This window comes from Phyllostomus hastatus, unplaced genomic scaffold (assembly GCF_019186645.2).
Source record: "Phyllostomus hastatus isolate PE091 unplaced genomic scaffold, TTU_PhHast_1.1 phas_contig_40, whole genome shotgun sequence".
Lineage (NCBI taxonomy): Eukaryota > Metazoa > Chordata > Mammalia > Chiroptera > Phyllostomidae > Phyllostomus > Phyllostomus hastatus.
The window spans coordinates 13,458,026-13,530,114 of record NW_025333872.1 but is presented as its reverse complement, the minus strand read 5'-3'; the positions used below and the strand labels follow the sequence as shown (position 1 = coordinate 13,530,114).

Genomic DNA, 72,089 nt, shown 5'->3' with positions numbered 1-72,089 from the left:
GGTTCATAAAGTCCAACTGGTCTACCCTGGCTCTCTTATTTCACAGATGAAGAAACTAAGCACCAAGGAGGTAAGGCGAGCTGTACAAGGTCACAAAGCCAGCACTGGTACCCTAGTATCCTGACCACTGATCTAGGGTTCTTGTCATACTGATAAAAATAATCTCTAACATGCTCTTTCACTATTTTCATAGCTTAGAAATGTAACACAGTGATTTGTTTTGTTTTTCTCAAGAGTTTAGTTATATACTTAGTCATCACATATCATTGCTCTTTCAGATATCTACTTAAATAAATGTAATGTCACTAAAATGTAAATGTTATGGTTCCATTTTCTCTTTTATCCTCAATGTGTTTATTACAATGGTCTCTCACACATCTTCATTCAGGGGACTGTTAGTGTTGTTACCTTCTGAAGAAGCATCCTCTGTAATCCTTGGTTTTCCTCTTGTAGGCTGAGAGAGGACAGTGGAGCAGCTAACATACAAATCTTCCCTTTGTGCATGGCTACAGGCATTGAGGATTTTATTGCATTTCACATCCATGAAGGAGGAATTGGGGCTTTGCATCAGGCATTTGTTGTATTTCCTTCTTTCTCCTGGAAAGGGATAAAAAAAGGTTTCATATGAGATGCATGTTCCTATGGAGAGGTTGTCAGGGGCCAGTAAGGTTCTGGTCCCATTTTCTTGTTAAGAAAATACTGATATCATAATCACAGGCTTAGTCTATCCTTTCTCCAACATTCTTATATTATAGAAGTAAAATTACATACTGGACCATAACAGTATCTAGTTTTCATTGTTTCTTATTGCTCTCTGATTATCTCATGGATGGAGCAGTTCTCTTTTGCCATGTTCTCCTTTTCATGTGTAAGCCTTGACCTGTAACAGGCATTCTTTTCTGGTACAATAAATTGAATTCCTATACAAGGTTTCTTTGGTGTGCAAAAATAAATAAATAAAGTCATACATTCAAGAACATTTGAACATCCCTTGAATGTTTGAACATCAGAAGAGACAGGAAGGAGCAAACACAGGGCCATGAAACTCTTTGGAGTAGCCGTGAGTTCAGCAGCTCCTACATCAAGCTGCAGAGGATCCCGGTTTGCAGAGCCCATTTCATATGCACCTGAAGCAAAGCCATAATGTACAACATATAGCTAAATGCAAGAAAAACTTTCTTTAGAAAAACAAGTTATACTATTTTGCACCACCATTAAAAGCCTTTGTAAAGAAAAGAGATGGCAGTCAAAGCAATGTAGGATGCACCCAAACTTAAGTCAAAACTAGTCTTTACCTGGATAGTCATAAAATGGTTCTCTATCTGCTGATTCCCAGAGCACCCTGAGTGGCCATGGCTCCCTCCCTCCAGAGTGCCTGTGACAAGAGGAGCAGTCAACAAACTGCAGTACTCACCTGACTCAGCTACTCTCAAAAATCACACTGGCTTTAAGTTATAGTATTCTTAGGACATCCAAACCTCATGTTGAGATGAAATAGGCCAATACCAGAGGGGTTCTTTCTGAGCCTCTTAAATGAACAGTTAAGAAGGGGCTGGTGAGAAACAATGTCCTAGATGTAAATTTGCCCAAACTCGAAGAAAACATCAAGTTGGTCTCCAGGTTTAAAAGTGAAGGGGGTTATCTCAGGAAATATCTGAGCTCAGCCTGCTATGACAAAAATATCCTGGATTATGTGACTTCTTAACAACAGAAATTTATTTCTCATAGTTCTGAAGGCTGGCTGAGTTCTGAAGAGGTTCTCTTCCAAGCTGGGTTCTCTTTGTACCCACTCACAGCCAAGAGCAGAGAAGAGAAGCAAGCTCTCTCATGATTCTTATAAAGGCATTAATCTTATTCATACGGGTTCCAACCACACAAACTCATCCAATCCTGATTACCTCCCAAAGAGCCCACCTCCTAATGTTATAAGAGGGTAAAGTTTCAAAATACAAATTTTCAGGGACACAAACATTCAGTCCATAAAAGGGAATGTTCACTCAATTGTGCCTATATAATATGAAGTTCAAAGTACTTCAAATGTACTTAACCTTATTAGTCACTTAAGTTCTTTGGGGAAAATGGGAAATCTCAGCAATTAAATTATTCTTTAGGAGGAGAATGTACTATTTAATCATTCTTTGGATTTCTTTAAGTTTTTGTTTTGTGCTCTGTACTTTAATCTTCCAATACTACAGACATTGCTCGTCATCTCCTCCATCTTTGAAAAGATCTTATTTGTACATGTCAGCATAGACAGAATACTTTATCAATAGTTTTGCTATTTTTAATGCATTTGTACCTTTAGGACATAAACTACAAAGTGATCTATGAATACCATAGAAAAATAATAAAATTAAAATATGATATAATTAATAGGATATTAACAAAATCTAGAGAAAGAAAATATGGTGTACAAATTCAATTATCATGACACATTTTTAGATTTTAAAAATTATATCTGTGAATTCTAATAGTTTCCAAATTACCCTTTGATGACAGACTTCAGAGAGTGAATCAATTGGATTTTAGTAGCAGTAGGCTCTGCGATGCTGTTTTAATAGAAACAGTAAAGTGGTCCCTTCTTTTAACAACATCCTCTTCTTTTAACTTCGTGCCAAATAAACACAACTCCTGGAATAAAGACTTAATAGGAAAAAAAGGGAAAACTTCCCAACAAATAATAGCAGCAGCATTTAAAGCACACAAAGAATTAAGATACATCTCTGCCAGCAGATTAGTAATGAATAAACAGGGGCCACTAATTTTTATTGTGCTTGCAGTAAAACAGACCACACAGGCCTTCTCTTCTGGAAGCTGTAAGTAGTGGTTAAAATCCTTACATGGCTTTAGCACCTGTAATGACTTAGGATGTTCAGGGATGTCCAGAGGAAAAGGTACTCAACATTTTCTTATACATGCAGTTAGAAATAATTCCTTGACTGGTAGCTACCGTGACCCAGAGAACAGCTTCAGGCCCAAACACCAGGGCTGTTGTTGTTTTTTTTCTCTACTCACCTATTATCTACATTAGCTTTTTTTTTAATGTGACTCATCAATTACCTCTATATAAATTCATCCTCCAGCATTAATGATTGATATAAATGCTCCCTATCCATGATAACATAATTTACAGTACTAACTTCCTTTCATCTACAATTCTGCATAGGTTTTTGACTTGTACTAAGATCCCATACCACTTCAATTTTTCATACTGAATTCATTTCAAGAACTGTACCCCAGGATCCTCTCATAAGAAATCTCATTTTCAGGACAATCTGTAAACACTATGGCAATCTGTAAGCCAACCTGATAGGAGGCTATGTTTATAGAGACCCCAAGGAACTGCTGCCACTGCCGCCAACGCTGCTGTTGCTGCTGTCACTGGTACTGCTGCTGCTGCTGCTGCTGCTGCTGCTGCTGAAGGAAGGATCTCTCTTACTGTGCTGCTGCCCCCATATTTGACAGTTCCTGCTAGCGGCTGTGTTCTGACTGATCTGGTACCAAGCTAACTCAGATAATGGCAGAAATCACTCTCTTGAGGTGGTTTGGAGAGTTGTACAACCTTTAGTTTTCTGGAAATGGAGCAGGATCAAGATGTTCATATACAGGCAGAAAACCCCCCATATTTCCCCTTCGCAACCCCCAAATCCCCACTGTCATTCTACTATCCAGCTGTGTCTATGTTATGGTAGAAATTTAACAGTAAGGTATATCAGAGGTGTCCTATGGATTCTGTGCATTTGCAACTTTCTTCCCTACAGTTCAATTCTAAACCTGTTGGTTTTAAAAAACAGGCACGCCTTTAAAAATTGTTGGATCTAGGACCTGTCATAGAAAAACCCATTGAAATAACTGGAAGGCATACATATGACATATTTAAGTGGTCATGAAATAGTTAAACAGCAAAAGCCTGTCAAGGCAGCCAGTGAACAGCTTTTCAGCAAGGGCTGCTGATGTCATGGGGGGTTGCTGATAGCAAAACACAGGAAATAACAATAAAGTAAATGACTTCTGAGTAGTGGGAGAGCCTTTTTTTAAGTAGTGCTCAGCCTGAACTTTGTTCCATTTCCCATCCCTAGAATCTAAGAGAATCTGCAACACTTTTCCACTGTTGCTGCAAAAGAGAGATATTTATTTCTGGGAGGCTGTAGAATAACAGAACAAGTACCAAATGGGAGGCTAGTCATATTTCCAGCACTAACATGAATCCATACAGTAAGAGGTAGAAAGCAAATAGCTACAGCCATGAAAACGAGTACATAGGAGTTCGTAATTCAAATGCTAAACTTGGTTGTGGCAGATAGAGTAAGAATTTTCCATAATTTGTCTATCAGCTCAGACATAAATAAGTGACCACGCCCATATGGGCCACTGTAAGATGAAATGCATCAGCATAGGACATGGATCAAAGGGACACCAGGTGATAACAGAAAAAATAAGTGGCCGAACCTGAACAAAGGCAGAGATGTTTTCCTAGCCATGTCTGCTGCTTCCCGTGGAAATGGTGAGAAGAAGCACTGAGAGAATACAGAACTGCAATAGCATTATTTCCAAATATTAGAGTTTGTTTTTTCTATAGCTGTGCATAATTTAATGATTTAGTAAACACAATTATTTCATCTTATTATAAACATTTAATTGTTTAACTTTTTATCTTTTGGAGACTCTTTATAATATTTTCAACAATGCCATGTGACCATTTTTAAAGAGAGAAACTAATGAAAAGTCCCAAATTAGGTTTTCAAACAAAATATTTATGTCCAGATAAGCATATTAAACAAAATGATGTCTGATCTAGGCCTAAGTCCTGTGTGATATTTCTCACATTATATTTTTATGCTAAGAACTAATATCTCATATTTACACATGTATGAGCTATGCTGCCTGACCAAACTGGACCATCAAAAATGACTAGCATTTTACGTTCTATGTACAGAAATAAGACATTATCTAAGCCTATTACTCTTATTCACCATTGAAAGCTGCTAAGTTATCAGTTATAGAAACACAGCCCAAATGCATAATTTAATTTTCTTTTCTTCAGCAGAAAGAAATCCTCCCTGAAAAGAAAATACTTCTCCACTTTTCAAAAACTTTTTATATAGAAATGTTATCAAACTTACACAATTATTGTGAGAAAAAAGAACTTTCATATTCATCAGATTCTCAATTTTATTACATTTGTTAACTTCCTCCCTTCCTTTCTACCTCTCTCCCTCCTAAACTACTTGAGAATAAGTTGCACGCACCATGCCCTTTATCACAGCAAATTATCAAATCACAAAGCTGAACACTGATGCAATGTTATCCTCTAACATTTTAATCATATTTCGATTTCTCCAATAAATCCTTTCAATAGCAAATTTTTCTTTGATCCAGGCTCTAATACAGGATTGTTAATTTCATTTGGTTGCATATCTCTTCAGTCTTCTTTAATCTGAAACATTTCCTTGGCCATTCTTTATATTTCATGACATTGATATTTTTGAAGCATACAGACAGACCACTTATTTTTTTATAATGTCCCTAAATTAGGGTTTATATGATGTTTCCACGTGATCAAATTTAGATTTAGATTATGCACCTTTTTTACAAGATGTCAAAGTGTATAATGACAATGCAGGTGACTTCTTAGATATCATGTGGAGGGCCACGGAACTCGCACAAATAATATTTTCTTATAACTAGTTCCCTATATCCAAACAGAAAATAAGCTGAAATCATCCTCTATACTTTGACTGAAAATAATTTATACTATTTACTGTTTTACCTGTACATCTGTGCTTAAAAATTTTTAATTTATAATAAAGAATTGGCAAATTCTGCCTGATATCAAGGAAATCACTTGATTTTTGGCATCAAAAATCAAGTAAAGGAGATAGATATCTAGAAGGAAGGAAGACAGTCTTTTTATGTTTCATGGTCTTATTTAAATGTCTGGCTGACTCTAATTTAAGCATAATATTTTAGCATCTTAAATATCAGGCTTTTAGTGAGAAACAACAGTGGTATTACTAGCCATTTCACTTGCTCATTCCTTAATCCATTCGTTCCTCTATTTCTTCTATCTCTCTATCATGCTTTCCTTTCTATCCTTATATATAATCTTTCACTGGACAATCATTTAACCTATTTTTTTGTATTCCTGTGCTTCAAAGTCCTAAAGGTTAGATGCCAGAAAACAATATTTCTCAAAAAACAGTACCCTTTCTTTCTCCTCTACCACTACCCTTGACCTGGACATAAAAGCCCTCATTAGGTACTAGATGATTGGAAACATACACACACACACACTTTAAAACCATCTAATTCATTCTTACATTATTCACCTAAATAGTTGCAAGTTGATAAGTGTGCATTTTCTATTATCATTTAGAGGACTCTGATGTGCCAGGATGTCCAGTGCCAATTAGAAGATTAGATGACTCTCTGAGAATTAGGTGAAAATCTCTTCATTGCTTGTCACTGGACAAGCTTATTAACTATTAACTTTCTCCAACCTCCCTTTGTTCAACCAACTCTATGTGATCCATAGTATTTCAGAGAACTTGTGGGGGCGGGGTGTTAAATGAAACAAAATATATAATGGCACACTATAAACTGTAAGAAGCTAAAGAAGTATAAACTTATTTTCACTACACTTTTCAACAAAAGATTTTCCTTTGAGTTTGTTTAAGGCCCAGACTCACATGAATGCTTATGCACTGGTTCTGAAGATACCAATTAAAAGGAAAAGGCATAGTGTCTCAACTGGAATGGTAAAATGTAAAGATAGTAAAAGTATGCTAGGTTTCTTTCTGTATATTCTAGGACCTCTACCTCTGAAAATGAAGATTTGCTTACCTCAGAGAAAAAGAAGAAAATGATGATCATTTAATATACCTATACTTATCTATCTTTATATATAGAATATATATATGTGTATATATATGTGTATTTATGGAGGGATAGGTGGTAGATGATGATAGATAGATAGATAGATAGATAGATAGATAGATATGAAGAGAGAGATAGTGATGGAGAGAGAGCTTTTCTTAGCTTCACTTATTAAATCTCCCTCAAAAAAGAAGGAGAAAAAGAGGGAAGAGGAGAAGAAAGAGAAGAAAGAAGAAGAAGAGCACTGTAAGAATATCCTGGGTCTGGCAGTTCTGACTAAACACACTCTGATAATTTCTTATATGATGAACTCAACTTTAATGCTGCTGCTACAGTGTACTTGATGACCCAGTGTCTTTTGAGGAATATTAAGTTGCACATGTTTTTCTTCCCTAGACAAAGAACTGAATGCCTTATCTATGATTTGCTTTCCTTAATGCCACTATTGTTCAGGGATTCGCTCAGCAAGCCAGGGGACTAGCATGAGGATATTGAATACAAAGAGGCAGCAGGTTCCAAATGCAGCCTTCAAAAGATGAGGCTGTCCCTGCACCCTGCATGGGATAGAATGAAACTGTTTTGTCCAAAATTAAAAAGCCTGACCTGAGGGTCCTTACAGGAGAAAAAGATTTCCTACAAGGTGACATCTGGATTCTTTCCTTGCTTCTGCTACTACTGCTGTTTTCACCATTTTCTATATTCCCATTTCTTTGCTGCAACTGTTGAAATTTAAGTTTGAAAATATTTTATCCAGCCATTTCGTACTAAACAGTTTGGGTAAAGGAAAAGCTTATGACTTCTCAAGTGAATATATTTTTAAACGGTTTAAAGACCTCATCATTTCTTCCAGAAATTTTAATAAGCATATAGAAATAGCCAGCTGGCTAATCCTGGGAATATCCCTCCTCCCTGTTCATTTTATAGAAAGATCCTGTGGTCAGGAAATATAAAGCTTTCAACACATTGACCACAGCTAGGATTATAGCCTCATATGGTAGACATTTTTCCCACTGCCTTTTTCTGGTTGTTGGCAATATCCAGCGGTCCTCTCATCAGTGTTGAAGTCACCTTCACCCTTCACTCACCGGGGAGAACTTCAAGATTGACTGCACTAATGAGGGAGTCTGGAATTGAGACATTACATGTAAATCCATCAGTGTGATTAAACTTAGCAAGCACACTGTGTGTGCTTGGTACTTTCAAAGACCTGGGCTATTAAATGGCTTCATATTTTTATACCTTTTGGCACCCTCATAAAAGGACTTAAGGAAACAGAATTTTTCCTCCACTGCTACAGATGGACTAGGGCAAATCTATGCTAAGAAGCTATAAAATAATTTGAAATATCTCAGGTTCATTGATCATCAAGTCAGTAACTCTGCAGAATATTTTTAAATGTATAAAAACATATAGTAAGAAGGTTATATATGTATGTAAAAGCACATATATGGTGCAAAAGCTATTAAGTTGCAAATAAAGTAAAACCTCATTAATTCAGACTCACTTAAATCTGAATTTCTGATCTAACAAAGGTCTAGCTAAGCAGAAGTTTGTTTTTACCATATCAATGGAGAATGGAAAGACTTACTGAACAAATTACTAGGGTAAATAAAGATTATAGGGAGAGTACATAAACTGTTTAAGAGAATACACTGTTTTTAGTATCCTCAAGCATTTAGGAGCACCCATTTACACACAAATAATTTAGAGTATAATTACAAAGCAACCTTAGTACTCTTTAGACTTCTAAAAGAATCTTTCATTACTGCAAATCCACTTCTATACACTTGAAGGAAGTAAAGTTGTATCCTTTTAACATATAATATAGTTCGAACTTCTCACAAATGTATGCACATCTTTGTCCAGTTGATATAAATCAATAAGTTGTTAAATATATACATCATGTTATTTGTACATTAATATGCTATTAGGTTGGCCAAAAACTTTGTATTTTTTTTTCCATTAAGATGGCTCTAGTAGCACATAGTTGTCTTTAACTTCATTCAAATTAATTTTTTTAGATTATACTGTAACAGCTCTTATATCAGCATGCATTTCAAAAACTTATTAAAATTGGTGAATATTTGTATAGCCATTTTAATAGTGAAGATGGAAGAAAATATAGAACATTGTTGACATATGCTTTATTATTTCAAGAAAGATAAAAACACACAAAAAATATTTGTGCAGTGCATGGAGAAGGTACTGTGACTGATCAAACATGTCAAAAGTGGTTTGTGAAATTCTGTGCTGGAGATTTCTTGCTGGATGATGCTCCATGGTCTGGTAGACCAGTTGAAGTTGACAGTGAATAAATCCAGACATTAACTGAGAACAATTAACATTATACCATGCATGAGATAGCACACATACTCAAAATATCCAAATCAATAAACTTATTGGTGAAAATGAAAAATGTGTCTTATTTTAACTGGCCCTGACCATGTGGTCCACCTCCTCACTCCAGGTTCTTACCAATCTGGTTGTTCTCCTTGACTTTTTCTTAAATTCCTTAGTTGTTGGAGTTCCATGAAGTTTGATTTTCTGGCACTTCTGGTTGTTTATTGATTTTAGATTAGTTGTTATCCTCCTTCTGGTTGTGTAAGGAAGTGAAAGGTTTCTACCTACACCTCCATCTTGGCTGTAACTAAATTAGTTTTTCCATATTTCTATGGTATATAGAGATACATATTTACATTTGTAATATAAGTATGGCAGTATCGAACTGTAGAAAGAGCACACCTTAATCTCCTCTGCCACCATCCTGCAAGGTGAGCTTGGGTGTCATCCAGAGCCTAGGTTTCCTCACCTGTAAAGTCAAGAGAGATGCTTTAGTATTCATCTTACATCTCAATCTTGTTGCAAGGATCAAATGAAATGATATTACCTAAATAAATTAAAGTACTTCATAAAGTAAAATGCAAATAGTTTATAACTATTTTATTTATATAATAAATACTTATCTTTGACTTAGAAGGAAATATTGATGAGGTATACCATATTAAAATATCCAGGTATAAATTTCAAATTCCTTATTACCTGAAAAATGTACTATGTCCTACCTCAGGGTGAAAAGAGAGTAAAGGAAATTGAAGCAATCTGTAAACATCCACTCATTCTACTTATCACCTAAAGTGCAGCAATAGGGATTGAAACCATAAGGTATTTTAGCAATTTGTAGAAACCTTTTAGATTTTAAAAATTGTGTATGTAAGTGAGGTTTAAATAAAGTCCTCATAAAAGTACAGTGTTTAGAAAACACAGAATGGTTCAATCCAAAGGGCAGATAAAACACAATGCCCAAATCAGGAGCTCTTGAAGCCTGGTTCATCTGTCCCATTGCAGCCAGGACCTAGCACAATTCTAGGGTGTCCAACCTGTGGCCCATAGGCCACATGCAGAATAGCTATGAATGCAGCCCAGTACAAAATCATAACTTTACTTAAAATATTATGAGATTTTTCTTGTGATTATGTGTCTCAGTGTATTTAATGTGTGGCCCAAGACAAATCTTCTTCCAGTCTGGCCCAGGAATGCCAAAAGGTTGTGCACCCAAGTTTGAGTCTAGACTAGACTCGAGAACATAAGAGGTACTCAACAATTATATTGTACTAAGATAGCTCTTAGCTAACTATCAGCTAATCACAGGTGAAGTCACAAATTCAGGATCGAGTGAGGCAGGATGGTAGAAGAGTGAATGGAAGCCATACTAACGTCCTTCCAGGACCAATCTGGAATTACAACCAACTTCTAGAGAAATGATCAGGAACAAACAATTTAGCAAGAGCAAGGGAGAAGCCTTATAACCTGGGACAACAGAAGAATCAGCTTCAGCACTAACTGACTGTACCTGTACAACAGTGCACAAGACATGGTGGGTGGAGTGACCCTCAGTTAACCAGAGGGAGGGAAGGACCCACCAAAGAATGACTCAACAAGAATCAAAACCCAATTACATCCAGACAGCCAACATAAATGGCATAAAGGGCATCCCAAGGACATAAAGTTTAGGAAATCAAGAGGACTACACCACTGAATCTCACAGTTCTCCTACCATAGAAGTTCACACCACAAACTCAGGGAGTCAAAGTAGTTTAAAAAGCAGAGGCAAACAAGAAGAGTCTCACAAATAATGGGAAGACAAAGAAACAACCCCCAATTTAAAGGAAAGTAGGAATCCTCAGAAGGAATATTAAATGAAACAGAGGCAAATTAATTATCAGATATTGAGTTCAAAACAATGGTTATAAGGAAGCTCAATGAGCTCAGTGAGAATTACCAAAACTACAGGGAAGCTACAAGGAACTTACAGTGAATTACACCAGCATGAAAAAGGACATAGAAACTACCAACAAGAGCCAAGAGGAAATGAAGGACACAATTTCTGAATGGAAGGACACAGTAGAAGGATTCAAAAGCAGGCTAGCTGAAGCAGTGGATCAAATCAGCAAGCAAGAGGACAAGGTAGAAAAAAACTCTCAGAAAGAGCAAGAAAAGGAAAAAAGACTCAGAAAGAAAAAGGAGGGGTTAAGGGAAATGCAGGACAACATATAACATAATAATATCCATATAATAGGGATACCAGAAGGAGAAGAGCAAGGAATAGAAAACCTGTTGAAAAGATAATGATGGAAAACTTCCCTAACTTGATGAGAGAAAAAGTCACACAAATCCAGGAAGCAGACAGGGTCCCAATCAAGAGGAACCCAAAAAGGCCTTTTCTAAGACATCACGACTAAAATGACAAAATTCAAAGACAGAGAGAATCTTAAAGGCATCAAGGGAGAAACAGGAAGTAACATACAAAGGAAGCTGGATAAGGCTAGCTGACTTCTCAATAGAAACAATACAGGCCAGAAGGAAATGGCGAGAAATATTCTAAGTAATGAAAACCAAAGGCCTGAAACCAAGACTATTCTATCCAGTAAGTCTCTCAATTAAAATGGAAGGTGAAATAAAGAGTTTCCCAGGCAAAAGAAGGCTAAAAATACACCTCCACCAAGCCAGCACCACAAGACATGCTAAAGGGACCGCTTTAAGAAGACTAAGAAAAAGAGTGAGAGAGAGAGGAACACAGGTACAGACGTAGGAAATGGCAATGAATAAAATCTATCAAAAATAACCTTAAATGTAAGTAGATTAAATGCTCCAATCAAAAGACACAGGGTAGCTGAATAGATAAGAAAACATGTCCTGCAAATACGCTACCTACAAGAGACCCACCTCAGAAAAAAGACTGCACAGACTGAAAGTGAAGGGTTGGAAAAAAAACATTCCAAGAAAATGGACAGGGAAAAAAAGCCAGGGAGCAATATGTATATCAGACAAAACATACTTTAAAACAAAGGCTGCAAAAAGAGACACAGAAGGACACTTCATAATTCTCAAGGGAAGAATCCATCAAGAACACATAAACATTATAAACATATATGGACCCAACATTGGAGGATCCAGATACATAGGGAAAATCTTGTAGGATTTCAGGAAAGCCATAGACAGCAACACACTTATACCGGGGGATTTTAACACCTCATTGTCAAAAATGGATAGATAGTCCAAACAAAATATCAACAAGGATATTGCGGCATTGAACAATGCCTTAGATCAAATGGACTTAACTGATATATATAGAACCTTTCATCCCAAAGGAGGAAAATACACGTTCTTTTCAAATGCATGTGGAACATTTTCAAAGATACGCCACATGACAGGACACAAAACAAGCCTGAACAAATTCAAGAAAACTGAAATCATATCAAGCATTTTCTCAGATGACAAGTGCCTGAAACTAGAAACCAACCTCATGGAAAAAAACTAAAAAAATAGTCAAATTCATGGAGATTGAATAGTATGCTATTAAACAGTGAATGGGTTAAGAATGACATCAAGGAAGAAATCAAAAATTTTCTGGAAACAAATGAAAATGAACTCACAACAGTCCAAAACTTCTGGGACACAGTGAAGGCAGTCCTGTGAAGGAAGTTCATAGCAATACAGGCCTACCTAAAAAGATAGAAACATTTCAAATACACAACCAAACACTACATCTACAAGAACTGAAAAAACAACAACAAGCAAAGCCCAGAGTGAGTAGAAGGAAGGAAATAACCAAGATCAGAGCAGAATTAAATAACACAGAGACTAAAAGAACAATTCTAAGGGTCAATAAATCCAGGAGCTAGTTCTTTGAAAAGATAAATAAAATCAACAAGCCTTTAAGCAGAATCATCAAGGAAAAAAGAGAGAGGACCCAAATAAACAAAGTCAGAAATCAAAGAGGAGAAATCACAAGTGATACCACAGAAATAAAAATGATTGTAAGAAATTACTATGAACAACTATATGTTAAGAAATTTGAAAATCTGGGTGAAATGGACAAATTTCTTGAAACATATAATATTCTAAAACTGAATCAAGAAGAAGCAGAAAACATGAACAGACAGATAACAGCTGGTGAAATCAAAGCAGTAATCAAAAACTCCCATCAGCACACAAAAGCCCTGGTCCGGATCATTTCACAGGAGAATTTTATAAAATATTTAAGGAAGAGCTAACCCCTATCCTTCTCAAACTATTCTAAAAATCCAAGAAGAGGAAAGACTCCCAAACTCTTTTCATGAGGCCAGCATCATCCTAAACCCAAAACCAGATAAAGACACAATAAAGAAAGAAAACTACAGTCCAATATCGTTGATGAACATAGACACTAAAATCTTCAACAGAATATCAGCAAACTTCACTCAGCAATACATTAAGAAGATCATACACCATGACCAAGTAGGATTGATCCCAGGGGTGCAAGAATGGTACAATATTTGCAAATCAATAAACATATCACATAAAAAAGGAAAGACAAAAATCACATGATCACATCAACAGATGAAAAATTATTGGATAACGTACAGCACCCATTTATGATAAAAAAACACTCAGCAAAGTGGGAATAGAGGGAGCATATCTAAATATAATAAAGGCCATATTGAGAAACCTGCAGCCAACATCATACTCAGTGGGCAAAAACCAAAAGCTTTCCCACTAAGTTAGGAACAAGACAAAGATGTCTGCTTTCACCACTTCTATTCTACATAGTATTTGAAGTCCTAGCCACAGTGCTCAGACAAGTAAAAGAAATAAAAGGCATCCAGATTGAAAAGGAGGAAGCAAAACTGTCATTGTTTGCAGATGACATGATAGTGTACATAGAAATACTATAGACTCCACCAAAAAACTACTTGAGCTAATAAGTGAATTTAGCAAAACAGACAGATACAAAGTCAAAATTCAGAAATAGAAGGCATTTTTGTACACCAGGAATGAAATATCAGAAAAAGAAATCAGGGGGGAAAAATCCCATTTGATAGAGCAACAGGAAAAATAAAGTACCTTGGAATAAACCTAACCAGGGAGGTAAAATACACGTACTCAGAAAACTACACAACTCTGAAGAAAGAAAATGAATGGACTAAAAAAAAGAAGTGTGGAATACTACACAGCAGAAAGAAAGAAGGAGCTCCTACCTTTTGTGACAGCATGAATGGAACTGGAAAGCATTATGCTAAGTGAAATAAGCCAAGTGGTGAAAGACAAATACCATCTGGATTATCCTGGATGAATAAAGACTTATATATAAGTCACAATGCCATAAAAGTCCTAGAGGAGAACATAAGCGGGGAAATCTCAGATATTCCGCACAGCAATATTTTCACTGATATGTCCCTTAGAGCAAGGGACATAAAGGAAAGAATAAACAAATGGGACTCCGTCAAATAAAGCTTCTACACAGCTAAAGAAAACATCAGCAAAATGAAAAGGGAGCCAACTGTATGGGAAAATATATTTGCAAATGATACCTCAGACAAGGGTTTGATCTCCAAAATATATAAAGAACTCATATGACTCTAGGAAGAAAAATAACCGAATTTAAAAATGGGCAAAGGACCTGAAGAGACACTTCTCCAAGGAGGACCCAGAGACATATGAAAGGATGCTCAGCATCACTAGCCATTAGAGAGGTGCAAATTAAAACCACAATGAGATGCCACTTCACAATGGTCAGAATTGCCATCATAAACAAATCAACAAACAACAAGTGCTGGCGAGATTGTGAAGAAAAGGGAATCTTAGTACATTGTTGGTGGGAATGCAGACTGGTGCAACCACTGTGGAAAACAGTATGGAATTTCAAATCTCAGAAAACTAAAAATGGAACTGCCTTTTGACCTGGAAATTCCACTGCTGGGAGTATACCCTAAGAATCCTGAAACACCAATTCAAAAGAACCTATGCAGCCCATGTTCATAGCAGCACAATTTACTATAACCAAGTGCTGGAAGCAACCTAAGTGCCCATCAGTAAAGGAGTGGGTCCTAAAACTATGGTACATCTACATGATGGAATACTATGCAACAGAAAGAAAGAAGGAGCTCCTCCCCCTCATGACAACATGGATGGATCTGGAGGACATTATGCTAAGTGAAGTAAGCCAGAGAGTAAAAGACAAATACCATATGATCTCACCTATAAGTGGAACCTAATCAACAAAATAAACAAGGAAAATATAACCAGAGACATTGAAATAAAGAACAAACTGCCCTGGCTGTTGTGGCCCAGTGGATTGAGTCCCGGCCTACAAACCAAATGGTCACTGGTTCAATTCCCAGTCATGGCACATGCCTGGGTTGTGGGCCAGGTCCCCAGTTGGGGACACTTGAGAAGAAGCACACATTGATGCTTCTCTCCCTTTTTCTCCCTCCCTTCCTCTCTCTCTAAAAATAAATAAATAACATCTTAAAAAAATAAAAAAGAACAAACTGACAGTAACCAGAGGGGAGATAGTAGGGGGTAACAGGTGAAAAGGGGGAAGGTTCATCAAGGAACATGTATAAAGGACACATGGACAAAGCCAAAGGGGGTTAGGGTTGAGGGTGGGAGATGGTGATGGCTGGAGTAGGGGGGAGTGGTTGGGGAAGAATTGAGACAACTGTATTTGAACAGTAGTAAAAAAAAAAAAGAGAGAGAGAAAAGAACAAATTCAGGATCAACACACTTGTCTTCAAGGGTATAAAGTACTATAAATTTCACAAGCTAAAAAAAGCAAGTCTTTCTTATTACTGATGTAGCCCCAGATTCTACAATTTATTAACTGCTCAGTAAGAATCTATTAAATAAATGAGCAACTATTATGTGCCATATTTTATGTAACCTGATTAAGATGGTCTTTTATACTTAGTGTTTATAATATGAGGTGGCCAGAAGAAGACTTATAATAGGATAATGGGGCAAGTGCCATATAATGAAGAAGGTGCTCTGAAAACATAAAATATCTATTTGTTATCCCAATTGTACATTACAATCACCTGGAGATCTTTTGAAGCAATGCCAGTGTCTCAGATCTAATAAACCAGAGCATGGGGCTTGGACATCAGTAATTTTTAACTTCCTCTAGGTGATTTTACTGTGCATCTAGCATTGAGAATCATGGCAAGAGAAGTTTTTAAAAAAGTAATAACAGGAGGTAAAGGAGTTAGGAAAGAAATTCTTCCCAGATGAGGTGATATTTATACTAAGACTGTTTATCCGTATGATCCATTGAGCCCAGAAAAATGCTAAGATTTCTTCCCCTTCCCAATTTCCAGCAGATTATCTCTTCTCCAGGGACTATAAGGACCAGTTCCTCTCACAAAATGTTCTTCCAGACTCTTTGAAGTTTCTAAGTCCCAAGGATTTAAAGAGGCCTCAGAGAATCTTAGGAGTCCCAAATCACATTTCATTGGAGAGTGAGATTCAGTATCTCAATGTGAAGCAAGGCTGGAAGAAAGGCGAGAACTAGGACCTTGTGAATCTCAAGTGAGTGAACTGCTTTTGATTGGCTAATTTTCTTCACTTTGGGAGTTTTTCACATGTAGTCATGCTCAAGGGCATGATCTGAGAAGACATTATCTTCATCTTTTTCATTAAGTTTTGATCATGACCACAGTTATGGTAATTTACACTCTTTTTTTTATAGTAAATAAACAACCTGGTGTACCATTTTAGGAAAGAAAATGATGGAGTTCTGGAGTTCTGGCCAAGATGTCAGCGAACGTAGAAACCCTTCACTTCCTCACACAACCAAATGGTGGATAACAACCAATCTAAAATCAATAAACAACCAGAAGTGCCAGAAAACCAAATTGCATGGAACTCAAACAACCAAGGAATTAAGGAAACAGTCAACCAGACCAACCAGACCAGTAAGGAGGTAGATGGAGAGAACCTGAGGAGAGATGGTGGACAGTGGAGGCAGGGTTGGCTGAGCCAAGCCTGGGGCCTGTGAGGGAGGGGCTGACTTAAGGAGAAACTGAGACTCAGAGCTGGCTGTGGACTACAGCAGTTGCACAGTGGGAGAAACTCCCAGTTTCACAGGAGAGTTCATTGGAAAGTGGGCTAGAGCCGAGCAGGCAAGATGCACTGTTCCCTCTCTGGCCCTTCCCCCATAGGCAGCACCGCAGCGCAGCAAGGACAGTTGCCCTACCCGGGGTGAATACCTAAGGACCCACCCCCTTACAATTTATCAGGTGCTCCAAACAAAGAAATAGGGCCAAAATGAAAGAACAGAGCAAGGCCTCAGAAAGACAGCTAAGCCATAAGCAGATAGCCAACCTATCTGATGGAGACTTTAAAGCCCTGGTAATCAAAATGCTCACAGAACTGATTGAGCTTGGTCAAAAAATGAAAGAACAAATGAAAGATAAAAGTGAAATAAAGTGAAATAAAAGTGAAATAAAGCAAAATATTCAGGGAACCAACAGTGACAGGAAGGACACCAGGACTCAAATCAACAATTTGGAACAAAAGGAAGAAATAAACATCCAAGTGCAACAGAATGAAGAAACAAGAACTCAGAAAAATTAAGAGAGACCTTTGAAGCTCTGGGACAATTTAAACATTCCAATATCCAAATTATAGGGGTGCCAGAAGAAGACCAACAGCAAGAAATTGAAAACTTATTTGAAAAAATAAGGAAGGAAAACTTCCCCAGTCTGGTGAAGGAAATAGACTTCCAGGAAGCCCAGAGAGTCCCAAACAAGTTGGACCCAAAGAACACACCAAGACACATCATCATTAAGTTACCCAAGATTAAAGACAAAAAGAGAATCTTAAAAGCAGCACAAAGAAAGGAAAGAGTTACCTACAAAGGAGTACCCATAAGACTGTCAGCTGATTTCTCAAAAGAAACCTTTCAGGCAAGAAGGGGTTGGAAAGAAGTATTTGAAGTAATGAAAGGCAAGTACCTACATCCAAGATTACTCTATCCAACAAAGCTATCATTTAGAATGGGAGGGCAGATAAAGTGCTTCCAGATAAGGTCAAGTTAAAGAAGTTCATCATCACCAAGCCATTATTATATGAAATGTTAAAGGGACTTATCTAAGAAAAGAAAGATAAAAAATATGAACAGTAAAATGATGATAAACTCACAACTATCAACAAATGAACCTTAAAAAGAAAGAAAGAAAAACAATGAAAACAAAAACTAAGCAAACAACTAGAACAGGAACAGAATCAAAGAAATGGAGATCACATGGAGGGTTTTCAGTAGGGAGGGGCAGGGAGGATGAGGGGGAAAGGTACAGGGAAAAAAAAGACTAGTTGGTAGGCATTAAATAGATGGGTAGAGGTCAAAAATGGTATCAGAACAGAGAACTCAAAGAACTTATATGTACAATCCATGGACGGGAACCAAGGAGGGTGGATGCTGGAGGGTTGGGGGTGCAGGGTGGAGGGGGAATAAAGGGGGAAAAATTGGGAAAGCTGTAATAGCATAATCAATAAAATATACTTAAAAAAAGAAAATGATGGAGTTCTTTATTTTATTATCCTGACCTTCCAATCCCAGCTAAGTTGGAGAAATAATTGGCATCCTATTATAACTAATGTCAAAAATTTTGATGCCAAAAAGTACTTACTGTGCCCTGACTAGTGTGGCTCAGGTAGTTGGGCATTGCCCCGCAAAGCAAAAGGTTAGATTCCCAGTGAGGGCACATGCCTAGGTTGTAGATTCAGTCCCCAGTAGGGACACCTACGAGAGGCAACCAATGGATGTTTCTCTACCTCTTTCTCCCTCCATCCCTCCGTCCTCTCTAAATTAATTAATTAATTAATTAATTAGTTAATTTAGTTAATTAGTTAATTAATTAATTAATTTAGAAAGTATTCATTGTGATAGATCTCCTTTTAAAAATACTGTGCTTCAGTCCTATAGCATGAGGAGTTTTTAAGGCCTCCTCTGAAAACCATATAGAAAATATTTGACATTAATACCTAGAATAAAAACTTAAGCTCTTTTGTAAAGGCCTTTTTGAAAGGCCTCTTCTTAAAACTACTGAAAGCCATATAGAAAAATATTTGATACTAATACTTAGAATAAAAACCAAAGCACTAAGCTCTTTTGTAAAGGAAAGAGCACTCTGGAACTGAAGTTTTAATTGCACTTCTTCCAGGAGCTTCATGCGTAAGGTTGAACGAGCCATTCTCTAGCACCTATAAAATGAAGTAGGTAAATTGATGATGTTAAAAGAGCATTTTCCATACTAACATTCTATTCTATGTTAAATTCAACATATTGACAATTTCCAAATGCATTCAAGACAGACAAAAAATATCCTGAGGTAAGAATAAGCGAAGCCTCCCCCTAATGCTTTCAACCTTTTTTTACAGATTCCAATATTGAAAACCATTTGAAGTTTGATCTCACCACCACCACCTTCGGATAGGGCCTTTAATGTGTCACTCTAAGTCTCTCTGCACCAAGGCAGTTCTATCCTGACCAAGTTCTAAAGAATCCTGGAAGATTTTTTACATATATAATACATACTTGCATTTGTAATATATATACTTACTACTTTTTATGAGCATGGGAAGCCTGTATGGACTTTATTGGTTCCTAGAGACTTTTTCCTGCACAGCTATTGCTCATTTAAATGAAAGAACCATAGCTCAGTTCTCTGCATAAATAAGGCTGTGCAAGGGTAAAACGAAGGGGCTGCTAGGTGGAAGCAACATACAAAAGTGGCTATCGTTACTGTTTAAGTATGTCTCATCATACTTATTTGAGGACTATAAATCAATGAATAAAAAGGACATATGGAGAGAATGAGAGGACTGGTCAGTCCTAAAGACAGTTATACCTTCAGGCCCATCATCAATGGATCCGACAAGTGTATTTAACTTGACTGTACACTTACAGACCTAACAGAGCCTGAAAAAATTCATGACCACACTTGCCTGTGTAAACTCAAAAAACTATGCTTCTGGGGTGGCATAAACTCCTCTCTCTACCCCTGTATATTTCATGGGCCCTTCTCTCATATTAATAAGATTGTGGATATTACCTGCAGGATCCCTAAGCCCTTTACTACATGCCCTTTGTGGTGAGGTGCTTAAGGATCCAAAAACTTGTCCAAAACCAGTTGGATAGAAAAGGAATTTAACATGCATTTGATCGGCACCACAAATTATATTATTAAACCAACCCAGGGTATGAATGATGGCAGGTCCAAAAGAGAATTAAAATCACCCAAATCTCCCTCATAGCTGAGAAGGACCACAAAGGACCTAACTGATTGTAAGATTAAAAATTACATTTTAAATTTCCCATCTGGAGGCATGTTTGTTTCTTGCTGTGTAAGTTTGCTCCTGAGTTCTTCAATGGTCTGTTTTGAAAGGATGAGACTGACTGAAACAAATGCCTCTATCTTAGGGCTTAAAAAAAATCACTGAAAACAATGTAGGATATAAATGTCTGTGCCCACAGCCAAGATAAAAAATGCAAAGTCTGGGCCACCTTGCCTTTAATTTTCTAACTGCTGTTTTGTAAGGCTGTGTCATGCTTCTCAGTTCAAACACGCTTTGGCTCTTTATTATTCATGGACCTTTTTCTCAGTCAGTGGTGTTGAATAATAAAACAGCCCAGGATCAAATGGGCCAATTCTCCACGCCTGACACCAACTGCTACTGTTCGCTGGGCTCTGCCAAGCGTTGCCTCTGATAATGAGTGGGATTTGGTTAAACAGTAAATTAATGAATAATGAAATATCCAGGTTGATCAGTTAGAGAGCACGCTTGCTTTGCCCTGGGCTAAACGCTCGGGGCAGACATTACTCTCAAACGGCACTTGCCTGGCTGCTGGTCTGGATAACTATTTTACAGACTATTGCTTGACAGAATGCTGGGGAGGGGGGAATCAGTGGGGGTGAGAAAAAGAAGGACAGAGTTATTAACAGGAAAAAAAGAAAGAAAGAATAACCTAGTTATCACCTTGTAGGTTTCTAAACTGCATATGTAAGAACAAAGTCACAAATATGGTCTAGAGCAGTCCGGATTCCCAAATTTCTAACACATGTTCAACATCGAGGAGAAATGATGAATGAAAACAGTCTTCTGCTTGTGACTATGCACATATGTGATTAAATGTAGGACAATTCAACTGCAAACTCATGTTTCTACATAGATGTTAGAGCGATGACATGTAGGGAAGCCATCAGTCTCCAGCTGACAGGAAAACACTACTCTCAATTTCAAGTTTCATTCTCTGGTTCTTAGACACACGCCTTCTACAAATTCGAGATTAAAAATAGGTCGAGTTTTCCAAATCATCATTGCAATTGAGATTCCAAGAGGTAGATATGTAGATATAGATATAGACATAGACATAGACACAGTTTCATTTGTTCAACTTTAACATCATTGAGAGTTTTAAATTGTTATGTAGTTTCATGCACACACAGTCTGGTTCATTTAAGAGCAGATGTATATCCTCTACAAGAAGCAAGCTTTAGATCATAAAAAAGCCACAGCGAAGTACCATGAGGACAACATATACTAACAAAACACGTTATTTCACTCTTGACATTTATTTTGGAGACACATTTCTCTAAATGGTTATCTCTGGACTATCTACTTTTTTCAGAACTTCAGATGGCATCAAGATCGGTGGGTTTCACAGTTTTATACACTGAAACCTGAAATATTTTTCAACAACATGTAGTGAGTGTGTGTGTTTGGCAAGTTGTTTGGGTCTCCTTTGATTTTAGTTTGTTCTTAGGTGGAAGAGAGAGAAGAGCCTTCACAAAAGTGAGGGGAGAGTGAGAATGTATTCAGGCACCAAATTTAACAGTCCTCACAGCTGGAAGTAAACGCAACAAGGCTGGAGTGAGGTAGACATTATCTTCTGTTCCTGGTATAGAGGTGGCAAATGATAGGAGTCTAAAAAAACTGTCCACAATCTAATAAGGAAAGGATCAAGATGAAGGCTTCCATGCCCATGATTGCCACCAGGTATTCCCCAGGGACTGCAAAGCAGCAAGGTCAAGTGGCTATTGTTCCCTCCGTTTCATTGTGCAGAACAGTACGATAGACAAAGTTTTTGCCTCTCCACATTGGCACCCAAACTGCTCTCCCGCAAGAAAAAATAAAACACTCTAATTGTCTTTATTACTTTCAGACATTGGCCACCAAACACAGATGTTCACTATTGAGGATTAAACGAAGGGGAAAAGGTCACAGGGACCCAGATCAGCTTGATCCTTCTTTGGATTATTTGGCCCCTTTGTCTTGAATGGTCCTTATCTTTGAAGAAGAAAATAATATTTAGATTGAACAGAGAAGTGAATAAATCCCTGTGGGTCCATTTTTGGGGGTAGAGCTCCTGCCTGGGAAACCACCCATTAAAAAAAGGGAACTGTGCTCTGCCTCAAATCTTGGAGATTTCCTATCTTTAAAAATCTTTGGCCAAAATAATTCCATCTTGAAAGCAAGAGTGCTACTATCCAAGAAATGAAAAAATCTTTTCTTCCTTCCTTAACACAGGACTTTCATGACAAGGAAAATTCAGGAGAAAATGTTGTGGTGTATGGGGCACTCCCATATTGTGAGTGTGTGTGTGTGTGTGTGTGTGTGTGTGTGTGTGTGTAAACAGCCCTAAATACAACCCCCACCAAAAAAGTTCTCTCAACTACTTTCCTGGCAGAATAATTTACCTAGAAGGGTAACATGTACACAAAATTCATCCTGGTCCAACGTTGAGACTGATACCAAAATCAGTGCTGGCACTTCTCAGAGTGGGGTACAGGATGAGGGGTGGCTGGCTAATAGGTCACTGAGATTTGATTTGGTTTTATGCTTGTTTTGTTTGTACTGACTGGGATTTCCCCAACCATTTTGTACCACCCTTCCTGCCCCTTTCCAAGCCTAGAACTCTCAACAGTTCAGCAGAAAAATCCACCTCTGTGTATAAATTATCAAAAATCCAATTTCCTTGGAATCTTGGATTATAGTCGCACTCACTTTGCCCACTTGAACAGCCACAAGTCTTTACTCCAATTGGGTGTTTCCCAGCTGCCTGCCTCTAATTGCACATCCTGATGCAGAGTTCTGGAGCTTAGAACTAACTGGGCTGACCTGACCCTCCACCTCAGTCTACATATGCGGGCCTGATTTGGGTCCTAGTTTCCACCCCTGAAAGACTTTCAAGCCCAGTCTGTCAAGTTCCCTGTCCCACATTTCTGTATCCCACTATTCACGTGCCTCCTTTTCTTGGCTATTTGATAAAAGGGCAAGTCAGAACATTTGGCTGTTCCATAGGACAGACTCTGACCTCCCTAAAATATCCTACGCACATATGTCATGATCATGCCCCCCTCCCAGTTAAGTGCATTGGCTAATGACATCTGACAGCCACATCCTTGAAATGCTTGCTAATATCTCCGTGAGCAGGCATGTCCAGCACGTTAACTGGTGGTCGAGTCACAGATGACTGCCAGAGCTGCCCTGCGTGCTGCCTGGGCACGTCACGCTTTGCTAAGTCCACTGGCTATTATGCTGCTTTATTTATTTATTTATTTATTTTTTTAAAGAACATTTTTATGCAGAGGCCTCTCCTGGCAGCAGGTGCAACCCCTTTTGGGGTTTGGACCCCTCTGGCCAGAGTTACGGCTCCAGAAGGCTGCAGCCTTTGGGAGAGAAGAAAAAGGTGGGGGGCACAAGTAGGGTGGGCAGGAACCAATAGATTTTGAACAAGGAGCAAAAAGTCGCGGCCTGACCTTGCTAGCTTCTGACCAGAGTGGAACGTGCTGAACTTGTGTGGCAAAACTGCTCCCTCACTCTCAGCATAAACAGCTTGTCCACGAGGCAGTAGTTTGCAACTCTGGGCCTTGACCCCAGAGCTCACAGCAGAAACCCTGTGGGGAGGGCAGGAGGAGCCCCGGGCCCTTTCCGCAACTAGAACGCCCTCCCCGCCCGCCACCCGGCACCGCAGCACGTGCGCGCGCCCGCGCCCTGCAACCGCCAGAACGCGCCCACTCTCGGGCAGCGGCTCCGCGTAGGTGTGCTCTGCGCCGTCTGGGGCGGCGCACTGGTGGTACGTGCGCTCCCAGACACTGTGCCAGGGTGTGAGTGTCAACGCGCGCAGCCGTCAACGCACCGCCGTCTGTAGCTGCGTTTGGAAAACGTGGGGCAAAGGCGGTGGGACTGCGCTAACCTATGACCTGGAGAAGGGTCAAGGAGGGTCTCGAGCGGAGAAAGTGGGTCCGGGGAGACGTTTAACTGACCTCATCCTAAGAAAGCCTTGAGGTTTATGAGGCCTGTTTTTAAAATAGTGGCTGCCAAGGAAATGAAAAAGTTCACCCCAAGAAAGCATGAAGAAAGCATAGTTGCAAGAATGCTGTGTCTGACGAAACACAAATCAACGCGGAGATTGTGATGGGAAATACGGACAACGTGAGCTTGCGATAGAAACAAGGAAACAAAGTCAAGAAGGAAAAATGAGTTTTCCTCTTCGGACTTCGCCCCACCCCCTCGCCTCGCAATTCCTCCCTTCCCCAGGAGCCCAAGATTTTCGCGGGGAAGCTGGGGAGGGGTGAGCACTCCCTGTCACTGGTCCGTCCGCCAGGGTCTTCCCTAAGTTAAATGAGACTCATTGGAGTGCGAAGGAATACATGTAAATAAACAACTTGGAAGATTTATTGGAAGGAGCTCAGTTTTATAGGACTGTATTTATAGAGCCAGGGCTGGCTCACTTATAAATAGATTAATGGGAAACTAAAATTAATGGACTTGTGAGCTGAACGTTTAATTTCTGAGGTTTCAACATGACAGACAACCGCCCTCAAAGTCCAAGCTTGGAAGGTAGATTCTGTCAGGGAGTCGAGAGGCTCCTCAAGAAGGTACAGGTCCCTTTGGGCCGGCATTTCTCTGGTGGCTCTAAGCCCAAGTTGCCCGGGGTCCCTAGGAAGAGACCCCACAGGGCTGTTATTTGCAAATGAAGAAAAAGAATGTGGTCTCATAAAGAAATAACAGGGTCTTCTTCCTAGCATTATTTTTAATCAGGGCCCTTAAGCCGCTAATGCTGGCGTGCGGGCTTCTGTAAACCCGCTCACCGGAGCCAGGGAGCGGAGGCAGGAACACCTCCTCCAGGGTCACGGAGTGTCCTCGTGCTGGGCCCGTGGTCTGGGTCCATGGCCTAACTGTTCCAGCTGTGGCTCGTTCTTCACGCCCTCCCAGCCTGGTAAGACAGTAACAAAGAGGCCAAGGAGCTGGGACAGGCAGCCCAGGACCATTTTGTCACCCAAGGCTGTCTCAGGCTTGGCTACCCCTTTCCCATTTTTTCCTTTCAGCCCTTTTCTCCAGTCCCCCCCCGCCACACCCCACATTCAGGCCCTTCAAGAAAGACCTTGAGTTTTACCTAAAAACTGTGATTGTCTCAGATCCTCTGCTTATCCAGTGGTGGTGGGAAGGGGGCAGTCTGTAAGTTACCTGTGGGATAATAGATGGCAGGTCTATTTCTCCAGAGATAAAACTAACCCTTCTGTACAAAAATTTGCCATAGGACATGGAAATTACTCACCACCCCTCTGTATAATCCCAGTGGTAACCAAACCCCTCACTCTCCAAAGGGCAAATGAAAAGGACACTCAATGTAATACAGTTGAACCAGAGACAAATACTTATACCTATTTTCTTTCTAGATAAATGGATTGCATACCCTCTTAATTACACTTCCCTTCGTTTTCTGTCCTTTCTACTTGCTTTCCTTTTGGGAGAGGTGAGGGGAGTTTTCTTTGATTCAATCACTTGTAGTTCTAGCCATGATATGCACCCCCTTTTTTAATTAATAAGGAAGCCATGAAATGGGAAATCTCACTTAAAGCAAATTACATTGTCCTTTCTGTATTTCCCAACAGGGAAGTCCAATTGGGAATGATTACCTGAAAAACAGAAAATTGATATAGAAAGCATATTATTAAATAACTGTGCATCAACAATATGTTAAATACTCTCATAATCTGGGGTTATCAAGATTTAATTTTGCTGATTATCCTCAAATGAATATACATAATGCTGTTTCTGCTTTTTATAAACTAGCTAATGTTGATGTTGGAAAGGACCTAAGGAGGCCCACATTTTATAGATAATGACCTTGAGTTACAAAAGGAAAGAATGACTCGTCCAAACTGTGTAACATCTTGGACAACTTTATTTTCCTAGCCTCAGGGAAGACACCCAAGCCTTGGGATGAAATACAGATTGAGATGTTTGATCACTGCAGCCCATTAACCCAAATGAGAAAAGCTCTGGCTTCTCTAAGTAGCCTCTGAACCTAAGATGAGAGCCAGCCTCCTAAGACAGCTATGCTTTTCCTCTTCCGGGTCAAGGGAGCTTTTCTTCATTTGTTTATGGAAGGCCTTGCACTGCTGGTGAGGTCAGGGTTGGGTTCAAACCTGAAGTGAGCCAGTTGACTCCTCCAGAATCCAAGGTGTGGAGTGCAGCATCTCTCCTGAACCATCTTCTTTAAGGAACCCTGTGCCAGAATACTGTGCTACTAGCAGCAGGGAGGAGAGCATCATCTCTGGCTTGCATCCAGAGCCCTTTAGTGACTGGGACATGTAACTAAATTTACTTACTGGAAAGTAAATTTGATGCCTCATTTCTCAAAAGGGCAAAATAAAGTGAGTGATAAACATGAGCTTTTATTTTGAATCTGGTGAGAAATAGGAGAGTTTGGGATTTAAAAAAAATTTTAAAAGTATGTAGTGAAAACAAAAGTGTCCATTCTTCTGAGAAGCAAAATTTATTGTATTTATGATGTAACAAAAACATTGTCTATGTTTTGATGAGGGGGAACAAAAAGAAGAAACTTCTTGGCTATAGTTGTTTTTTTTTTCTGTTTGTAGAATTAAACAATATCCATATATCAAAATTCAAGAAACTGAAGATGAAAACGCAACAAAAACACAATGATCTTTTATTTATGTAAATCAGATCAACACTGGACAATAAACCAATTTCTACCCATTACCATTAACAGTTTGTCTATAAAGAACAGAAAAATTCAGATAGCATTCTATCTAGGGTCAAGCGTTTTGTTTTTTTTTTACCACCCATTCACAGAGGTATAGATTCACAGATAAATAATCCCAAACTACTTGCTCGCCATATTTACACATTCCCATTAAATTAAGCATAAATAAATATATACAAACTTAACATGGATACCTTCCAGAGCTCTTCTCCTGAAGAGTCAATAGATTGATATTTCTTGATTGTGTGGCAAAACAATGTCAGTGAACTAGAGACCAACTCAACAGAGGAGTCAATTTTGGCATTTAAAGAATAGTTTTCAGTCTACTTTTAAAAGAAAACAAATGAATTTTTATATTTTTCTTCTGTCTTTTTCCCCCTGACAATTTAACAGGCATTGGCCCAGGAGGGAAAAACACCATTTGGGTTCTTGAGGCAACATTGGATGGTTTAAGTTATTTCCTTTCCATATAATGTACCGTGCATACAGCATATCAGATTTGATGACAAATGCTCTATAAACACTCTCAGTCAGAATGTGTTGCCCTTTTAAGTAAGGCTTTGTACTGGAGGAACAGTGTGTAGGTAACTTCAGGGTTTCAGGATTTCCATTTGACCAAAATTTTCTTAGGATATGAAATAATTGCTTGAGAGAAAGTGTTTTCCTCAGCCAAAGAAAATAAGAGTCCGGTGTTTGAAAAGCCTCCTAGGTTCTTCATGTGGGGGGTGGAGAAAGCTAAGGATGTGGAACCTGACAGGAGGAGAGAAAATGCAAGATAACTGGGGCAAGGCAGGGGTGGGTACCTCCCCAGTTTCCGGGAGAAGTTCAAGATTTCTTTGACATAGAATCCTCACCCAGCAGCATCTTTTTTTGCGGGGGGGAGGAGGGGGAGCTCCCAGTGAGACTCACAGTTCCTGTAGGAAGAGGCAGTGGTGGGCACAGAATGGTCAGAAGACCTGTAAAACCTCCAGAGGAACTTGCAAAGTGGAATGTGGGAGGGCAGCACTGACACACATCCTGACTCCTTTCTATCTTGAGCCATTTTGGTTTGAGACCAGGCATTTGGGAAGGGCACGGGGCTGTCTAAATTGTCTAAAAAATGGAGGGTGGAGCGAGAGTGGCAGTTCACCTGCTTGGTTTGAAAACGAAGCTCAAAAAGGCTTGCTTTAAATGTTTCCCTTTATTTAAAAGGCCAACTCTTGAGTTAATCCTGTTTATTGATTTATGGGCCCAAGAAAACCAAATCTTTTAATAACTCAATTGTGAGATAAACATAGAGGGCCTGGCTAACGAAAACAACAGGGGCAGAGGTGTTACATAAAAGAAGTGAGGGAAGGTGAGGAGCCAGTGGGCTGCCACCACTGGGGTCATGGTGGGGCGGAGGAGACCCGCACTCAGCTCCACTTCGCTGGATGGGGTGGCGGGACGCACAAATGAATGGCGAAGGGCCACGGAAGTCTTCGTAGCCAAGTAAGACCATTTCTATCCCATCACCTGCCTTTAGGAGCCTGAGGATGGAGAGAGTTTTCGTCCTGGCAAAGCCGGGGGAAGCTTCTGGTTCTCTCGACATTTCTAGGGCACTCGCCCTCCTGGAGCAGGCGCCCCGGGGTGGCCGCTGGTAGCAAAGGGCCTGGGCAGCGCTGAGACCCCTCTCCGCCTGCAGCCCTTGGGGCGCCGCCCCATTACCTACTGGAGAATGGGGCTATCTCGGTCGCCTTAGCCCTTAAGATCAGACCGAGAGCAGCAAAGGCCCACGCGGCCCGTGGCCCCTGCAGCGGCTGATTCTATGTCCTCAACACGACTGGGCGCGAGTGGCCCCCACGCTCTCAGGACCTGCACAGTAAGAGCAAGGCGCGTCCATCGCGTCCCTCGCACGTCACACGCGTGGGGCGCGTTGCCCTGCAAGGAAAGGAGATGATGGTTTTCAGTGTGGTTTCTCCTGGCCTTTCGCAATCAGAATACATCTAATGCAAACGGCCAGGCCCTCAGACTAAGGCGCAGGCTTCTGAGCTGGAGAGATGGAGTGTCTACATTCTCCATAAGGTCTAGTTCCCGACCTTGGTACTGCAACTCTTCTAGGGCTGAGCCTCCCAAAGGAGCTGGCGGTAAATAGGCAGAAGTGAGACACTAACCTATGCTTTGGCCCTCCTGGTGACCTGAAACCAGCTCACTAACTCCCTCCCTTATAAAAATGTCAGCGCAAAGATCTCAACACGTTCCTAAACCAAACCCTCCACACCACCCTCCCCCTGCCCGCCCACCAAGCCCAAGACCCATCTGGGTGGCAGAACTGAAAGTCCCAAGAGGGTCTTTCCTGTAAGCCCTGTGGAACAGATATCTGGGTCTTTATCTTCAAGGGATGTTGCAAAGGCCCTAACTTCTACTTTGTATAAAGAGGTGCGGGTATGGATACTAAATTTAGAGACCTAGCTCCCCCCGCCCCCCCTCACCTGGGGATTTCCCACTGCTTTTGGGAGGGCGGGGGACAATGGGTTCCAGATCTTATTTCATGATAAGGCTCAGGTGAAGCCCCAGAAAGGAGCAGGGCTGCCAGAAGTGAGAAATATTAAATGCATGAAACTTTACTTACTGGGAATAGTCCCAGTGTATCCAGACAGTAAATTCAAAGCTGAAATACATCTTCTTTCACTTTGCATTATTTTACCATTATATGCCAAAACAAGTGCACGCCGGGGGGTGGGGTGAAATGCCTCATTCATAGAGCATCTTGTAAGGAAGCAATTTTTGCTTAGACACGGAAGCTTGCACCACCCTTCTCCCCATGACCACTCCCAAAGCTGCTTATTTGCCCGCCAAAACAGCAATCGCCAAAGAGCCCAAGGAAATAGAATCCATTTTAATGACAAGGTAATATTGTTAAAATATTGAACTCCAAGAACCCTTATTTTTCTTCCCTAAAATTCATTTTGCAGCTCACCCTGTCCCCCAGAACTTTGTGTTGAGGTATCTGTTAGCAACTAGACTCAAAGCTGCTTCAATCTCTTATTGGCCACTTCTAAATTATTCCCTTTGAGCTTCTTTAAAGAAGTGCACCTGCAGAATGCTGACACACAGGCTTTGATTAAAAAGGGATCAGATTTTTTTTTTTCTCTGTACCTTATAGTTTGTGTAGGAAGCCCCAGTCCTCTTTGAAGAAGCTCATAAACCATGCGGGCAAAGCTTTGGAAAACAGAAGAGAATTGAAATGGTACATACCCCTCCGAAGGAATTACATACTAATCAACGTATTCATATTTTTTTTTACTATTATACTCAAAATGGGTAGATGACACAAATATTATAACAAATGCGAGATTCTCTGTATGCCGATGCTGGCAAGGCTGGGAACTAGTAACATTTCTGAAAGGAACTGATGATGAGTCTGAATCAACTTATTGGTCCGGATTCTCCTCAGCTGCGGAAGCCTCTGCCTGGCAGCGCCACCCAAAGCTGCAGCCACCGCCTGCATCTCCGCGGACCTCCTGCCGCGCCCGCCCTCGCCCTCCCTAAGTGTGCGCACTGCCGCCGGGCGGGCTGGGGGTGGGGTGGGGGGGAAGCTGGGCACCGGTGAGTTTAAAACGCGGGCGGGGCGGGACCGAGGCGACTGAAATACAACGCAAAAGGGCTAACCACACTCGCGTTCATCCCGGAAGATTCCCGTGACAGCTTGAGGAAGGGAAGGCAACGTAGAAAAGGGTACTTGGAAGAGGAGTGAGGTGAGGGGAAAGGGCAGGGACTGCGAGACAGTATCCTAAAAAAATATTAAAAATTAAAAAGTTCGTGCGTCTCAGTCAACGAGCTGTCAAAGCACTGACACCAACAGTTCTCCGATTTTCTTCCAATAAGTTAGCGTTTTCTCATGTTTAGTCTTACGTTTATTTTCCAAAGGGAAAAAAATCATGGTTTTCTTTTTTATTATCAGTATTACTAAGCTCGAAAGAACCGTAGTGGACAATCCGGACGGTTGTCTCCAAGTGTATCTTGAAATAGACACTGAGAACCGATACTGTTGCTCCGTTGTGCGCCTCAGTTTTTAAGTTACTTAGCTTTTTTGTTTTAATTTTGATTGTATGTGTATTCTACCTAATATAATTCTTCCAAAGCCAATCCAATATTTTAAAGCTAAAATTATTTTTTTCTGTTTTCCTTTTGTATTTAAAACATTTTTTTTTCCTTTTAAACATTTTTCATTTCCTGTGTTTCTCCTCCTTGTCGCCAGTTTTACTACCTGGGCCTTCCCCAGACGTGTGCCTGTTAGTGGTGGTGTTGTTCAAGAACATCTTGTCCATGCCTTTGAGCGCCTCGGTGAGATAGTTCTGCAGGGCCGTGAGCGCGGCGCAAATGGCCGGGGCGCCGAAGCCGTGCGTGATGAGGCTGAAGTGCGTGAGGCAGCTCTGGATCCCGGGCTCCAGGATAGGGCTGGGCCTGCTGTTGCCTATGGGCGTCCGGTCCTGAGCCAGCAGATCTGTAAATTCTTTACAAAGTTGCCTGCAGAGGGGTGGGAGAGGAACAGGAAAAAAAAATCACCCTTAGTGTCCTTGTCATTGGCATTAGAAAGGGGAAGCTCACACAAGCCCAGAGGCGCTCGCTCACCGTAGAGCCGAAGAGCGAGGCTAATGTGAGCGATTCCGCTCTGTTTCCTCTGCCAGCGCTCGCCCTTCTAGAGCAGCTGGGGCTGGAAGGAAAGCAAGCCGGGGTGGGGAGATTATGCACCCCTCTCATCCCAAAGTCTAGCAGCCCCTACCCTCCACCTTCCAGTCTTTTTTCCTTCATTCCAGGACCGTATAACTGTGCTTTGGGAAATCCGCTAGGCTTTGGCAATTGATTTTGAATATTCAGTAATTTTTTAGCTCTAACCTGGCAGTTCATTTAAAAGCCCTTTCTCCTCCTCTCCCTTGCCTCTCTTGGTGATCAGGCTCAAAAAGCCTTGAAAGATTTAGGCCCCTCGGCCACAAGCCTGTCCCTAGCACAGAAGCAGATTGCTGGAGCCTTGCATGGCCCAGGGCAAGCAACTGTTTATTGCAGAAGAGAATGCTGATTCCATTCAAAGCAAAAATCTGTTTACCTGCAGTATTTGGGAAGGGAGGCATTCCCCTCCCCCACCTTTTTTTCTTTCAAGTGTAGGTGACTGAAAATCTTTGTACAACAGAATTGTTGTCAATATAAAAGGATTCCTACATTGTTTAAATAAAACCTAAAGGTAGATGGTTAAGACACAGGGGAGGGTAGATTTTTATTTGTTTAAGTTTTTTTTTATTTCCTCAAGGCACCTACCATTTAGAGGAATCTCCCAGCCTTAGAAATCCTGTGGGCCTAACTATGGATTGGGCTTATTTGAGAAAGTTTTAATATAAGCGGTGGACAGGAGAATTTTAGCCCTGAAGGTACAATGGCTTCACTCTGCCGGCAGTCAGAGGCATGGCATCCCAAAAGCCACAGCCTTTTACCAATTGGCGGGCTCATCCCCTCAGCCTGCCGCCATCAGTGGTGGGTGGTGAGAAAAGAAAAACTACAGAAGTCCAGTCCCAGGCCCCCTTGGGATAACCTGACACCTGGTGACACCTGGCCTGGCCAACACGTAACAGGGGCAGGCACCTGGAGGCCAATATGAGTGACCTTCAGGCATCCTTTCCCAGGAGATTACCACCAGGAGGAGGAATGGCTAATTTAGAGAATACCTCCTCCCCCACCCCCAGGTGCAGCAGCTGAACGATTTTTGGTTTTAAGGCTGGTGGGTAAAGAACACTAACAAGCATCCTCTCTCTACCCTCTTTCCACTGGTGTCTCCATTCAAAATGCACACATACATCCTCACACCCAGGAAGAAACTGGTAACAGTTGTGACCTAAAGAGGGCGCTTCTTAAATCAGAGGTACCTCAGAATCACCTGTGGGGTTCCAATGTACACATCCAGGCCTCCACCGCTACTGATTCCAATTCGGGAGGCTTGGGTCTAGGTTCACAAATAAATATCTTGAAAAAGCTCCCCAGATGATTCTGACACTCACCCCAGGTTAACAAGTGCTGGCCTAAGAGAGAGCCACAAGGTTTCAAAGGTGAAAGTTACAAGCCTTCCTTAGGGAAATGTCATTTGTGGAATTCTGTCGTCTAATTTACACAGTTTGGTTTTATTCCGCACCCCCCCCCAAGTACCTTTACCGTTTTATAAGGCACCAATTGGTCCCCCACCACCAGACACCAGGGTAGGGAGCAGGAAGGCAATTTACTGACAAAGATCTATTATATTTCAAGTGTTACATCAGAGGAAAACCTTGTAAAAACAGGATGGGTGCCAGGTTTTGATCGTTGGAAGAGATGGTTAAAGTCTTTCCTTAAGTTTGTACTCATTACCGAAGTGCCAAAAAGGAAATTCTGAACTGGGGAGAACAAATGCTTAGAGTCAAACATTTTAAATCTTCAAAGCCCAAACCAGGGTCTGTAAGCAATTAAAGTTCTGGGACATTAATATTTTTTGACCCTGCGGAAAGGGGCAATCAAATTCCAATCACGTCTCAAAAACATCTGGACAAATTTGAGCAAATGATTTTTCAGCCTTCCATATATTTCTTTAAATTACGCTGTCAACGGAACAAACCGCGTCCTCCAGCACTAAATAAATGAGCGCCGCTGTTTGGGCCGCGCCTGCAAGAGAAACGTGCGGGCGCACGCAGCGCCGCCCACTGCAGGCCTTCGCTGGCCATAAAACACCAACAATATGACACGGAAGCCAAAGACAGGAGTAAATCAAATAAATAGAAAACCCACTGTAAAAGTTCAAATGAGCTCTAGACCTAAATTTAGCCAGAGATTTACTATTTTCCCCTCTGGAGTTGTAGTAAATTTTATGTCTGTGGAAGACGCCAAACTGCAACGTTGGAAAGAGTAATTAGAGCTGCGGGTAGGGATGGGCACACGTGGGTGACATAAAGACACTCGAGCGAGCACACGTGGCTGTGTGGTGGTGAGACAGAGAGGTGAAACCCAGGCAGAAATATGCATGTAGATATCCATGGAATAACTTGAATAAGACCCACCTGGAAAAGATCTGCCTGATATCCCCAAGGTTGGAGATGAGAAATCTAAAAAGTCTGAATTCAGTTCGTAAAGCCATCCTCCTCCAGAAACTTGGAAAAGAGGAGGCAGAGATAAACCCACAGCCCACAATCAACTGGCGGGGGGCAGAGGCCGGATGGGGTGAGCTGGGGGGAAGGACAGCGGGCTGAGAGGGAGGACTTCCTAGCCAGCAATAGACAGGCTGCCAGCCAGTGCTACTTCTACCGCTGATCCCTCTCTCTGCCCAAAAAAGGAGGTCGTCTGCACTGCCCTGCCCTCCGCCTTCTCCCAAGCCAGGTGAGTCAGTAGGGTAGAAGTATGGGATTTTCGACACTCACTTGGTGGCCAGCAGCATATTCTTTCGGGAGTGCAGGTCACTGGGGTCCGTGTGCTGCCGGTTCAAATACTCGGAAACAGCTTTGGCAGGAAACTCTGTTTCGCAGATGTACCCAAAATCCCGAGCTAAGTGAACAGCTTCTCCTGAAAAAATAAAATAAAATAAAAAGCAGCAGAGGTAATAATCAGCACTCAGTCCCTCATCATCCCTGGGCAGGAAAGGCTCCCTGGTCAATTATTATTTACAGAAGAAACCAACTATTGGGGGTGGGGGGAGCAAAGGTGTGACAAATGCCTGAAATAAAAATGATTCTCAGGCTGTAGTTGAAGTTGATAGAAGAAACTTTGCTCCTGCTTCTCTTTCCACACTCTCCCTGATCATCCTTTCAGCCAAGTCCTAGTCTGACATTTCCTGAGTAGCTTCAGGTCTCCCACACCCAGTGCTTTGTCTTAAGGGTAACTGGATCGATATATCCAGGAGCCACCTTAGGAATGCACCTAGACACTGGGATAGATATTCAAGCCAGATACCACTTTCTTGGTAGCATCTGTTATACCATTTTAAATAAATGTAAAAGTCTTCCTATCTTTTGTATATTCCTGTAATTGTATTAGAGGAAAATATCTTATTAATAACTAATATATTCAAACATAAATTTGTATGTATAGATGTCTACATATATTAAAGATTATGTGTAAAATGTATATGGAATGAGTATTTTTAACCAGCAGTGAAATATTTATTTTTCCTTTCCTTTTACTAGCTAGTTAGTTTTCAGGTTTCTTTTCAGAGTTCTCTGTCATCATCCTCCTACTTAAGGACTTTCTACTATACAAAGGTGACATGGCAGTGATAGAAAACTTAGATATCTGAGAGATTCCTCAGCTTATGTGGAAGCCTCTCTCATATAAGGCATTATTACCCTTTAAAGCACAGCCTCAGGGATTCCAGGGAAGATCCCAAACATGAGAAAGAAATATGTTGAATTATCCCACAGCTACATTATTTTTAAGGACCATATCTCACTTTAAATCATCATTATGACAGTAACAACAAAAGACTTCAGACATGGTGCTTAGAATAATTCATAAAACTGAAAACTGGCAACAAAATATGGGAATTTCAATTTCCTCCCTTCTCCATCCAAATCTTTGTCTTGGGCTGAGATTACCTTGACTGCTTTTCAAAATGGATATTGTGATATTACCAATTCCCTGAAGGGTGAAAAGTTAAACCCCCAGGCTGAGAGTCGACTACTAATAAGTGTGGTCTGGATATTTAGTGACTGTCGCCCCTGGAGAGGAAGTTTGGGCCAGGTAACTTTGCCTTAGAGCTGGCAAAATGCAGTGCCTATACACGTGAAGACTTCATAGTTGCTGCTTAAATATTCTAACATCTCTTCCTCCAAAAACCAGGTCCCCAGAGGAGTGTCATAATATCTCACCCACGAAAACAGAAGGAAAAAACTTACCTGTTAGACTCTAGAGATAATTCTACAACTTCCTCCATTAAGGCTATCTGGCTGTATTTCCTATCTTTTCCCCATCCCACAAATTCAAAAGCAGATCCTCTTGGTCTCAACGGTGCAGGAGGACCTCTTTATTAGATACTATAAATATCATCCCCAACCTCAAAAGGATGAGCAAATCACACTGTGTTTGTTATAATTATGTCCCTTTAATTGACAACTGATGAATCTACACTGAAGATCATACATGACTCCCTCCATGTTTCTTCACCTCCCACCCAATCTTCTAGGCATCATGGGCCTTACTAAATTGTATTTCAATAACAATAAGTCCCACTTAATCAATCAGCAGGATATAGGGCTCTGGGAGTGACAGGAGTTTTAAAACAGCCATTAGGGATTATGAATGTAATAACAGTTTCATAAATAGACAATGTGTTTTCCACTACTGATGCAGAGGTAAAATGTGGGGAGGAGAAGTGGTACACAATAGATTGCTGTTTACAGTTACTCTTGCAAGAGTTCAGAGGGTATTTCAGACACTCTGTTTTGTACCTGGCCACAGAAGTGACCCCTGTACTGGCTTGGATGCTGGACCTGAGTACTCTTCACAGCAAAGGGACCTTCACACACTCCTTTGGCCTCCCTACAATTGCTGGCTTCCTCTAAGTAAAAAGACCTTTGAACTTCCCTCACACAGTCACTTGACACCCACTCACAAGGGCACAACAATTGCAATGATTTCCAGTTAATCATGAAATGTGTAAAATGTCAGTCTTCAGCTGACAGTTAAGCTCAGCTGCTTCGTGAAATGGCCACACGTCTTGCTTACCTTCCACCAGGGAGGTGAGTAACGTGACATTTGCTGCTTTGCGCCTGCCCGCGGGTAAATTCAAACCGATTTTTTCTAGCCTTTCTCGCAAAGATCTCCCCCCATTTTTCGATTTGGCTCTGAAATTGCAAGAATTAACATTCTGATTAACCTCCCAGTGTTCCTGAAACAAAGTTTAGGCTTAGCAATCTAAAGCCCAGTGGAGCTTGAAGAGGTTTTAACTTGAGGTTAGCACATTTCCTCCGCCCTCCCTTCCTTTTGGTTATTTGCTGATAGTTTGCTGAGGTTTGCTTAATTTCTGCAATACAGAGCATTTAAAAAATCGAGTGTTTTCTTTTTTTATCTCATGAGAAAAATGATAGCAGATGGGAATAATTACTGTGTAGGTTGTGGGTCTAGAGAAGGTAGAAGTTGCACGTGCACACACACCAGCTCTTTCCTTGTCACAGAGCAAGTTAGGTGAGCAATAACTGGGCGAGCACAACCGTGCAGAAAAGAGGAAAGGACTGGGTGGTTCAGAGACTAGAAGGCACTAGCTGAAACAGGTGGGCTTTGCAAGGAAGAGGTCAAGAGTCGCTATAAAAGGGAGTCGGGTTAAAAGGGAAAGGAAGACTGAAACATGAAACTAATGGTGATGGTAATCGTAACTGTAAAACTAACACTTTAGGGAGTTTAGTTATGTGATAAGCACTTTATATTATCTCACTTAATCTCATAGCAAGTTTTATGTACACACGCTCAAGGCCTGGGGGTGATTGAAAGAAACTTCCATACTCAGGGGCTCAAAGGACTCACTTGAAAACTGAACCAAAGTGGAGCACAGCTAGAGGAAGCAAAGTGAGAAAAGCCTGTGGATCACACCCTTACTTCCTCCCAAGGATCTCCCTTGGCAAAGGTGCTAAGGTGGGGCAAAAACACAAGAAAAGAACCAGTGACTGGGACCTCTCTTTCTGTACTATTCCCAGAGCCACTTTTAGGATAAAAAGGGAGTAGCCCTTTCAATACCTGAAATAGGCTACCTAGAAAAGTCCACCTCATACAATGTCACCTTCATATCAGGGACACTAACAAAGAGTTCAGGAGTTGGCAGGGACTTTTAGGGAAGCTTTAAATTCTAAGATAAAAGCCATTGCCTCCTCCATTTTCCACAAGTAGTTTATGGACTGTTTTCCTCCAATACTGGGGAGCATCTCAATGGTCCCAAGGAATAACAATTAATACTTCTAAAGTGATATTGTTTTTATTGGAGACAGTATTGCTGAAGAAAGGAGGTCGCAAATCTGGAACAGTGTTTTCCAAACTGTGGAGTGCAGTGCATTAGTGGATTGTGACCAGCTTAGCCACCAACTACAATTTAATAAAATAGATTAATCAGAGTACACTGCAAAGGGTTACTCCGTGAAACTTCGATTCTAGGTAAGTGTGTGTAGCTTCTTGGTCACTCAGGAGAGAATGCCCTGGAAGAGTCCTAAGGATAGGAGGGAGCTGCACGCTGGGCCCAGAGACCGGAAAGGGGAAGGTTCCCACGGCCTCACGCCGGAGGGAGAGGCGGAGAGCACGTGCGCGGCGCGGGCCTGCGGCGCCCGGTTGGAGGCCGGGTTTGCGCGCTGGGCCGGGAGCGCGCGGCAGCCGGGACTCCCCGTGCGCTGTGCGCGGAGGCCGCCCAGTTGCTAGGCAACCGCGTCCCGCTTCCAGGCGGTTTCTGCGCGAGCCCTCTTCTACCACCCCGTAAAAACTAGTTTGGGGGAGCTTTACCTTCTGAGGACGCCGCCGAGGAGAGACGCATTGAGGCATTCAGGGGGCGAAAGCCGTCTTTGAACTTCCCCCACCGTTACTTTGTACTTTGAAGTTGAACTGAGCAGAGACAGACGGCCAGGAACTGAGCAAAACACCTCGCCGGTGTTGACGGACATGCCTCCCAGGAAACCATCTTTATTCATCATCAGAGAAGTCACAGATTTGGGAGGAACTGGAACTAGAGAGAGAAAAAAAAATGCCATAAAGGAGACCGGTTTCGATTCCGGTGACCGGCTGACAGAATGTGTCGGTGCGTGAACAGGGACGAGGCCACAGGACCGGCGCTAAGTGGAAAGCTGGAGGAGGAAGTGTTTGTTCCAGTGGTGCTGCGGTGCGTTCAGTGCACTGTGTACAAACACATGGAGAAGCCGTTACTCTTCTGGAAATTTACCCCGTGTGTGTGGAGACATCTGAGTGTCGCTTCCCACGCCCTGATAGAGACACAAATCAATAAAACATGCAACCAGAGTTGGATTGTGCTCTGAAACCGGGCAAATCCTATTCCATCACGTGCTGACTGTGTGACCTTAGACATCTCACTGAACCTCTCTGAATCTTGGTTTCCTCATCAGTCGCCTGAGGGTAACCACATATGGTGGTGAAACCTGAAGGTGATTATCACTATGAATGATAGAAAATGGTAATGCCAAGGGTCTTTATGGGAGCCCCTCCCTCTTTTCCCGTTGGAGAGGATCATCCCCGGAGCGGATCAGGAGGGTAGGCCCATCGCATGCTGTGCCCAAGAACAGCCGAGTAATAATACCGTTAGGAGGGAAGGCTGGCCCCAAAAGGGCTGCTCGTTCCTCTAAAGTGGATCCCAGTCTTGCCTACATCATAACAACAGATTCATTTAGAAATGAGCCCAAATGCTTCTCTCCAGTGAAAGCAATTCTGCAGTGACATGAATTTTGTTTACAAATTAACATAAAGCAAAGCACCGGCTGGTGATTGTTTGGAGCAGTTATGATTTACAACAGGTGCCCTGATCAATCAACCAATCACTCTAATTCATATGAGCTGCAGTCTTGCCTTGCCCCAGTTGTTTCATTTCGGCAAGTAATTGATAACAAACCGCACTCAAGGTATGTTTTATGCAGAAGTTAATAAGAGCTGACAGCTGGTTGCCACTGCTACCCAGGCGCATTCAGTCTCTCCAGCCTGTATTTCTGTTTAATTGTTTCAGTGTCATCTGTACCTCAGGAAGAGGCGGGGCTCAGGAGAACCAGAAGACCGGGAATGAGGAACAGTGAATGGTCAACCTCCCAGTGCCCTGGCGACTCTCGCTCCCTTGGCACTGCTATACCCCATTTTCTTTCTGCAGGCTCTACAAGCTACTGGGCAGTCAACTTTTCCTCCTGACTTGCCCTGCACTTTAGCTTCTTCCACTGGGTTATGAAGCCTCCAGATATTGAAACAGTCCAGGGGATTTACTGAAACATGCATTTGGCATGAAAAAGGAGGCTTCCATCCCCACTCTTTTTTTTTCTTTTTTTTAATATTTTATTTATTTTTAGAGAGGGAAGGGAAGGAGATAGAGAGAAACATCAATGTGTGGTTGCTGGAAGTCATGGCCTGCAACCTAGGCATGTACCCTGACTGGGAATCGAACCTGTGACACTTTGGTTCGCAGCCCACACTCAATCCACTGAGCTATGCCAGCCAGGGCCCCACTCTTAATAAAGACTCCGTCTCACCCTGTAATCCTGGTTGTGGAAAGAGATGCTCTTTTGACCATCTGGAGCCTAGAACTCTATATGTCAAACAAGTTGTATAATTTCCCTTGTATAGAACAAACTAGCCAACACAATATTTTTGTAACAGCTTATTCTCTACCACAGATTCCAGACCTCCACGATTGTTTATAGACTCCTAAAAGCCAGTTAGGCCCCAAATCTTTCAGATATTATTAACTGTACTGAGCATTTTACAAAGACGTTGTGGAAAAGGGCTTTCCTAAGATGGTAGGTATGCAAACTGCAGCATTCCCTTTTGCTATTCCTTAGCAGATGTTTTCAGATTTCTGGCTCTGTCCTTGGAAACCAAGACCTTGTTCCAGGGCAGATGAGTGACACTAGGTAACAGAGTGGATCTTGTGCACGACATGGTGGTGGTGGTGAGTTACACAGGGGCTTCCTTCCTACTCACTCCCCTCATCATATTCTCATCAGTGACGTTGCCTCTCATATGAGTGGACCAATGAAAAATTTAAGTGTGAGTGTTAATCAAATTTGAGCAAACTATGGAGTTAAATTTACTTTATAGACAGCGTTTGGGGTGGGAACATCTATAATTTAATTCTTTTTAACAGCATCCACATCTGTTTTAATCTATCTCATTCCTCACAGCAGTTCTGATGTCCATATTTCAGATTCGTATTTGAGCACTATAAACAATTTATGGTCATGGGAACTGACGTTAGATAGCATTGGAACACTGCTCTCCAAAATATAGATGGCCCTTTGTATTTTCAACAAGGTATGAACTATAGGAATAAAGTGTATAAAAATCTCATATTTGAACTCAGCAACATTTTTACATTCAAATACTAATATTTTAACAGAAAAACCCTCACTAAGCTAAAAGCAGTAAATTTAGTTCCTAGTTCCCAGATAACTGAATACCTCCTGAGGATTGGAATTTTATCTGTTTCTCAAAGTCCCAGATGCCAAATCTCTTTACAAAGCCAGGCCTTTAGAGACACTTTATAACCTGCCCTCTAATTTCACTATTGCTAATTTTCTGATTTACCTGGCAAGAGCTATTTCCTTTGGGGAATGTATATTGCTCCTTCCTGTGGGCTGTACCTTCCTTTCTGCATATACATCATCACCTAAATATCACCAATCCAGTTCGCTTCTGTCAACACACTGCTGTCTGTGGGTGGGGGGTGGGCTGTTTTTTGTTTTTTCATCCCTAGACAACTATTTGAACAGACATGCTTCAGATGTTTCCATTTTTTAATTTAAGCATCAATCATATTCCTATCCTCTATTTTCTCATCCTCAGGTTATAGGATGACCTTAGCACTGGTCACCTAGACTAGAGCCCAACACATTTCCTGTCCCAACTTTCCTTTAAGTCCATTGTGGCACTGTTATCATCTACCTTCCCCTCCACTCTCACATCTGTTTAGCTCAGCTGATTAACCCTATATTTTATTCTTGGTCTTTCCCCTTCTGCTTTCCTCCAGTTTATCAATAAACCCAGAAAGCAACAAGGCCTGGTTGATTTGTTAGTAATTATGAGCACACTGTTCCTGCTCACGGAACCCAGAGATGACTAAGATAGGTTTAAAGCGACAGCAGGAAATGGTAAGGAAATGGAGCATAGCAAAACTCAGCGTGAAGCTTTCAGTTCTTTACATGTTTACAATTTTCTGTGCATACATTAAAATTGTTTTTTTTTTTACCCTCTTCAGTTCTCAGTTGGGTAGCAGAGCTAACTTCTGGATGGAACACCCTCAATACTTGCACTCCTCCTCCATTTTCCCTTGCATTTTGGGGGGAGAGAAGAAAAAGGTTTAAAAACTGATCAATATTTCATTACAGTGACTGGAGTTTTATTTAAGGAAGAGAAGAAAAACTGCTTAGATAAAATATAATTTGTTAATGGAGTACATAGAGCCAAAGTGTTAATAGACTAGCTCTTAATCTGTATTCTTTAAACTTAAGTATGAAATTGTAGCTTTGAGATCTTTGTGTCTGCCTGGAAACAATATCCTCTGTGAATCTGATCTGCTGGTGGGAGAAAAGAGGAGAAATAGATTCAAGGGTTAAGTCCTTCAGAAAAGTAAACGGACTTAAGTATATAAACTATACCAGAAATCTTCCAGGAGGTTGAGTATTGCTTGAAATAATTCTCACCAGCAAAGCACACCTTTCCCTATACTTGCATTGTTTCTCATCTACCTGAGGGTTAAATTATATATATATAATCTCAAGTGTATATATGTAAGTTCTGAAATCCTGGAAAGAAAAATAAAAGGATTCCCACAAAGAAAGCTGGAACATAAAAAAGCTACAAACATCCACTGTTGGCAACCTTTAGGGGTCAAGCCTAAGAGGCTGGAAACTGAGTTTGGTCCCATCACTTACTTGACATGTGGGACCTTGAGAAAGTCATTTTTCTACCCTCTGTCTGGGTTTCCACACTGGGGGTAGTGTGGGAAGTGGGGGAGGGGTAAAGAAGAGTGTATAACCTTTCTAGCTTGGAAATTCTATGGACTCTGATTACTGCCTGGGTGACTGGAATATACCTCAGAGTTCCTAGTTGAATACTTAGTGGATCCAAGTCAGCTCTGGAAAGCCAAACCTCTTTCTCTGAGAGGAAAGTCATATCCTCTCAGAGGTGCTGACAGATTCTCAGTACTTTTTCAACTTTGAAGTCAGAAGGAAGAATTCCAAAAGAATCCACCGTAATTGAAATTGACAATTTTCTTATTCTCCCCCACCCCAGAGAAAGTCCACACCAATTAATGTGTGTGTGTAGGGGGAAGGGGCCAGAACTAACAGGGAAAAAACTGGGAGACAGCAGAGGCTGAGCTGAGTCTAACCAAACAGGATATCCCTAAGACCAGTGAAAATGCCCCACAGTCACAGCATTTGAACTTGGACTCCAGACACTCTGGCCTTTCCAAGAAATCCCAGGGTGTGTGTGTGTGGTGTGTGTGTGTGTGTGTGTGAGTGTGTTTCTGCCTAAGGTGTCAAACCAATTGCATATTGGCCTCTGATTGCACTAAAAACTTTTTCATAAAGCCTAAGTGAGCATTTTTTAAAAAGTTAGACTGTAGGATGTTGGCAGTGGTCATGGTATTAGCTGGGCACCATCCTGCCTGCCCCCTCCCTGAGACGGCCCAGATTCCTAATCTTAACAGAACTGAGAGTTAAGAATGATTTTTTAATGTCTCGTTGGATTTTTAGACTGCTAATGTACCGAATCCTTCTCATTATTACTTTATTGATTGCTCATTGACCAGCCCCCTTCAAATCGTATTAACCACCCTCTGCCGGTTTAGATTAGGAGAGTTTAAAAAGCACCTTTCATTATTCCCCCCAGTCCTGCCATGGAGTTGAGACTCTGAGATTTGGCAGCTTAATGGGATCTCTAATGGGGCAGCTAAGAGGAGAGGGGCCACGGTCCCTGCCGATTGCATTAATAGCTCAAAGGGGGCCAATACAGAAAATTAGCCGTAAACGAGCTCTGGAGATCCTCAAATGAAAGAGCCATTTATCACGCTGGCTACCTTCACTCCACTCGTTTGCTCTCTCTACTGGGAACAACTCATTTCCTCTTAACTAAATTACTTCAGAAATGTCAGCTAAGCCCAGATAGCAAACATAACAAGAGACCTAGCCTACAATCCATGGTGTGATATCCACACAGGTGAAAAGTTGTACTGGTTAAATTTTAGAAGGGGGTGCTTCCATAATAGATAGATAGAGAGAGAGAGAGAGAGAGGAGAGAGAGAGGGAGAGAGATGGATCCTTTATGCCTAAATTTCTAAATTTTCTGGCCTCATAAGTACAAACAGAGACACCAAACCCTGGGCCAGTTGGGGAACTTTTATTAACATGTTAAAATTTTAAAAATCTCTTTAAAAGCCCATTGGAAAATAAATTAAGCAACTGAGTCCCCTGCCAGTTGTTGAAATGTAGAATATTTTGTTGAGAAAACTCTCTTATATTCTCTTTTATTGACATTAAACTTTTGGAAGCATCCCTCATAAACGTGGAGGGAGGAGCAAAGTTGGGAGACCAGAGAGCAGAGAAGGAGTTAATGAACCCATAACATTATTTTAAGTGGTTCACAGTGATTTAGAAAAATAAAACAACCACTTGTTCTTATTTAGCCCATGGCTCTCTAAAGATAAAAATAAGATATCAGGGTCTTTTCTCATGTAATAAAGCAAATCCCTAAAATATTAAGTAATAGAGTTGACCTAACACTTCATATTCATGCCATCCCCCCTAAATCAATAAAGTGACAGGAGTGCCACTTATATGTGTAAGTTGGGGGCCATACAAAGTAACACACATTTCAAAACAAAACTAAATAACTTTAGTCAATATTCCCCTTTTCTTATTCCTGAGCATACCCTTATATATAAATAGTCACATTCTGCTGACAAACACACACAAGCCCTGAAGGGAAAGCATCACACATCCAGGATTATTTTCAGCTCCCTTTGGTTAGGCAGGCTAAGTTCTGAATATTTTTGTGGGCCTGGCTATTAATAACATTTCTGATTGGTCATTGGTTGGGCATGCCCACTGCTAGTCCAAATGTTATTTCTAGGATACTGGACCCCTAAGCTAAGGAGTTCTAGCTTTTCATGAAAATGGAAGGGGAACTAAAACAAAAGAAGAAACAAAAATAGCCAATGGAGTATTGCGTCCCAGCCCTACCCCACCATTCCCTCATCAACCAGCAATTAGCCAAAAGAGGAGACCCCAGAGAATATGGTGAAAGTGAGCTATCAGCACAGCTGTGAATCTAAGCGCAGAGACACCCAAGCAAACCCAAAAGCTGTCACTAAAGACTGAACCGATACTATCTAAAGAAGAGAGGGAGAGGTGTTTGAAGCAACGCTTAAATACTTTTGCCCCAAACCTTACTATTCTTCAGATGTTATATTCCAAAGCCAAATGGCACCGTTTTAAGTACAGCTTCTACCACCCACCTTCCACCTCTCAGAGCTACTTTCTTTGCCTTTGTAAAAGAAGAAAATTTAGAATGTCTCTCCCTTTCTGGAATCCTTACTTCACAATCCTCCTACTATACCAGCTTGACTCTAGATTATTTTCCAAAATATCTTTTCATTGTTTTTGTGAAAGCCATGCGGCTCCAATGAATCATAAATGACTGAAGCTAGGGACCAAACATAAGGACAGGTCTTCTCCAGCATGGATAAGAAAGGGTTACCGTAGTTAAAACTGTATCTCCAAACACCAGTTCTTGCGATAATTAAAGATTGCTCTGTTTACAAATTCAAGCTCCTAAATTTGTGGCATGTGAGTGACATTCAGGCTTTTCGACAGCCACACTAATCGCCAGGCATTCTCTCAGTGACTGTCAGAGAAGAGGGGGGAAAAATTAAGCAGCTGCAATACGCCCGAAATGAGTTATTGTAATTACATTTAATTAGTTTAATTAGTTAATTATTTTGCTTACAGCTGTACAAGAGACTGCAAACATTTGTTAATATCACATGCCCTTTAACAGTATGGGGTGATTCCACAGTCACACTAAATCATGAACGCATATGTAGGAAGATTTAGAAATGTGCATAGGCTGTCTCAGCTTCTCAGGATGCGCATATTTAGCAACACATTTGGCACAATTAAAAAAATAAGAAACAAGTCATGAAACACAGAGTACTGGGAACAAAATTACCACCAAAAAATCAAACACAAAAACAAGGAGAAAAGGAGCTATCTCAATGACATAAGGTTTAGTTCAGCCAACTCCAGTTATCAATGAAATAATTACAGTACATTTTGAAAGCAGTGTTTCCCAGCTAGTTCCATCCATGATGGTAGTTCAGTTACTTAAGGTAGTGTCTTGAATTGCTGCCAAATGTGCCATCAGGAAAAAAAAAACCCAGCAGCAGTCTCTGTCCTTCTGTGTCTCTCACGCGGGTTTTCTACCTGTGCTCTTCCCTCCTCCCTCCCCACTTCCTTCTTCCCGACATGCCCTTTCACCTGGACAGCTGCTGTTCTGTAATTGTGAACAACCATTTGTATCTTATGAAATAATAAAGTCCCTCCAAAGTGAAAACTCATCACGAGGACATGAATGCACAGGAGAACTTCATTTACTTTGGGGAGGGAATAATCCGTACCTTTTTTTATGACAGACTGGTCCAATAGATTCATGCCGCTGTTATTGGCATCTTCAACTGACTGCGAATATAAAAACATCACTATTCAAATTGACTGGATATTAAAGAATCACACACATAAATCATGTCATTCCAAACTGGAGTTTCTGTTATTTCCATTTATATTAATTCACAAAGGGAGGTTTTATTATTATCATTATTATCTCCAAATAGACACAGAGATGAAATTCACCCAAATTATACATTCTTCCAATGGAAGAAGAGGAAAAAGGAAACTGTGAGAGACTTCTGGGATGTAATATTGGTTGAGTTATTATATTAAACTGATATTACATAGACATATAAACTTTTATATTATTTGCTTTTATGGATTATGAAAATTTGGCAACAGCTGAAAATATTTCACCCATATTAGTAAGGGCATTTTCAGTCTTCTATTCTATCCCAGTATATCTTAACTCTAGAGTCATTTTACCAATACATAATAGTTTACGTTATGGGATTTTAATTAAAGTCTGAGCAGCTTGGAATGGAATGCAAACAGCAGCACATAGGAACACGTTTGCAAGGCGCCAGGACCACACACCCACTGAAGTCCATACACATCCCTGTGCGCTATGAACTCTGTGCTGTAGACAGCCCCTCGGAGGAGCCTGCACAATCTGCTCCCCATCCCAACCCTGCTGCGGCTGCTTCCCAGCAAGAAGCACACCTGTTTGGAAGGCAGTAACTAGAGACACAGACACATACAGAGGTCCCGATGCTCCCAGTCAGCACCTAGGTAATGGCAAAGAGCATTCATCTTCTACACCAGTTTCATTCCTCCCAAGGAAAGTTTGCACCCTGGGTGTTGGCAGCACTTCTGAAGGGAAATAACTGTTGGAATGAGTCTCTTACTGTCTGGCTGTGCATACCGCCCCCACCAAAGCAGTGGGCTCCCTTCCCTATCCTCCCCCCACCCAATGAAAATAAACGATAGTTCTTTCTGAAATGTACAGCTGCTTTCCTTGATCCACAGAAATCTGAAGTTGGACCAATTTGTCACCCACTCTACAGAGAAGTAAAAAGCAAAGAAAGGGCTTGAGAACAAGGTGGTGTGTTCTCAGCACCTCCCATCTAGTCATGCTGTGCCCCCAGGCAAGGTGTGTGCTCCTCAAAAGGGAGAGACTGTCTCCCCCAAACAAGCAGCATATTAGAAACGAGATGATCTAATCACGGAGGGTGCATGCTCATTTGTTTCTCTTGGTTTTTAATGGTCATTCTTCTTTTCTCAGAAAGGTGAAGAAAATTATTATTCTCAGTAAGGACCATTTTCCATGTTGCGACATGCCATGCAAATCTTAAGAAATAGTGAAAAGCCTTTTAAAAAATAACTTCATGTAACTTGTTTGAAACACCTCAGGAGACCCCACCATGCCACGCGCGCGCGCACAAGATTCACAACTATCTATGCTCACGTGTCTGCACTGGCAACATGTCCACGCAGGACAGAAACACTCGCCTGTGTCTGTGGGAGGGCAGACCCACGATCTCACAGGCCTGGATCACTGTGCCCCCACACCTCACCCTCACGTCCGTACGTAAATATGTATATACGCCTCATCAGCGACGTGGGGTAGTTGTGGTAGTTAATGAGAAGGCTCTTGTCTGATTTTCTATCTAATTACGGCCGCCTGCTGGGTTTTTGTACAGGATATTCACGCAGCATGCTGGCGCTTAATCGTCACGGGGAGGATCGTAAAGATTTAATTAGGACTGCATGCGGAAGCGCAGAAAAACAACTCAGACTCGTAATTACTAGACTTCTTTAGTTAAAAGTGATACCGGGGGTTGCTTTAAGATACTAGGGTGTGTTTGAGTGAGTGAGTGTGTGTGTGTGTGTGTGTGTGAGAGAGAGAGAGAGAGAGAGCGCGCGCGTTGGGAGGTTTGACTTAACATCCTTATGTTGTTTATACTCATGGGTGGTAGAGGTGATGAGAGGTTAGAGAGCAAAGATCGGAAGAAGAAAAGAGATGCTCCTGGTAGCTAAACGAACTCCAAACTAGGTGTCATCTCAGTCCCTCTTCCTTTCTCATGCTGTTTGTCTGAGTTTTCAACGCTGTCCCTCCCCACCCCCCTCACACACACACACACACACACACACACACACACACACACACTGGGTGAAATGTAGCATACCCAGGAACACAAACAGCGATTTGCTAGTTTAATAGCCCCTGTGAGTAAATTGAAATAGAAATTGACAGGGTTTTATAGTTTCACTTAAAAAATATTAGTAGCATTTGGCTAATTAGCTCTCCTCTCATGGTTGGCGCGGTGGCCATGCGTTTGTGTGTGTGCGTCTGGGTCATACAACAGCCCCGCCCCAAGTGAGTACTCAAGGCTGCGAGGCCCACAGCTGGGCAGCACCTTTGGGATCAGTGTGATCGGCAGAGGCTGGGGTGGAGATCTGGGATTCACACTAGGCCCTTGAGATCGAACAAGTGACTAAGGTCTAGGCTCAAGCACTCTCTGGTTCCTTCTAAAAAGCCCCTCGATGCCAACCCATTCTGTAGCTGCAGGGAACGATGAAACCACCACCAGTGAGTGTAACTTTGGCCCCAGAGCTCCAAACCCTGAAGTCCGAAGTGGAACCTCTGGATTCGGGGGTCTGGTCCTACATATATCTTCTCTCCCCTGTCTTCCTTTGTCACCTGCCCTGTGTTAAGTCAAGCACACTTCAGCAAGATCATCCATGTCTGGAAAAAGTGAGAGGTTGTCTACCCCTGACCCTTTGCATTGGAGGCCTCCCTACTTCACTGGATGACCGGCTGAGGTGCTTCTAGGGAATGAACGGGGCAGAAGTGTGGTGGGGAGGAGAACGTTCGAGGCCTGGGCCTGTAGCTACTCTCCGGTCAGCTCTCTCCACCTCTGCGGCAGGGTTTCAGGGCAGCAGCAACTCAGCTCCGCCTGGCACACCTCTTCCACAGGGGTGTTCTCCCAAATGCACAGACCTGGCCCTGCTTTTCTCTCACCCTTTCCATTTGGCCAAGCACTCAAAACTCTTCACAACTATGTAGTTAAAGATCCAAAATCAAATAAATCCATTTCCTTTTTGGAGGGAATTCCTATGCTGGGTCACCTGAGCCCCTGACCCCACCCCTGGGCCAGAGGGTGGGGGTGACAGCCAGTGTTAGCACTGCCAACAGCAATGGTGATGGGATGATCCACTTTCATTATCTAGCACTTTGAACCTTGCTCAGGAAGGTTAATTTAAAAACTACCCCGAGACACGCATTACTCCAATGCATTGAAAAATCCACAACTATTAAATATTTCCTTTCTCATATAATATTCTGAAAGGAGCAATATCTTTAGACAGGGACAGCCAAGCTTGGTTAAGTCAACAAAACTATCATTCTTATTACTTTAAGTAAATTCAGCCACAAATTGGGTGATACTCCCATTTTTGGAAATAATAAACAACCAGATTTCTTTTAAAACAATAAACCATGACAGGCTATGCATAGACAGCATTCGATCCTACCACCATATTTTACTGTTCAAAATACATTTTTCCATGAAAGTAGAGAAGAAGGACTTGCGCACCCTTCTCCCTTTTCCATTTTTGTTTTCCTTTGCTTCAGATGTATGTCTAAAATGATGCATAATGTATACAACTATGCCAATGAGACCAAAGTGTCAATTAAATACTTTTCAACCATATTTATCTTTCCTGGAGACTATTTAAACTAAGGAGCAAAAGGAGACCTGCTCAGAATCACCCAGACAGGTTTTAGAAATCATTTCTTTGATGTTTCTTTGTTTAGTTTAATCAAGTATTCTCAACCAAATCAGACTCCATTGTGTAGGTTGCAGATGGGATAGTGTGTGGGTAGGGGGAGCGTTTTGAGCCTTTTGTTTTAAGAAATAAACACGTGATGACTTTCAATTGGGACGGCGGCATTGAGGAGAGGAGAGTATTAATGGAGGGAGGGTACTGAAGAGGGGTGTGGAGAATATTTTTCCATGGTTATTTAATGGACCAAAAGGTGAAAAAAATCTCTAAAATGGTAGTTATCCCCATAGACGCCCAAACAGAATTATGTCTTTGTGGGTCTCTCCCCACAAATATTCCATTTATCAGGTGATGACTCTGGAACTCAGTTATCTTGGAAAGGGGTTCTGCAGCTTATGGGGTTAGCTGCAGAAGTGGGTATTCGGAGTGATACATGACTTGGACAAATGTGGCACATGTGTTTATTCCAATGTGCACTGTCATGCTTAACAAAGTCTTTGCAAATCCAGGAGGAAGCTCTGGAGCCTGCAGGGGACCCTGTGCCTCCATGCAGCAGCCCCAGCCCTTAGGCAGCGGGTCTTCACTGTCCAAGTCATCTGGCCAGGCCCACTGTGGGACGTGTTTGGGGGGAGGAGTGCGGTGCATTGGGGAGGGTGCCCAGCTTGCTCACACAAAGCGCAAGAGAATAGGAAGGAGCCAGTAGCTAAGACAAGGCAAAAACATCTACCCTTAATTCTGATGATTCTAAATTATCAAACGACACACATATATTTTCTCCTTCATGATTTCATTTCTAGTGGCTCTACCTTTCATAACTGGACCCCCAGAAATCGCCAGCATAGAGCCACCGCGTTCGTACTCACATAAACAGTTGTATATGCATGTCTAGAGGGTCCTGTTCTAAAGATGGAAACCACCTCCTGCAGAGCAGACAGAGCTGCCCCACCCCCGCTGCCCCTCCCTCCCGGAGCATTCGCTATTTATTTACTGTCTTTTCGTTTGTTTGTTTGTTTGTTTGGTGGTGGTGGTTACCTGTACGTCTTCCATTCCTGGATGCCCAAGACCGTGCAGCGAGAGGCTGTCACCCATGCCCGCGTCCAGGCCGTGGTGCGCAGAATGCAGCAGCACGTCCGGCCGGCGGACCGAGTGGTAGTCCCTTCGAGGGTCGAGGCCGGAGAGCTGGGGCAAGGCGGCCCGAGGCTGGGGCAGGAGAGAACCGGCTTCGGAACCCACTTCTTGCCTCTGCCGTTGTCCCCAGGGATGCTGCTGGGGCTGGTGCAGTGGGTTCAGGGAGTAGGGGTCGTTGACGTGGGAGTAGGGGTCCTGGCTCTGGTGGTAAGGGAGCGGCTGGTAGGGGGGCGGGAAGTAAGGCGGCTGGAAGTCTGACGACGGCGTGTGGGACAGCGGCGGGGCGCTCGAGTAAGGTCCTTGGGACACCGAGCCCAGCTGGGAGAGCCTCGAGCTGTGGCTCGGGACGCCATCGTGCCGGTCCTGGGAGCGGGGAGAAGGAGCGAGAGAGAGAAAGAGAGAGAGAGCGCGAAAGAGAAGGAGGGAGGGATGGAGGGAGGGAGGGATAGAGAGAGAGAGAGAGAGAGAGAGAGAGAGAGAGAGAGAGAGAGAGAGAGAGAGAGAGAGAGAGAGAGAGAGAAGGAAAAAAAAAACACAAGCGACAAATGGAGAAGCCTGGCTCCTGTACGTTCTTCCCGGGACAGGGGAAGCGAGAATCTGAAACTTATACTGCCAAGTTGACTCAGAGGGCAAATGATTTTTAGCAATTCCAAACGCAAGGCTTTGGGGAGGGAAATGGGGAGAATCACCCACATAACCGACATCTGAGCCTTCAGTTAAGAGTGCAAAGCCAGCAAAAAGGGTGAGGGGGAAATAACTGTATGGAGGGACATTGTCAATTCCTTAATTAAAAATGTAGTAATCTCACATATAGAACTTGCTCTTCTGAGGGTTTTAAACAATTTTTTATAACTCTGCCATCGTTCCAAAGTATAACACAGAAAACTTTACACTCTCTGCTGTGCGGCTCCCCCAGCTCAACGTCAACTTCTGCCCTCACCAGAAAGAAACCCAGTGGGCTGCCCAGGAGCTCCCTGCACAACCCGGTAATTCCAGGAGCTCCCAGGAATCTGCCTGATCTGAGCTCCCAGTCACCCCTCCCTCCCCAGGAGGAATTAATTTAAATAGTGTTTGATTGAAATGGATCTCATTTGAAATCATCTCCTAAACCCACGTTAAGTCAAATTGTGGTTTTAAGGAGTTATTTCTAAGGTTGCTTTTCTATATCTAATGCGATTAACTCTCCAGGGTATGTTAATGAAGGACCCGAGGTTGCAAGGGGGTGAAAAAGCCCAGACAAGTTACTGCTGGTCCTGTCTGGAGTGGTAAACTGAGTGAAAAAATGAGGGGGGTCCGAGTGTGTGTGTTTGTGAGAGAGAGAGGGGTGTTTAAGTTTCTCCCTCTTCTCTGTGGAAATGACAAGGTAAAGTCTTCCTGGTTCTTTTTGGAGAAGGAGACACCTGAATTTCCAAACTGCAATAGCAAATAAAAAGTTTTCTGTTTGGCCTCCCCTCTCCCCAGCTGACTCAAGGAGCTCAGACGGAGAACACACAATGCAGAGAAAAGCAGCTGCAGCCTCGTCCAATTATGGTGCTAAATTACCAAGCCAAAGGCGCTCAGAGGAAGACAGAGACGGAGAGAGTGAGGCACGCACACAGAGACAGAGAGACAGAGAGAGACAGTGAGAGGAGGGAGCATGCAATTCTGGTACAACGTGAATCCAAACTCACCATGGATGAATAGGTGTGGACTAACATCTGGAAAAAAAAGCCTGGTTACTGCTCAAAATCAAACAATGATTTAAAAAAAAAATCAAGGAGTCCAGCAGAGAAACGAGCTGGACACAGAAGCAGAGCTTGAGGTGTTTCCAGGACAAGCCATCAAAAAAAAAAAAAAAATCCCCCCCACCCCCGAACAAGATTGGCGCTGCCTATCACACAGACGGAGCTGTTCATCGGTCCCTTACTGTCTTTTTGGCCTTTTTTTTTCTTCTGCCGCTCTCCGGGGCTCCAGAAGCAGTCCTCTTCCACCCGAAGCTGGGCTCAGACTGCTCGGGCGCCCCTTCCTCCCTCCGCTTGCCTACACCGCCTCATAATAATTGATATTCATGACTATTAATATTACACGAGTACTTTAAAGGGAGAATGGAGGACAAATGGAGCGTGAAGCAGCAGCGAGCGCAGAGCTCCCCTACTATTGTAAATGACGTTCATTCAGTGGAGAATTACTAGATGTAATCAGACGAGGGGGCTGGCAAAGGCAGACTGGGGAAAAAGTTTAGCAGGAAAGAGGCAGAACTTCAATTAACTGAGCTGGGGACACGCGTAAAGCAGCCTCTGCTTCCTTGGACAGGGCAGTGAGGGAGAGCATCGCTGGGGGCTTGTATAAAACGTCTTCCCGGAGAGGGACTTTCCTAATGGGAAGAATTGATCGCCCTAGGTGCTTTGTGTGCAGATTACAAGAACAAAATAAAAAGGCGTTGCCTCATCATTTGCAGGGGAGAGAAAAGTAAACCCGTGGCCCCCAACCCGTTGTTGTTTACCGTGGCTTTTGCAGACCTTCGCTGAGTGTTAGCGAATATGCTTATTTATGAAAGGACAGAGGCGAGGTGGAGGGTTTTCGCCCCTTGTACAGCCTTCCCCTCTTTCATGCTCACACAGTCTGTGATTTTTACCTCAATTTAAAATGTATGCAATCAATCTTCAGGTACACTAAACTTATCCTTTCCAGGCAAAGCCAGGGGCAACAGAAAACCTTTTCGGATATTTCAGGAACCCGTTCAACTGGCTTGACTGCCGTTTCTGTTAAAGTTCAACCTTCCTCCCGACTTAAATAGGCTCCTTCCACCAGGCTGCTGGTTTTCCTATATTTTTGAGCAGAAAATTGAGGCAGCTGGAAATAGCTGCACCATTCTGTCTCTCTGTCTCTCTCTCCCCTCTCTCTCCCCCTTTATTCACTGCCCCTCTTCCACTCCACCCCTTCCTTTTCCTCTCACCCTCCCTTCTTTCTTCTCTCCCTCCTTTCTCACTTCGGCAGTTTACTTTTCATAATCAGCGAGCGAGTTACATCTGCTTACTTTTCAGGACGCACTGATACCTCTCTATGTGCGCCCCAAGTTGTCTACACCATCGCATCATCCCCGCAAGTGTCTTGCCCACTTCGGCAGCTCACATTTTTTTTTTAAACGCTATTTCTAGTGTCTTCGACTTTGCCATCATCCCGTCTGTTAAAGAAAGAAAAGGAGGCCGAACCGAAACAAACAGGAGCCGGAGGCGCGGCTCCGCGTTACAGTCACTACATAACCACAAAGAGGAAAGAAAGGGAAACTCCAAGCATCAGTAGCAGAAAGACCCATCTCTCTCTGTCTCTGTCTCTCCCCTTCCCCCCTCCCTCCGGAAAATTGGGATTCAGGGCAGAGCTGGGGGGCCCTGGGCGCTGATGCTGCCTGTGGACGCCGCGAGCGAACCCCTCCATCCCCGCAGGAACCGGCCCGCGGCGTCGGTCGGAGCTCGCGACCGCTTCAGTGCGCGGCCTGTTCCCAGGGTCGGCAGGGCAGCTCGGGGCCGGGCTTTTGCGAGTTACCCCGGAGCGAAGGAGTCGCGTTTCCCTCACTGGTTAGGGGAGCCTCTGTGCGTCCCACCGCGACTGTTTCGCCCTACCAAGCACTGCCCTTGCCCGCCGTCCGTCCGGGAGGTTTGCTTCCCTTTCTCCCTTTTTCTCCAACGCTCTCTCTTTGCAGTCTCCATTGCCTGCTCTCCAGCTCCGACCTTCCCCTTCCCTAACTCCTCTTCGCCTTTCTCCAGGCTTTTTTTTTTCCCCCTCCCTCGACGTCTCCTCGGAGTCCTCGCTTACCCCTTTCCCCTTGCACCTAATTTGGGGCCTCCGAGTCCATGGTGCTCCGGAGCGAGGCTCCGCGGGCCGCCGGCAGCCGTTCCTCCCCATCCTGCCGCGCGCCCCTGGCCCCACGCCCCTCGCCCCGCGCCCCGCAACGCTGCCCGCCCAGCCTGGGAGCCGCCCCGCGGTGCCGGCGCTCGGCTGCCCGGACCGATGGGCTTCGCGGGCGCGGCCCGGTCCCTCCAGCTTTAGGCGCCTCGGGCTGCGGGCAATTTCTCCGGCCGGAGGGAGAGTTTCTCCTTGAGAACCGTGTGCGCACAACAAGGGCAGCACATTTCGCTAAAAATGCCCAAACACCGGGTGGTTTGGACGCTCTGACCCTCAGAGAAGCAAAACCCAAGAAAAGAGAAAAAAATTGTGGCTGCTCCTTGGCTTGTGCTCTACCGACACCCCTCAATCTACCACCCTCTTTTTAATTTTCCGTCCTCTACTTGGATCCGTTCGTTATCGATTTCAGGAATTTTATTGAAAATAAAAATTAAAAGCCCGAGTCTGTTACCAATGAGGCTTGAAAACTTAATTTTCTCCCACACTCAAAACGAGGAGAGCCTCTGCCTTCAGCAGTCTCTCTTTTCTCTGCCCACCTTCCTCACCGAAGTCCATGGGGGGGGGGGTGCGAGGAAGAGAGAGGAAAAATTAAAGAAATAAAAGAGAAATCTTCTAAGTTAGAGTAGTCAGACTGCAACCTCAAAGTGCTTTTTCAGAATAGTAAAGTCTCCCCAAACCAGTTTTTCTAAAAGTTAGAGAAAGCTGAAAAAACCGACCGGAAATCTGCGAGTAAATAGCTTAAAAATATATATCAGTTGGGGTGTCAAGAAGCTCAAATTCTCTATCTGCAAAACTCTAAGATGCATCTGGGGTGTCGGCTCACCTCATAGATATCTTCGTACTTGACATTCTCCACGAGCTTCCAGAGCATGATGGCAGCCTGGTCTCTAGGAGGTGAGTGCATTCATGTGAGGAGCAGATGTCTGGCTTCTCAGGACTCTGCTGTCTGTAATGATCCATCTATAATTGGAAATGGGGGATACACACCAAATCCGACGCTCCTCTCCCATCGCAACTTATATCTGTTGTCTCAAACAATAGGCTGCAGAAGTAAGCCTCAGCAGAGAGAAAAACATTATTACACACACAGGAGTTAGATGCAACCCACAGACATATATATTACAAAAATCATAAACACATATTTACACCCAGAGACCCACATTTAGTTATATAAGCACCCTTGGGTCACACAGTCTACAGATTCTGAACATGCATTTAAAGGAGAGATGGTTGTTCCATGCGATTGATACAAATATACACATTTAAAAACCTCTTTATTGAAAATGATGAATCATTGTAGCCATTAACTGGAGTCTTTAAAATTCACAATGAGAAATGAGGGGGCCAACAGTCTCCCATTTTCTATCTAGATTTTAAAAGGGAGACCAATGATTGAGATTTAAAGCAGAGACTCCTGTTCTTGTGTGTTCAGCAGAAGGGTATTTTTGAAAGCTGGATTTAGGGGTTTTAACGGTGATCTCTCTGTGTTGATGGTTACACAACTTTTTTTTTTTTCAACTGCACCTCTGTCACTATAGAACAAAAAGCCAGTTCGTTTCTAATATTTCTGGTCATTTGTCCAACATATGGGGTAACTTAAATGCTGTACGGACACCCCAGTCTGCACTGTTTGTCATTTTAGGGGTTGTTGGCATGTATTTTCAACAGATTCCACATGCTGTTTTTTCTTGGATGGAGTCTCCATTTTATGAAGACTTTTTCTCCTTTTTTTTCAGATGTTGGGAGCAAAACGGGCACACACACACAGGTCTGCACAACGAGTGAGTTTGGAGCCTTCTTTGCAGAGACAGAGCACATTTCATATTTACATCTGTTGTCTATAACTAACTTTTAAGTGGTTTTAATTATGGAGAGTCGAGAAATGGTCACCTAAACCTTTGGAAGGTTTGAGCAGAATGTTCTTTAAAAGCATAGTGAAAAATATTTAGGGTTTTGTGGGGTTTTATTTGTTTGTTTTGAGTGTATTTTTTCAGTGTGATTTGTGTGTGTATACATATATATATATACACACATATATACACACACACATACAAATATATATATGCACACATAAATGTGCACACACACACACAACGTAAACACCGACAAGAACAAAGTTAACCAAACCTTAAAAATGGGCTCCCTTTAAGGCACAATGTTTCTGGATTTCATCACTTGGTGAATATTCACCTCATTCCCCCTTTTCCCACCCCCTCTTTCTTTTTTTCTATTCCCTTTCAGGGCACTGAAGGATCTCCACAGCCAGAAGGGAAGTCCAGTGGAAGATCTCTGCCTCTAGGGCAGAAAATAAATGACAGGAGGGAATGAGGAGGGACGGAGCAATTTGGGGTGGAAGTTATTAAACCTGATAAGAGTGAATCTGCAAAGGACGATTGTCTGTAAATCCCAGGACTGCTGAGCGCTTCTGCGCACGCAGGGACTGACACTCTTTGGGGAGAGGACTCCGGACAACTGCGGTGGACACTGACTTGATAAAAGCTGACCAGACGCTTCAGATGGAGAATGAACAAGTCGTCAGATTTTTAACTTAATTTTTAAATGATAGGTGAAATCAAAGGAACACAAAGAAGGTGCTTCAAAAGAAACTTTAGACATAAATCCTACCTTAATTTCCAGTTTTAATTTTTATGCTTTGCCTTTCCTGTTCTCCTTCCTTTCTTTCTTTCCCTCTTCCTTCCTTCCTTCCTTCCTTCCTTCCTCCCTCTACTTTAAATATTAACACCTTAAATTATATAAGAACTATACATATTTTTCCACTAGGAGCATGAGCAAAAATTTCTTCTTTGCTCTCAGAGCTGGTTTGGACATAGAAAGGCATTTTTTCCTAATTTTATTGTGTGGCGGAACTTGAAACAGATTTTACCCTCCCTTTCCACACTTTTCAGAACTAAAATAAGTCGCAGATCATTACTTTGCAAAATAAAGATTATAGACTTGGAAATTCAGGTTCTCTAGACACAATTTTATTAATGGGAATAATTGTCTTCTCCCTTTCAAATCAATATCTCCATTATCTTTTTTAAATCTAAAGATCATTCTTACCCAAAATAAATTAAGATTTTACCAAATGCTTTTAACAGATTTTCCATTTATTTTTGGCGTATCATTGGGCTCAAATAGATAAATTCTAAAGCTTAAACCAAGAAACCCTGAGAGATATTAATAGTTTATACATAAAACAACATAAAATATATTGGCATGACTACTTTATAGTTTTATATGTGTATAATTTCAAATTTGCATATGAATTTTATTTCATGCCGATAGTGAGTATTTTTTAAAAAAGAAAGGTCTTGAAATACTTGGTTAAAATTTATAAAAATTCTTTACGAAAGCTGGAAACTAACCAATCTGGTTTTATTAAGAATAAAGCATAAATTGAAAAATATATACATACATATAAAGAAACAGCCAAAGAAATATATAACAATAATTAAAGCCGAATCAATTTTTCAACGTGGGTATTATTCAAAAAATCTTCGAAATTGCCAGGGAAATCTTTCCCAGGGACGTCTTCTCTGTCATTGAACGGGCAACAGCGCCCTCTGTCGGAATTCTGTATAAGCAAATCCAGCACAGCCGCCAGACTTTTTCAGCGATTTCTTCCGGTTCCTGAAAACCTGTTAACGCTAAGGGCATTTAAGTTGAATTCTTCATATTTACCACTTTTAGAAACAATTGTCTCAGCATCTAAAAAGCTCAAACAAGTTAAGAATTGTACAAATAAAAGTTCAATCTCTACTGAGAAAAATTTCCTAACTTGAGCCTAGTTTTCTTGCCCTTAATTATCTGCATTTCGCTTTAACCTCCAATCATGTAATGTAAGAAAAGATTCCCGTAAGGACTCACTAAAGCCAAAGGCATAGGCACAACAAACTCTGGTTTCCAAGGGAAGTTAAGCGACTAAAATATGCATTTTCATCACCATTTCGTTTTTTCGTGTTGTCTTGCCTTGTGCCAGTATTCCACCCGTTCCCCCTCCTCCACCCGGTCACGCACACGCTCGCCCAGGTCGAAGCGTACTAGATAGTTATATTCGTATTTTCCTTTTTCACTTATATTTAGGCCCGTTTATAATAGTAGACCAGGCAGTTAATAATACCTTTCGTTTCTCTGCCTCAGATAGAGGAGATATTTTACGATAAATGTAGGAGCTACTGATGGAAAGCGAATGCACTTAGCATGGAGCCCTCTGCTGGCGGTTTCTGGAGTAGGTTAATAATTTGAAAAAAAAGTTACCAAAAAATACAATATGATTACATTCAATCAAGCTCAACTATTAGCACTGCCATGTCTTATTTCTTCTTCCTTCTAAAAGTCTAATTTTGAATTATCTAAATTTCTCAGACTTCCTTTACGTATCCCCAACCCTGGTATCTGTGATTTAAAGCTTCATAAACTATCTTTCTCTGTGGCTGCCGAATGCACTGCCTTTTATTTTACACGTTGAACAGTTCGCCAGGGTTTCCCTTTTTATCTTCCCCAAATACAAAAATAATAGAATAGCAAAAGACAACACTTAGAATTATTGTGTCAAGGCCCCTGGCCCTTCTCGTTCTCAGGGATGGGGCAGCGGCTTAACAGCACGAACTGCAGTGTACTGAGCTCAGGAATGGGAATGATTGTGAGAATTTGTTAAAACAACACTTGTGAGGAATATTTGATACTGTCGCTTTGTACAACAATTTAATTTCTCAACATTAACTTAAAACACTGTAGCTGGGTGTCAACAAAGTGAAGATTTCATCAGCCAGGGACTTGCTAAGCTCCTGGTTGGCAAGTGAAGATCAGAATCCTGATGGAGGTCTTCCTCCTCTGTCCTCAGAACTTCCCCCACAGCTGTCTTCCTTCCTTCCCCATTCTGAAATTAAGGAGACAGTATTTCGGACTATTAAATTTTTCCAGAGTTTTTTTTTGTCTTGGATTTATAAATAAGCAAAGGTAGAGAGAAAGGCAGACTGACTTATTTTGATGTACCCAGATAGTAACCCCACCTCTTACCTATCAGGAACATTATTGTCCACTGAGTTGACTTGTCAGACATGACAAAGACAGATACCATATGATCTCACCTATAAGTGGAACCTAATCAACAAAACAAAAAAGCAAGCAAAACAGAACCAGAGACATTGAAATAAAGAACAAATTGACAGGAACCAGAGGGGAGGGGAGAGAGATAATGGAGGAAAGAAGGGGAAGGGTTGTCAAGGAACACCTGTAAAGGCCCATGGGCAAAGCCAAAGGGGAATGGGATCTAGGGTGGGAGGTGGGGGTAGGAGGAAAGGGGGGCAGGGGAAAGTGGTGGCTAGAAAATGGAGACAACTGTACTTGAACAACAATAAAAAGGAAATAAAATTAAATTTAAAAACTGACAGCTTTCATTGTGACAACCTGACTCTATTTTTCTCCTCTGTTTCTAGCTCAAGGTTTCTCATGATCTTGTTTTTGGGGGATCTTGATTATAGGTTTTATCATCAATTTGGAAAAAGTATTGTTGAATGTGTGAAACTATGACTTAAGTACCTGTTCTTGGATTTATAGGGCTACCACAGAGGTTTTAGTGATCTGGGTTTGAGGAAACAAAATAGCAGGGACTAATGTTTGCATTAACAGTGTTTAAAAAGTTAAACAAGGATGGAATTAGCTCTAGATTGACCCTTCATGATTATACAGATGGAGGCCAACATTACAAGGAAAATAACATTTCTTACTTTAATCAATGATTTTGTAAAGCTGAAATCAAGTGGAGGTCAGAATCCCAATTGGGAGAGTGAAAATCATTGGGATTGTGGAAATTCCTCCTTTCTCTTGGACTTTGGAGGAACAGGAGTAATTTTATTACATATTTCTGGTCTTCTGAAGTCCTTAGGCTTTTCTGTTTAATTGTGGAGTATAAAGTTACCAAGAGGGCAGTTTTTAAATTCCTGTTTCCTGGAGAAAAAGCAGTAAGAAGTAGAAGATTGGGGGGTTGGAGTAAATGATGCAAATAGCCATAGCACAGCTGTTTCCAACACCAGTGGGAATTTGCCATACAGAATGTGAGAGGTGTACTTCTTTCCTGGCATGACTAATGCAGGTGGACAGGTATTTCCAGCATTGTGGACATTTCCCATGTTATTGCTTTAAGAAGGAGCAGTCTCAAAGGGTGAGAACACTAAACACTCTGGCTTCAAAATGCAACCAATAGACCAATATATATCTGTGAGGAAAAATTTGCAAATAAAGACATAGGAAGATGTAGAGCAGAAATATAACCTTTAAAGCATGAATAAACACATACAATGTGCAACATCGGAGCTGAAGTATCTCTTAAGTACAAGGGACATTTAGAAGGAATTAGCATTATGTTGGAACTACTTCCTAAAGCTCACATTTGTGAATTTTGATAAAAATATAGAATAGTATTCATTTTATTATCACTTTCATTTCTTTAACATAAGACAATTCCTTCACTGGCCAGCTAAGTTATCTTGGGCAAGTCTTTTGGCCTTTCCAGGACTCCTTTTTTTCTTTAATCTATAAAATGAGATTAATTTTATATCACTGGGTGATATCCAAGTATTTTTTCTTAGAAATGGACTTTATGAGATTTATGAAAGCATCAAAGAGAAATTAATGAAAAAATTTAAATGGAAGTATTCCTTTATAAACATGTTGTCACAAAAATCTCATCTTTGAAGGGGCAGTTTCAGAGAACTGACCTGATCTCTTGGTAAATGCTGATCACATGCATATGCAAAAAGTTTTTAGGAACACCATCTTAGAAGAAAGCAAACAAAGAAAAGATATGAATACATCTTGGGGGAAGAGAATATCACTGCAGTAGAACCTAACAGACACTTTGAAAGAGATCAAGCATCTAAGTCTAGAAGAATGACATCCTCATGTAGTGAATGAGTTTGCAGTTTGGATCTTGAAATTATGGTCAGTATGTGAAAGGGAAGCAATGTCTACTAGCAGAGGCTGGAAAACATTTCATTTTCAGAAAAAGAGGGGAAATGGGAGTGGCTACAATGAGGAATCATGCTATTGTTTCCCCAGCAAAATGACAGTGTGAGTTGTAAATGTCCTGCACCCTGGAAGGGAAGGAGGTCCCTACAAACCAACATGATTCAGGAAGAACAGATTATTCCTTATTCTCCTTTTCTTTTGGTATACTTTATGAGACAGGGGACAAATGTCCCTGCAGATCACAGAGACATTTCAGAAATTTCCCACTGGTTCCCCCATCTGAGTTGAGTGATGGTGTTTGGGGGCAGCCTGCCTTTTGCTAAGGACATGAGACTGGGGTGCAATAGATGTGTTTGAATTCCACATCTGCCACTTACTCCCCTGGATATTTGAAAATTATTGAACATCTCTGAGCCTCAATTTCCTTACATGAAGCATTTGAAACATATTTTCATACATGAGACTCATTCATTGTATGGAACATGTACATAGCAACAACCATGGCGTGGGCAAGGCTGTGCTGAGGAGATAATACATATAAAATACTGTCATCACCTCCCACAGAGGGAAACCTCTCCGTGAATTGAATCTACTGTTACCATCATAAATTTACAACTATTTGAATAATTCTCCCCAAAAAGTTGACTGATAAATAAAAACAATTTGAGGCAATAGCTTTAACAGGTAGTTTGCCATGGAACTTTGTTCTTAGCCTTATTCTTTCTAATATTTTAAAAGAACTGGTGACTCAGCAGAAGAATTAGAAGACATGTTCATTATTTTGTATGTGCTAAACATGGTGGGGGACAGTCAGTACACTGGATTACAGAATGAGGATTCAAACATATTTTGACAGGCTAATTCTCTGGAACAAATCCCCAAAGCTATAATTGAACAAGGATAAAAGCAACATAAACATAGTGTAAAAGGGAGGATCAGAGACTAACAGAAAAAGACATGAAAACATCTCTAGCTCTCCACCACTCAGCGCTCTCACTGTTTCTGGAATACAGTATTCACAGCAGCATTGCACTGTGATAAACACAGATAGTGAGTGGAGTCCCCGGTTGCATTAGCAAGGATTATATGTTCAAATTTAGAGAAGCTGCGCTCCCACCGTCCTGTCAGCTGGACAAACTGGATTTCTGATGTTGTGTTCAGTTGAGGTGGCCTGCTTTAGGACTGTCCCCAGCAAAACAAACATCTCTCAAAGGAAGCAAGAGGGTTAAAGAAATTCTGTAAGCCATATCAAGGGAGGAAAGGTTGAGGAAAGGGTTAAAGAAATTCTGTAAGCCATTTCAAGGGAGGAAAGGTTGAGGAAACTGGGATTGTCATTCTGCAACAGAGAAAACTTGGGGATGTGAACTCTGTCTTGTAATATTTGGGTTGATTTGGGGGAAGACAGAGTAGAGAAAAAAATAACATTTGTTTTATTCATTGCTATATTGTCAGCACAAAACAATGTGGCTGACCCAAATTTGCTGAAAGCACTTTAGGTGAAAAAAATTCTCTTTCCCTCTAAAGACATAGGATAAAGGTCAACAGAGAGATATTGCTAAGAGGCCAATTTAACTCAGTGTGAGAAAAAAAATTCTAGAAATTTGAAGGACTGGATAGGGCAACTTTGATTGTGGTGCACTGTCAGTTCCTGCAAGACGCTAGCAGTGCTTGGACCATCTCTGTCGGGTGGAGGAACACTGTGCAGGAAGTCCTTTACAGCACCAAGATACTGTGATTCCACACAACAGGCTTAGCATTGTGAGTTTAGCAGATTAATAATTGTAAAGGACTGGCATTGAGATGTGTATATGCAAGATCCCATGATTTCCATGTGGGTATGAGGTATGTCCAGAAAATGTTCAGCCATTGTTAATATAACAAGAACCATTTGCAGGATATTGATGTAATGATGTACCCTGGTGGACAAGGAGAGCGGACTGAATGCACAGTTGTGAACAATGATGACTTCACTGTACCAGTCAGTGGGGGCTGTAGACACCACTGAGTGAGCACGTGTAATAATGTGTGACTGTCACATTCAAAATGACTGAGTGCATAGAGCAACAAATCTGCACCAAATATTGCATTAACCTTGAACATACCTTCATGGAAACTATTCAGATGATTCAGAAGGCTTTCAGGGACAATACAATGAGTGTAGCACAAATGCAAATGTGGCACAAATGCTTCAAAGATGGTTGAGAATCTGTTGAAAGTGATCCATGTTATGGAAGGCCTGCAACAGGCAGAACACCTGAGAATTTTGAACATGTACAGGCTGCAGTCAACAAAGATCAGTGACTGACATTGTGAGAACTAGAAGTTGATCTGGAGATTCCAAAAACTACTGTCTGAGATTTGGACTTAGGATCTTAGCATGAAACAAGTTATGGCAAAATTCATTCCATGGCTGCTGCTATCAGAGCAGAAAGAACATTGTGTTGCAGTTGCTAAAGACTTGATTTAAACAGCTACAAATGAACCAGATTTCCTCAAGAAAGTTATAACTGGAGATGAATGGTGGGTGTAAGACTATAATCTGGAAATGAAGGCCCAGTTATCCTAATGGAAATTGCCTGGGTCACCACGCCCAAAGAAGGCGTGGCAAAGTCGCAATGAGATCAAGACCACATAACTATGTTTTTTATTTTTTTTTAATTGGGAAGGTGTTGTCCATCATGAGTATGCCCAGCCAGGCCTAACAATTAATAAGGAGTACTACTCAATGTTCTTCCTCACTTGATAGATGCAATACAATCAAAATAGCCACAGCTATAGACAACTGGTGATTGGCAGCTTCATCATGACAACACACCTGCATCACATCTCACGCAGAGATTTTTGGCAAAACATCAAATCACCCAGGTGACTCAGCACCCCTACAGCCCAGATTTGGTGACCTGTGACTTCTGGCTTTTCCCAAAACTAAAATCACCTTTGAAAAAGAAGAGATTTCAGACTGTTGATGAGATTCAGAAAAATACCACAGGGCAGCTGATGGTGATGGGGAGAACTGTGTGAGGTCCCAAGGTGCCTACTTTGAAGGGGCCAGAGGCATCATTGTCCTATGTACAATGTTTCTTGTATCTTGTATCTTCTTCAATAAATGTCTCTAGTTTTCATATTACATGGCTGGGTACTTTCTGGATGGTATTAGCTGATTAGGCAAATGTTCATTTACTAAGCCCATGTCTTTATGTACTGCATATGCTATCTGATTTCTATTAGTAGAAATAACATCAGACAGTAATTATATACTCAATAGCCTTATTGCTCTGTCAGTTTCTGATTGTTTTGCTTCTGTCATTATCACTTTTTCCCATATTTAATAGGATTTCTGTGGGTGGCTTTATAGAGTGAAAAAAGGACATTTATTTATTTAGGGTATGGATGAAGGGCCATTTAGGCTTTCATTTGCAATTATTTTTGAGGGACAGTTGTTTGATTCATAGAAGAAATAAATCCTTTGCTGAAGATTTATCCAATGATTGCAATGCAAGCCAGACTCCCTCTGAGCAAGTTTTAAAAATTTTTAAGCTATTAGTAAGAGCTTTGTCACTCTAAACAATGTAGAGTAACTTTTGTTTCTGGGTGTTTTATGTAAACAGTGTTTTTGCTCTGTATACTACAGTAATACTGTGTCACTGTGTCTCACCAAAGGGTATATGACATAATTTTAAAACAAAAACAACATAATCTTTGGGCAATTTAATAAGAACACAACTAGTGGAAAAGCAATTCTTTCTAAATCTTTTGTTAATTGCAGAGAAATATAAAGATTCTTTAGAAAACTTTCACTATTATTTATAAAGTAAGTATGAAGTATGTTCTTTTCTTGCTGTATTGTAAAATATTTTTATTAACTCTACTATCATGATCTAAGCAAAGTGAAAAAAGATTTTCAGACCCAACTAAACATAGGCAGTCAGTTTTAATCGTCTTTCTCCCACCAGCTTCCTTCAAAAGTTTAGTCAATACATTAAATGTGGAGTTTTCAACATGAAAACTATGGGAAAGTTCCAAGAAATTGAAATAAGAACTTGAGTCGGGTCATGTTTATAGCTTCTGAAGCCATCTGATGCTTTTGTGGGGCTCATTCTTTCAATAAACACTTATTAAGGGCCTATTTTTTGCAATGCATTATGTAGACATAAAGATAGATCAGAGAAGTAGATTTCTTGGAAAGATTTTACTGTCTTAGTAAAGGAAATGAAATATTGTAGGATGAGAAGAGTTTGTGATCTTGACTGTGAAACTAGATTAAAGGGCATTTTAGTTTCTAAGTTGAAATGTTAAGTAACTTATCACATTCTGTCTAGTGTTTTGATATCCTAATACTAACAGATTTTACTTTTTTTGCTTAAGCAACTTTGTTTTAGTTAAAGATCATGATTAGTGTTAGTGTATGAAATACATAGGTGTGTGGAGGGGGGAGGGCCTGTTTCTTCTCTATCAGGCTCTAAGATCCCAAACTTAAAAAAATTAAATTTATTGAGGTGATATTTGTTAATAACATTATACAAGTTTCAAGTGTACAATTCTAAAACGTGTAAGCCCTGACTTGTGTGGCTCAGTTGCTTGAGCATCCTTCTGCAGTGCCAGAGGCTTTGCGTGCTCGCCACCTCAAGTCTAGTCTTCCTTTATCACCATATATTTGGTGACATCCTTCCCCCCTCCCCTTTCCCGCTGGTAGCTATCATATTGTTGTCTGTTTCTGAGGCATTTTTGTTTTGTTCACGTACTTCTTGCATTCAGTTTTACATCCCACATTTGACTGAAATCATATGGTTCTTAGCCTTCTCTGTCTGACTTATTTCACTTAGCTTATATTTTCAAGGTTCGTCCATTTTGTGGCAAATGGCAGTATTTCATCCTTTCTTATGGCTGAGTAACATTCCATTGTATATATGTCCACATCTTCTTTATCCGTGTTTTGGCCACTGTAAATAATGCTGCAAAGAACGTAGGGCTACATAGATCTTCAGTAATAAATGTTTTCAAATATTTTTGGTAGACATGCACAAGAGGGATTGCTGGGTCATATTGTAGCTCCATTCTTTTTCCTTTTTTTTCTTTTGAGGAACCTCCATACTGTTTTCCATAGTGGCTGTGCCGATATACATTCCCACATGCAGAGCATGAGGGTTCTTTTTTCTCCATATCCTCTCCAACACTTGTGATTTCTTCAGACTTTTCATTTCTTCCATGTTCTGCCAGTGGTGGCTTTGTGCCATGAAGGTCTCACCCTAAGCATTTCCAGGTCTTGATTTATTCAGTCACCAGTGAAAGCCTGTCTTCAAGACCATATCTCTTACCATCTTTGTAGCTCTTGGCCCTTGGCCCTAGGATAACAAAGAGTATTCAGTTGTGAATTGATGAGGAGGTTTGTCTTGACTTGGACACCAATGTCCTATCTGGCCTTGGCTGGTCTTTTACCTCTCTATGTCTCAAAATCCAATATCAGGTTTGTATGACTGAGTGTGCCCATGTGTTGAATGACAACTCATGGGAAGAGCTGGATGAGGCAGCAAGTAGTCAACTACTTAGGGATGCTAAAAAGGATCTGTTTCAGAGTCTATAGCTTTACCTAGCAGAAACTTTTCTGATTGTTACAAATCTGTAATGCAAGTCTGACCATGCTTCATTCTTAACCTGGTATCTTGGGGCCATGATGTTGTCATTGATGTTATTTTTGCGAATATGTTTCATTTTAGTTCTAGTTATGGGGACAGCACAAAAAAATGAGGGACACAATTTTAGACCATGGATGATGTTGGCTGCAAAGGGACCTCTTGACTAAGTGACCCCAAAGGAACAGATGACATGGGCTGCAAGAGAGACCAGAGATCTAAGGCCTTCTAAGTCATATTAGGTGTGAAGGGAAGCAGGGTATCAGCTTTCGCCTTTTGAAATCAGGGTGTTTTAAAATTTTTCTCCAAACATTATTTGTTTCCAGCTAACATTTTTTTTTTGTCTGCAAAAGAAGAAGGGAGCCATTACTTTTGGAATGATTCTTCCACAGGGTGGGACAAAAGTGGGTTTACAGTTGTGAGCACACAAAACAGAGTTTATTTTTGTGTTACTATTTATTAATTATTGTATTATTTTCCATATGAACAGCTGTAAACCTACTTTTGCCCCACCTTATATTAATATATGCCAGCATGACTGACTTATGTTTGAGAATAAATGAAGTTGTTCTCATGTGAAAGGTCATGTTACAGGAACGTTGACCAGATTAGGATGTTTGGACATAACTGGACAGAAAGACACAGAGGATACCACCATTAACTTTGCACTTTATGTTACATTTATTTTCTTTAGACTAATTAGATTCTACCTGTTTTGATAACTAACAATAATAATGCTTTAATTTCTATTATGAGCTCTTCTTAAAATCTCTTCACTGTTATTAAAGCATAGCTTCGCTTTTTTAGTAACCTAGTGTTATTAAATAATAGTTGCCACCTATTGAAACCCTACCCTGTTCCATGCCCAAAGCTAAGCCCATTAAACATTTTAGCTCACTTAATTTAATCTTCAAAAGGTTTATGCCCAGTGCCAAAAGACAAATACCATATGATCTCACCTATAAGTGGAACCTAATCAACAAAACAAACAAGCAAGCAAAATATAACCAGAGACATGGAAAAAAAGAACAAACTGACAGTAACCAGAGGGAGGTGGGGGGCGGATACCAGGGAAAAGAAGGGGAAGGGCCTTAAGGAACGTGTATAAAGGACACATGGACAAAGAGGGGTAGGATCAAGGGTGGGAGGTGAGGATGGCTGGGGTGGGGGAGTGATCAGGAGAAAATGGAGACAACTGTATTTAAACAACAATTTTAAAAATATGAGGAAAAAAGGTTTATGATAAAGGTATTATTCTTCCAGGTTTTTAGATGAGAAAACCACGGCCCAAAGAAATCAAGCAACTTTCCCAAATTGTCATGGACCAATAAATAACAGAAATAGAATCTGAGCCTGACTCTGATTTTAAAGTTATTCCCTTAGCTTTATAGCCATTTTATGAGTGTTCATCAAGGCCCAGAGTGAGCTCCCCACCACTGCCCCACCCCGTGGGCCAGGGGTTTGGACAATGACAAAACTAAATCACGTGTAGTAGAGTCAGAAAAAAGAAATGAAGAAAAACAGGAAGAGAAAAAAGAAATCAAATGGAGAAATGGAAAGAAAAATGAAGGAGAGAAAATGGGCACAAAGGGAAGAAAGCAGATACAACATGTGGTAGGCTGTTGACTTTCTGTCTACGCAGTGGCCCTCAACCCAAGGATAACCTTGATCTGCAGAAGGCATTTAGAAATTTCTGGAGACATTTTTAAATTGTCACAATTTGCGGTGTGGGGGATGATACTGGCATCCAGTGGGTAGAAACCAGGAATGCTGCTAAACATTAAACAATGAATAGGTCAGCTTCTTCAATAAATGATTATCAAAATAGTAATGGTGCTGAGGTTGAGAAACCCCAGTCTAAGGTTTGACGGTTCAACTATTAAGATGGGACATTTGGGATCACTTTGTAATTTTCAAAGAGATTTTAAATCATAATCCTCAAAGAGGCCTAGGGTACACAAAACAGAGAAGTTTTAGTATTGTTAATTTTTTTCCTACAAGGTTTGAGAGGAAAAAAAATTGTGTAATATAATTTTAGAATGATACATTTTATATTTTATATAAATTTAAAATATATATTATTCAATATAAACTGCAATTCAACTAAATTCAGTCAAGTCTAAGAAAGCAGAATGGGTCGAACAATCACTTCTGATTGCTCTGTGTGAAGACTTTAGAAGGCCAGTGTGAGAACGGGGAGAACATAGGTCCTCTTCTGCCAAGCCCATCATTTTACAGAAGAGGAAGACAGGGTTCAGAAAGGTGAGGTGACTTGCCCAAATCATATGTGGGGCAGGACAAAACTGCAGTTCGTCTACCATCTAATTCTTAGATCTTTCCTCCCACCAAGTTTGCTTCTGCAACTCACTACTACCTCTTACCATGGAAATACTTTAAGCATCTTTCTCTTTAATTCCTCAGGTCTGTTTGTTAAAAGCATCCAAGAACACAAGTATATTGTCTGACACATAAATATTACCACTTACAGACTCTTGTAAAAATTTTGTGATGACCCCTGGCCAGGTAGCTCACTTGGTTACAGCATCATCCTCATACACCAAGGTTGCTGCTTTGATCCCCAGTCAGGACACATATAAGAATCAACAAATAAATGCATAAATAAGTGGAATGACAAATCAGTGTTCCTCTCCCTCACTCCCTCTCTCTCCCTCTCTCTCTCTCTCTTTCTCTCTCTCTCTCCCCTGTCTTGCTCTCTCTAAAATCAATCAGTAAAATAATTTTTGAAGTTCTGTGATGAGTGATAAAACATTTGCTCTTTCTTCTAAGAAGAGAAAAGCAATAATAATGAGGTACTGCATTTGACAGAACCAGATTGTACTTTTGCTATGATGGTAGTTTGTGAACTTTTATAACTTACAGTACCTAAGAAAAACACAACTAATTCACCATTTCTCTTCCTTTGATGCAGTTTTCTTATCATCGTAACTTATCTGTGGGAGAATGAAGCTCAACAATTAGAATCAAATACATAAATAAAACATGCATTAATACACAAACATTTTTAAGAAGCCTGTTACTTGTTTTCAGCACCTTCAGAAATGATAGCAATGCTAACACTTAATAGCTGCTTCTCTGTGCTAGGCAAAGTTCTAAGCATATTTGTTGTATGTGTTATCTCGTGTACTGCACTAGTCCACTGTACAATCTGGAGATGAAAGAAGTTGAAGTAGGATTCCTTTGATTTTTGGGAAAATGCATACGAGGCTAAACACATTTATATATGGAAATACCTGACCCAGTCTCAAAGGAAAATGGATACGAGGGAAAGCCAGTACTAGTCAGAATATGGTTTTATTTTATGGTTTTATTTATTCTGAAAGGTGGGTGTACAGCTAAAACTTAAGAGAAGCAGAGGAGAAAGAAAAATACAAAGAAAGACGCAGAAGAATTGTGTTTCAAGCATTGTGAAAATATAATGAACCACCCTCCCAATTGCAACTGGAAAATCATGTTAATGATTTCATGTTAAAGGTACATTTGACTGGTAGATATTTTTCCATGGTTATATTTAAAGATGGCATTCTAAAGCTAATAAAATAATTCAAGATAAACTGGATTCAACTTGACCCTCCTGAACTTGGTACATGAAGCTTTTGTGTGGTAGCCAGAGAGAAGCCTACCAGTGCTAGGAGGGGCTCTGAGCAGAGGGACTGAGGATTTTTCTTGATATTTAAATCAAAGAAATTTTCTTTCCAGGATGATAAGGAGTAAGTTCATACCTCCAAGTACATCTAAAAGTTTGTTTCTTCATCCAGCCAATAATCTCACTCAGGGGAGGAAAAGAAAAAAGAATTACTCAATTTCCTGGTGACAGAATTGTGCTGGAAATGTTGGGTAAATTGGCTCACTGATGTACTAAAAATATTTTTGTGCAAAGGTATAATTCACTTAAATATTATACAGAGTGAGTTGACTAAAAAAAAGCAGCAAAAATACCATCTTTGTTTTACTAACAGTACTTAATTACTTTAAAACAATGTTTTAGAGAAACTATAACAAAATACAAAAGCCTAGGTATGAAATTTCATTATGTGTTTCATTAAAAATATGTTAAATACTCTACTAATTTTCCACAATAATTTTGAGGGGTGCTACTTCTTGTTAAACAAATATAGAGAGGCCTGCTTATTATCTTTG

General features: G+C 41.3%; 1 protein-coding gene across 4 annotated transcripts; it reads right to left on the bottom strand.

Moving 5' to 3' along the window:
- Positions 1–27,128: 27,128 nt before the first annotated feature.
- TFAP2B (transcription factor AP-2 beta) lies at positions 27,129–56,251 on the bottom strand. 4 transcript variants are annotated; one of them, XM_045844155.1, is made up of 10 exons: positions 56,153–56,251; positions 53,118–53,144; positions 51,352–51,810; positions 46,542–46,602; positions 38,660–38,879; positions 36,905–37,023; positions 34,606–34,747; positions 31,443–31,702; positions 30,332–30,394; positions 27,129–29,113 (listed from the first exon to the last, which is right to left on the bottom strand). In XM_045844155.1, the coding sequence occupies exons 1-9, from the start codon at positions 56,231–56,233 to the stop codon at positions 30,333–30,335; spliced, it is 1,431 nt and encodes a 476-aa protein (XP_045700111.1). In that variant the 5' UTR covers positions 56,234–56,251; the 3' UTR covers positions 27,129–29,113; position 30,332. The 4 variants fall into 4 exon arrangements, with proteins under 4 accessions (XP_045700111.1, XP_045700112.1, XP_045700114.1 ...); XM_045844156.1 differs by lacking the exon at positions 27,129–29,113 and having other exon boundaries at positions 29,461–31,702; XM_045844158.1 differs by lacking the exons at positions 27,129–29,113; positions 53,118–53,144 and having other exon boundaries at positions 29,461–30,394.
- Positions 56,252–72,089: the final 15,838 nt, after the last annotated feature.

Bases quoted from the DNA above. Each gene is read 5' to 3' on its own strand.
- TFAP2B (XM_045844155.1), bottom strand. From the start codon at position 56,233: ATGCACTCACCTCCTAGAGACCAGGCTGCCATCATGCTCTGGAAGCTC. The intron at 53,145-56,152 runs GTGAGCCGACAC...TTTTTTTTCCAG, and splicing joins AGTACGAAGATATCTATGAG to ATGTTAGTCCACACCTATTC. The intron at 37,024-38,659 runs GTAAAGCTCCCC...TTGCAATTTCAG, and splicing joins CTCGGCGGCGTCCTCAGAAG to AGCCAAATCGAAAAATGGGG.